Source organism: Vanellus vanellus (genome assembly GCF_965231255.1).
Source record: "Vanellus vanellus genome assembly, chromosome: 16".
NCBI lineage: Eukaryota > Metazoa > Chordata > Aves > Charadriiformes > Charadriidae > Vanellus > Vanellus vanellus.
The window spans coordinates 334,466-405,558 of NC_138921.1; the positions used below are offsets into that span (position 1 = coordinate 334,466).

Consider the following 71,093-nt stretch of genomic DNA (forward strand, 5'->3'; position numbering starts at 1 on the left):
AACCAAAGAGTAGAAGTTAGAAACATGTCTGAAACCTTCTTCAGAATGGCTATGCAAAGCACAAGAATTAAATTTTCATTTCACTTTTGTTAAAGAAAACGAAAAAGACATGGAATTCAACACCACCAAATGGTGGGATGGAAAAGAGTAATTTCCTGCCTGGGACTAGCCAAATAAAATGGAACTGCAATGTACTGGTCTTCTCCTAGGGGTGAGATGGAAAGCACTGGCATCCAGCCAGCCAGTCCTAGGAGCATGTCAGATTACACAGGAGCAGGAAGGTGTCCCAGCTGCTCTGTTCCAGAGCTCTGCTGATGTTGTCAACCTCTCCAACGTCAGGAAAGGAACACTGGTACCTCCCCAAAGGTAAGATGATGAGACAAAGTTCCTGTTAGGGAAAGAGGAGATACCTAGAGTACCAAAGAGGGCTGACAAGACACACAAACCCAGGTTCATGTTCCTTAGGAACATGTATCTGAGTAGTTACTCTACCCTTAAACGGATGGGATTTATATTGCTTTTGAACATCTACTTCTGATATTGACTAAAACATGATGAAATAAAAGCTGAGCACGATAGATGATGCTATGATCTTTAAATGACTCAAATAGATACGTTATATTCTGTCATAAACTTAATGACACTTAAACACAGCTGTTGTCAGTAATTTTCCTAATTCTTTCATGCAGCTTTGATGTTCTGGTCTACATAGCTTTTCAGAGATAGGGCCTAAAAGAATCACTGCACGCATGCATGTGGTAACTTTTTGATGACTACACATGTACACAGAGCAATCCCCATCAGCAGGAATGACACGACTTGCTGGCTTGAAGGAATCTTTAGACCTGAACAGGTTGAACTGAGGACGAACAGAACTAAATGGTGAAGTTCTCAGGTCACAGATGCAGACTTGTCAGCTCTGGCTTGTACACCACTGGGGACCCGTTGCACACAAACGCACAGATCAGAAGGCATGGCAAACAAAATGAGAAGCAAGCAACTCAAATACGAAGCTCGGATTTTAGCCATTCACCATTCCTGATTAATAGATCATTAAAGTTCAACTTTTCACCGCACAGCTCGAATATGTATCAGTTTCTGCAGAGACTGAATTCCTTCAGGTTTTTGATCTTTAGTTCAGATTCCTATTATCCAAGACACAGGAGATCCCGTTTTAAAGTCCATTTCAGAAGGAGAATTTGGTCTGGTTTTCCACTGGGCCAGTCAAGCGTTCAGCCGAGTGCTCCTGCCGTTCAGGACTGGCGGGCTCCGCCTGCGGTTCGGAGGGGAACAAGGCGTGCGCAGGGTACAGGGGGACAGCCCCGCTTTCCTTGATCCCTCCGCATTCCACGCTGAATCAAAGGCACAGGAATGAAGTAGGAGTATTTATGATCTTATATCCCCTCTCTATTAGCGTATTTCAGTAAGTACGGGCACACTCAGCCGCTTCTCCGTAACAATGCCCTGAGCATCCACCGACCGTGCCCCACAGGCCGCGGCCGCCAGCGCCCGGGCGGATTTCACCGGCGGCCTCTCCCCCCACGGAGCTGCAGACGCCACTGCGTCTCCCGCTCCGCCCCGCCCCGCCGCCCGAGATTCACCCTCAGCCGGACCTGCCGAGCCCCGCCGGCCGCAGCCACCGGGCCAGGCCCCGCAACAACCCTCCATCCCCCCGCGGGCCCCTGCGGCGGTCGCGCCCCACCGTTCCGGCGGCACCTCCTCAGGACGCGCGGGCTGGACGCTGCTCCCGCCACCGGGCAGCCTCCCCTTCCCTCTACCCCCGCCTCCCCCCCCCCATCCCTGCTCGCCCCCGCGGAGGCCGCAGCGCCGCTCCCGCTCCCGCGGCGCTGACGCGCGCGGCCCACGGCCCGGCGGGGAAGGGGCGGGGCCGGCGCGCGCCGCGCTCGCTAGCCTGCTCCCACCCGCCTCTCAGCGCGCCAGTCACGCGGCCTCAAAGAAGCCGCGGCGGCCCGCGCCATGGCTCTCCCGTCACGTGCCACGGCCCGCCCAATGGGCGGTGAGCGGTTCGGCCCCGCGGCTGCGGGCGGTGGGGGGGCGCGATCGCAATCGCGGTGGAGACAAAGGGGGCCGGTGGGCGAGCGGGGCGGTCGGCGGCAGCAGCTGGTGGCTGCGACTCAGGCCCGGCGGGGGGCCCCGCGCGCGGCGCCGGCCTCCCGGCGGCGGCAGCGACTGGCGGCGGCGGGCGGCGGGCGGGCGGGCCTCGAGGCGCGCGGGGCCGGCGACGCACGCGGAGCGCGGCCCGGGCCCGGCCGCCGCCGCCGCCATGGCCTTGGCCAATTACAGCAGCCTGAACCGGGCACAGCTCACCTTCGAGTACCTGCACACCAACTCGTGAGTACCGGGCCGCGCCGCCGTGGGCTGCGGCCGCCGGGCAGGGATGGGGTGGGATGGGGCCGCGGCCCGCACCCCCCGGGGCGGCCCCCCCCCACCCCCCCCCCCGCCCCCCCCCCCGCCGGCCCAGCGCCGCCGGCCCGCACCTCGTGCGCCGGCCCCGATCCGGGCCCCGATCCCGGCCCCGGCGGGCTGAGGGGCCCGGGCAGGGCTGTCGTTGTGCTGCGGGCCAGCCCGCGGTCTGTGGGGAACAATGGTGGGAGGAGGGGACGGGCCTCTGGGGATGCTCACCGGGGCGGGTACAGCCCCCCCAGGTCAGCCATACCCTTTACAACTGCGCATCTCTGGAGAAGCACCGGTGCTGGCCGTAGGAGCTCTCATCCCTCTGTGGCACCTCCTTGCCTTCGCATCTGAATGTCTTGTGCAGGTGTATTTGAAGCAGGAACGTGATGTTCTTCTTCTCATCAGCTTTTTGGAGCTGCTGTGGCTTTTGCACATCACTTGATGAACCCCCCCAAAATAAAATCTCCTGAGAAGAGGTAAAGTTCATCTTTAAAACGGGCTACTTCTGAATGTGTGTCTAGAACATGGGGAGCACCACCAAGAAATGGTGCTTAGCAGGCATCTGCGACCTGCCTATTGCACGTAAGCCTTGTAGTGCCCTGTACAGAAGAGTTTAAAGAAAGAGCTTGTTCTGGCTGAACTCCCCTGGAAGAACAGTGTGAACCATGCTTGGCACTTCTTCATTTTCATCAGCTGGTCACCGGCATAAGATTGTCTTCTAACCTTTTGTGGAAGAGTTGACTCTTGACGTCAATAGAAGAAGAAGAAATAAAAGTGCAGGCTTATCTTCTTGCTTTCCTTTTTCAATGTTTGAAGGATCTCAGTGCTCTGCAGGACTTCTTATGCACGGAAATATGGGCGGCTTGATTTCAAAGTAGATCTGACTGGTTTTGTTGGTAACAAGATGCGTCTGCAAGAGCAACTAAGACAAATCTTGTATATGCCAAGAGTATTATGATCCATCTTTTCAGGATCAAGAAAGTAATGGGTTTTGCACAGAAGAAGAAACTTCCTAACAACCTGGTGTCATCCTTGGGTCTGTGTTGTGTGGCTGGTAGTGGTTGCATGTGGAGTGAACAGTCTGGTGCCTGAAGATGATGGGCAATACTGAGTCATGTTCCTGGTGCTGTCACTGACTTGTGGAATTCTCATATCCAGCTGCAGAAGACAAACGCTTTTACAGATGAGAAGACCATATGGAGCTCTGCCTTGCATTTGCTTGCAGAACCCTAGAACTCTGGCTGTCATCTGATGAAGATGTCTGTGCTGCAGGAAAGGCTGATGTGTTGTTGCTGCCCTGAAGTATTAAATATTAAATCTACTTCATGTTGCTGCAATACTTTCTGTTCTGCAAATACAGCTTATCTACTTCCAGTGTGCTACATGTCTGCAATGCTTAACTGCATTACAAAATTGTTAGGAAGAGCTGCAAGCTGATGCAGACGAGTAAGCCAAAGCCAGGGCTTTTGGTCCATCATGAGCGAGGAGCCTTGTGAGATTGTGGGTATCAGTGCATAAGCCAAGTACTTCCATAAGAATGGGAATGGAAGCAATGGAAGTCATTTTTAAAAGCGAAGAAGGAAAAAAAGAAAAAGCAAACCCAAACCAACCCACAACAAATAAGCAACTCCCTGCTCCCCCAAGAAAAAAATAAGCACACACACACCCCCCAAACCAGTACAAGAACAGTGTAGGGCTTTTGATTGTGGAGACTCTTTTCTTTTGCTGAGGAAAGCGATGCCATCTCAGACAAATTTCATTTCAGCGCTAAAGATGTTCTCATAGTCATGGAGGTAGCAGTTTTTTAAATTGCAGTTAAAAAGTTAAAAGTCAGCCATCTAGCTGTTGAGGTACAGAGGGAAACCGTGATTTTTTTTTTTTTTTTTTTTTTTCTCCTTTTTTAAGGCTTTCTTTAGGAAAGGTTTTAGTATGTCTAACGCAGAGTACTCAACCTGGCTTCTGCAAAGCACTTCCGACTATCTGGTCCCTGAACTTGAGGACTTGCAACAGATAGCAATAGCTTGTAATGCTTCCATGTCTGATGGCAAATTTCATGCCATGTACCTGAATCACTTCAGTTGCCGTGTTTTTTTAATAAAAATACCACTGTTCTTTTCCAAGTGCTTTTCTTGATGAAGAGTGTGGACAGACTTCAGTAGGGCCTGTAGTGATAGGACAAGAGGTAATGTTTTAAACTAAAAGGGTAGATTCAGACTAGATATAAGGAAGAATATTTTCTTACAATGAGGATGGCCCGGAGAGGTGGTAGATGCCCCATCCCTGGAAACATTCAGGCTCAGGTTGGACGGGCCTCTGGGCAACCTGATCTAGTTGAAGATGCTCATTCAATTGGACTTGAATGACCCTTAAAGGTCCCTTCCAACCCCAACTACTCTATGATTTTATGTGAAGGTTCTTTTAGAGCCTAGAATGAAAGTCACTGTGCGTAAGCACGTGAAAATTAACCTGCATTGTTTTTATGTCTTCCCAGAGCCACCCACTTGCCTTCACATTGTTTTTTCCCCTAAATTAAATGCTATCTGAGTTACTTCCAAAACCACTCATTGAGATGATCAGAAAAACACACTTGAGCCCAACCAACTTTTTTTTTGCATATTTTGAGTATTTGTAATGCAAAATTGAAGGGGTTTGTTAAAAATTGAACAGCTGAAATTGCCTTCTAACAGTAGCTAGGATTTAGCTTGTGGTTGAACTTGAGTTTTTTTCTGTAACTTGAATTGTCCTGTTGAATACAGCTGGAGTGGATGAAGGTCACTCAAATAGAAAGATGTTAAAATGACCGAATGCTGGACTCGAGGAATACCAGTAATAATAGACCAACATCTCCCCACCCCCTGAGCTCTCCCATTTCTTGTGCGTGTTTTCCTTCTTGCCTGAAATGGAGTGCAGTACTGTGAGGATAGCTCTTGTTCCTGATGCAGATGCCAAATTTAAACACTTTCCCAGATGTGGCCTCCTCCAGAGCAAAAATTAAGTCTTAACGTTTTTCATTAGTAACTCAGTACTTGTCTGACTATGCAGGATCAGGAGTCCAGCTGGGTTCAAACAGGGGTGGTCTTCGAAGAAGTGCTCGCAAAATAAGCTTTTCTTCCCTTGGGATGTTACTCCAAATGGTTATTTGTAGAGGTGTTTGGAATCAGTCATGTTCTGTAGAGTTGTCTGACTTGACCTTTTGTAACCCAAATTTCAATAAACTGGCAGCATTGGACTCCCCTGTTGTGATCCTTGTCCAGCCTGCACTCCTGCATGGAGCTATCTCAAATGAAAGTTGGAAGTTGCAGGAAGGTCCAAGCCAGTCTACTTCCACCAAGATGAGTTGTCGTGGACACCACAAGTTTTGATAACGCTTTGCCCGCTTTCCTGTGTCATTTCATCAATTGTATGACCAGTAATAGGTATATTTCAAGTGCTCGGACTGATGGAGGTTACTGTTGCCTCTGATGATACCCATCTAGCTTGCGCTTAGATGTTTCCAGGTTATGGGCAAGCTCTGATAGACTGTTTTGCCAACAGCTTGCCTCACGTTTTTTTAAACTTACATTGTAAGATAATCCTAAGTTTTTTTTGGGGAGGTGAGGGAAAATTGTCACCAGTTTATAACAGTGGATGTTAAGTATTTCAGGTACTTTTGACTGTAAAGCAAGACTATGGTTTCTGGTAAAGCTGAGTTGACTGAATCAGGCCAAAGCACTTCATGTGACTTTGATTAGGTATTGACAAGATGAGTGTAAGTGTTGAGATTAATACACTGAATAGAAGATATTTATAGTGTATGCAAATTTTTATTAGGAAAAAATAGTTGGAGTGGATTTCACTTGCTTGTAATGAGGTTTCACTTTGCCTGTGTCAACGCAAGAGGTTCTGGTTTTGGTAGATGTTCAAGCTGCATGTGGTGTCAGGCTATGCAGAAATCATGTTTTCTCTTGCCTCTTTCATCATCGGCATCTACATTTTCAGCTACTTTGTTCCAGTATCTTTCTTTGGAAATCCCTATTTGTATCTTATCTGTATCTTTTCCTTGGTTTGAAGCATTCTTTAAATTGTAGAGTAAAAGCTGCTAGCGAAGCATAGCTACTAGCACTAAAGCATCCGTTTGCTTACGGGTTTTTCCTGGCATGGGTTACTTCCTAAATAAACTTCTGGGATGTTGATTTGTGGAGCTGAATAGGTGCTTGTAAACTCGAGGGAACACTTGAAATCTCTGCACAGGAAATCCCGCTCAAAGGAAAGAATACCAGGTATGAGCATCTGTGGAAGCTTTCTGATTGGGAAGATAGTCTTCAAGACACCATTCTCTTCTGTTTCATTTCTTTGTGTGGGCAAGTGGAAGCTTGCAGAGATGGAAATCTCCATTCCTGTGGTTCTAGTGATAACTTTGAAAGCTGATGTGTTTTAACTCTGATTGGAGCTGCATTGATGGGTTGGGTGTTGTGACGTTGAAGATGGATATGAAAGTTCGTTTTGTGATTATTAGCATTATGGACAGCTGTATATTTTATGTGTGAGAAGTACCTGTGTATCTGTTCATCAAAAGCTAAAAATAATGAATAAGCATCACTTTCTGTTTGGTCGCCTGTTGGCCTTTTGGTGTAGTAGTGAAGACGGGTTGTATGTGAAGAGGATTCATGCAAACTGAAACCTGTTGATAAAGCCAGTTTCTGAGGGAGGACTCAGTCTCTTCATTGAGCATCTTAGAGGAGCAACAAATTCCAACAACTTTTTCTCCAGGTCTTGTAGCTGCTGTTAGTATTGGGGTCCGTGTGGTCATCTACATTTGAAATAATTGTTAGATGTTGAAGATAGGTCACGAGGTTGGGCGTTCAGTGGAGATACTACATTAATGTCATCAGGCAATGTATTGTACTGATTTTATTAGCTCTTTAAATTTTTCTCACCATGTATCTTCTTTCAAGGTTAAGGCACGTAACTGATGGCTTTCAAATGGGTGCTGCTTATAAAAGGTGGCAGCAAAGAGGCTGGAAACTAAACATGGCTGTTGGGATTGTGCTGAAGTGGCACCCAGCTAGATTATTTTAGCACTGAGTTTGGAAGGTGGTGTGGTACAGTGGTGGCAGAAGACTGTCTTTCTCTGGATTAGGAGCAGTGGCAGCTATTGAAAGTCTCCCAGGATCTGGAAGCTTCTTATCGTCAGAAATAACTTCTGCAAAGTGAATATGTGCATGGGGAAGACGACCTTATGCGTAATCCTCATCTGTCCGTGTTTTACGTATACACAGTGTTTAGTTGCCACGAGGAGACCTGTCAATGTGGTGAATAATTAAGGATTTGTATGAATTGTTGAGTGGCTCATAGGCTGGTTCAATAGGTAAATAATTTTCTCTGTTGTGTCTGTTTACCATGGGATGTTTAGACCATAGTGAGCAGCAGTTTTTTGAATCGGACTCCATGGGGCAGCTTGTCTGTTGCATGTCTACCTCTGGTAGACAGTGAAACGCTCATTTCTAGTCTGCTGTCAGCAGCAGATGTTGGTATTGTGACCATACAATTGGATTTGTTTAAAATGTGGTTAAGATTCTTGTTTATTTAAAGGTCTCTTTTCTTAAGTGTCAGTGTAACCCTGCTGATTCTGTGTTTCATTGCAGAACTACCCATGAGTTCTTGTTTGGTGCCCTTGCTGAACTTGTAGATAATGCCAGGTATGTACCTGAGACCGCGTAATTCCCAAGGTAAATTCAGTTAAGATTTAATTAGCCTGTCTATTTGTTGATCTTGAGCAATTTTCACTTCTAGTAGACTTTACAAAAAATACAAAATAGAAGACTGTAGGTTAGTGTGAATATTTGCCTTGATCCTCTTATACCGCCACTTCTACCCCCTTCAAAAAAAAGAAAAGAAAAAAGGTGTTATTCCTGAAAAGGTAAGTTTGAGTGAATCATAGAACAAATCATATTGGAGAGGAAATTGTTAGAAGACATAAGATAGATTTAAGGAAAAAATAAGTCTGCCTTTTTTTTTAAGTAATTGGTAAAATAATAATTGCTGGAGTTGGGACTCTTAAGATACTTGGATAATCCTCAACTTTCCACATGCTATCAAGCATAGTGATAGGATGAAAATGAAATCAGAAGCGGGATGCTGAAAAATAGAGCAAGCACAGTTTGAGCAATTGTGACACTTGAGAGGAGACTTGGTATTTGGAAATTGCAAGTTTTAGGCCACATTTCTCATGTTTGCATTGGGGAATCTAGGCTGTGGCTGTGTCCCAAGCCTTGCATACTTGCCTCTTCAGCTTCACAAAATAGTCTGATGTGGCATTATGGAAATATTTTGAGATCATTTTCTATCAAGTGTTCATAGTGTAAGGAGCTGAAACTGGAAGATTTCTGTGGAGGAAAAACTCCATGTAGGGAATCAGCCATGTGTCTGCGTGCTGTTGCTGTTTTCACTTTTGCTACAACATAGTTGAGTGTAGCGTCTTTGAAATTAATGAGTGGTTTTCTCTTCAACCTTTTGGTTTCTCCTCTGGCAAAAGAGAGGTTGGCTGCCTGGGAAGGTGGTAGCTGTACTTGACTGCAGGTACAAAGACAAGACAAAGTGACTTTGGCATTTGGGAAGTGGGGTTTTATTACAGTGCTACAACTGCACTCTTCTGTTGAGCAAGGGTATGTGAGGGTCTACGGGGGGGGAAATATTAAAAATTGGTTTTGAGAAGAGGGCAGTAGTGCTTTTTCAAATACGGAGGAGGGTGCACAGTGTATGAAGGGCTTTGCTTAAATGGTCTTGTAAGGACAGAGTTTCCTATGACAACCTTGAATGTATTTGGATGGAGTTTTATGTGGAGTTCCTAAACTTTTCATAGGCAGCTTGACAGAAGAAATGTAAGTATTGTTTGTTTCATAGAAACTCTGAGGGAGCTCAGAAGTGTGTGCTTATTTGATTGCTCCCCCCACCCTCCTTAATATGACTTTTTTTAAAAAGCCAGTGATCCTCACTGTAACTAGATTTTGTTGTGTGGCAGCAATATCTTGTTCTGGAGTTTGGGTTCAAATAGGCAAAAAGTGGAACGACGTGTCTTTTAACTTGTCTGTTAGTGCTGACTGTGGGGCGTTTGTGGACTTTGATCTGCACCGCCAGTTCATTTTGGAAATTACTGCATGTGCCTGCATTTTAGCTTCATTTCTATTTGAGATTTGAATGCTGATTGTGTTTTTATTGCTTTGTAGGGATGCAGATGCCACGAGAATAGACATTTATACTGGTAAGTCACTCCTCCTGCTTCCTTGCATGTCGCCAGTTCAATTGGTAGTTAATTTGGATTTAGGCTGCGAATGTGTGTTGTACCTGGTAGAGGTGAGGGTGAGGTGAGGGTGTTTATGCCCCATACTGTGTTCAGTTTTGGGTCCCTCACTACAAGAAAGACATTGAGGTGCTGGAGCATGTCCAGAGGAGGGCAATGAAGCTGGTGAGGGGTCTGGAGCGCACTTCTGGCGAGGAGTGGCTGAGGGACCTGGGGGTGTTCAGTCTGGAGAAGAGGAGGCTGAGGGGAGACCTTCTCGCTCTCTACAGCTCCCTGAAAGGAGTGTGTAGTGAGGGGGGTCTATCTCTTCTCCCAAGTAAGAAGCAATGGGACAAGAGGAAACGGCTTCAAGTTGCACCAGGGGAGGTTTAGATTAGATATTAGGAAAAATTTCTTCACCAAAAGGGTGTCCTGGTTTCAGCTGGGATAGAGTTAATTTCCTTTCTAGTGGCCGCTATGTTTCAAGTTTGGTATGAAAGGAATATCGATAGTGCATATTGTTATAGTTGTTGGTAGGTAATATTTATAATATTCAAGGATTTTTTTCAGCATCCCATAAAAGCTGAGAAGGAGCACAGACAGAACAATGGAATGGCCAATGGAATATACCATGCCATAGATGTCATACTTAGTATACAAATGGGGATTGGCTGGGGGGTGGGAATCGCAATCGCTGCTTGGGACGGTGCCAAATTCATCAATTTACTAGGTGGTAGGAGCGATTTGTGTCATTATTGTTGTTATTATTGCTATTCAACTGTCTATCTCAACCCACAAGGTTTCTTCCCTTTCCTTTCCCCTCCTTTTCGCCCTCTTCTCCCTGCCCTTCTGAGGGGAAGGGAGAGAACTGCAGGAGTGGCTGCGTGATCCTCGCTGCCAGCTGGGGTTAAACCATGACAAAGGGTTGTCAAGCACTGCAACAGGCTACCCAGGGAAGTGGTGGAATCGCCATCCCTGGAGGTATTTAAAAGACGTAGTGCTGAGGGACATGGTTTTAGTGGTGGTTTTGGTAGTTTTAGCTTGATGGTTGGACTTGATGATCTAAGGATCTTTTCTAACCTAAACGATTCTATGAATCTACTGTTTGTCCTGTGCCCCAGTGCCTGTTATCTTTCAAAAAGCAGTACCTTTACAAGTAACGCAGGCAAGCACTTAGATCAGCCTTCAGCTGACGTCAGGTAAAGTGAGTATCTGTTTATACTGGATGCTTAAAAACCTGCTTTTACAATATACTCTTGTAGCATATATTGACATGCAGGAGAAGTTTTTAGTTATTCTCTAACTAAAATCTGGTGCTCTTTCTTACAGCTTCGCTATATTTGGCTTCTGAAAGCCTTGTTTGTTGTGTTACTTCTGTTGTGTACACTGATTCCATTTTATGGAACTTTTAACTTTTGCTTGCAGGACTAGTGAATAACTCTTCTTTTGTAGAGCGACGGGAAGACCTACGAGGTGGATTCATGCTGTGTTTTTTGGATGATGGAACGGGAATGGATTCAAGTAAGTGACTAGGAAGTCACACTTGTGTTTTCAAGCTGAGGTTTAATGTTATGGCTTAAGCTGAATTAACAGCTTGGTTCTGTTGAAAGGGGCATGTTCCATGCCATATTCCTGGCTCTGCACTGGCTTTTTCACAGCCTGCCATATATCCAACTATTCACCTCTTCAGTTGCAGAAAACTAATCTGGCCAAAAGAAAATTGTTTTGCCGCATTATAGAGTTGAGTCAGCCTGGCTTGTGGTTTTGCAGCACACCAAAGTTGGCCTTGGGGCTGGAGGGAGAATAGTATAGCCAGAAGAGGGAATGAGCTCAAGCTCTTGACAGGCATAAGCCTTTTCCCAGTGAGAGGCTGTCAAGCAGTTAGTGGATCTCAGCTCTAATAAGTAAGAGTGCCGTGGCAGAAATCAAAAGCTTTTAGCTTTAAAAGCATTTTGCCATTGTTTCATTATTGGCATTGTGATTGAGATCAATACTTGACAATATAAAATCTTAGGAGTATGAGAAGAATGTAGCAAGTGTACTTCTGCCTCGTTGTAAAAATTTATGTAAATCCGTGTTGTATGTAGGAGGAGAAAAGCCTTCTTGCTTTGCTTTAGCATCAGTGAACAGCACTGTCAACCCACACCACCTTCTTTGTGTCTTGAAGATGAGTCAATCCTCCTGTGAGGAGCTCTCCACTGGGCCAAAAAGTTGGGCTAAATTGGAAGGTTTTGGAGAAGGCAAGGGAGATGCGTAAATAAGCATCAGCTAACACTTTTGTTCTTATCCCTCAGTACTATAAGATCCTCTTGTGATATGAAACATTTAGTTCTGTTTATGAATGCTTATAAAAATACATTAACATCTTTGATATGCAGATTTGTGACCTGCATGAAGGAATTTAGTTTGAACTCTAGATACCATGTGTGTATTCTCTGGAATACGATTAAGGACGCTAACAGGTCTTCTGAAAGTACTTTTCTGTCACCAATGGAATTGAAGGAAGCAATTAAGCCCCATCCATAAAACAAGTTCAGAGACTTAACTGTGGCCTTCTCACAAGACTTTGGATCAGGGAGAAGATTTTCTGCATGTCTCGAAAACTACATGTTTGTCTTTGGATCGAGAGCAGAATGTGACAAATGTCTGTTCTAATGCCGCAGAGTCCAAATAGCAGCTTTTATGCTGTTGTTGCTCCCATATTGCTGATTTTATGACAAAGTGGGCTTTAAGTATTGGCTAAGTATTAAGTTGCTTCTTTTGACTGATCTTTCTGTTAAATCTTGAAGGACTTTATCCTGACTTTGGTCGGAGGTACTTTGTAAAGGAGGTTGGCAGATATTGTAGGTTGTAGTGGTGTTTCACAGCGCTATATATCATATCAGTGAATACCATATAATTTATGTCCTTTGGCTGTCTTGATGCTTGCATCAAAGTATGGTTCATCCTGTGTCTGATATTATTTTTTTTTATATTAAATAGTCTGTGAAGTTATCTTTGCCCCTTTCCAGGACACTACTTTTCAGAATGTAAAATCACTATGCAACTTTGAGCGCTTTTAAAAAAGCCCTTCTTAGTTTTCTAGTTTTCAGTAGTCTGAGGCATACTGTTTTGATGGAGAGTCTGGCTCTAGTGGTCACGTCTTCATGGCTGGATGATCATAGTAGGCTTGATAGGCCTTTGAAAGTCACTTAACCAAGGGCAGCCAGGTAGAAACTCCACTTGCTGTACTGTTTGCCTGTCAACATGGACAAAAGTGGCTGGGGGGAGTCTGTTACTCTGACTCCCTACATGGGCCTCTCTGCTTCTGTCCCTGGCTATAGGGGTCTGAGTTTTAATTCCTCGTAATGCAGGATCTGCCAGTTTTAAAGACATCCTGAAGATCTCTTATCTGAAAGCTGATTTTAGGAGATGTCAGCAGATAACCTTTTATTGGAATTTTCTCCCTTGCTATTTTGAAAATAGCAGCAACATCCATACAGACCTTCCTTCCACAGAAATCACAGAGCTTGGGAGTGTTTTATTTTTCCACATGATAATTTTAATTAAAGATTATTTTTATTGTACATAAACCCGACATGTTAAAAAGAATAACTACATGACTTGCCATAGTGCTATTGGAGCCCACACTAGTGTGTGAGGACACCAGCAATGTGCCCTGGTGGCCAAGAAGGCCAATGGCATCCTGGGGTGCATCAAGAAGAGCATGGCCAGCAGGTCGAGGGAGGTCATCCTCCCCCTCTATTTTGCCCTGGTGAGGCCACATCTGGATTATTGTGTCCATTTCTGGGCTCCCCGATTCCAGCAAAGGGCTACGGGCAAAGCAAAGGGATGATGAGGGGATTGGAGCATCTTTCTTACAAAGAAAGGCTGAGGGACGTGAGGCTTTTCAGTCTGGAGAAGACTGAGGGGGGATCTTATCAATGCTTATAAATACTTAAAGGGAGGGTGCCAGCGGGATGGGAACAGTCTTTTTCCAGAGGTGCCCATTGATAGGACAAGAGGGAATGGGCACAAACTTGGCCATAGGAAGTTCCATTTCAACAAGAGGAGGGACTTCTCTCCTGTGGGGGCGGCAGAGCACTGGCACAGCTGCCCAGAGAGGGGGGGAGTCTCCCCGTCTGGAGCCATTCCAAACCCGCCTGGAGGTGTCCTGTGCCAGTGCTGTGGGTGCCCCTGCTCTGGCGGGGGGTGGGACTGGGGGAGCTCCAGAGGGCCCTTCCAGCCCTCACCAGTCTGGGATTCTGTTAGAAGACTGGACGAGGCATCATTTGGGAGGATGAGTAAATGAACCCAGGTGTCTCTGGGTGCTTTCACACAGAGGGAGGAGCCAAACGGCTGAAGTGACCCATTCTATTAACTGTTCTCTGTGTTACTCTGTCCTGTTGCTGTTCAGGTTCATTGGTTTTGTTCTGTGTTGGACAGTTCTAGATTTGTCTGGCGAGCTGCGAAAATGGAGAAGGGTGTAGTGAGGCAATAGGCCAAATTTGAGTGCTCTGTCTGATAGCTCCTGATTGTCAAACCTAACAGCAGCTCCTCAACTAAAATTAGTGAAAGGTGTAAGTAATTAGCATTTCTAAAAGTGAGGTGTGTTTGTCAAGTGACTCCTAGTACAATTGGATTCAGAACTTGCTGCACTGGCTCCCTTAATGATTGCCCTGGATTGCGTGGTTTGAAGATCAAAATATGTTTGTACTCAAGCTGCAAGCATCTTATGCTGTAGGGTCATTTTATCTGAGGATTTGGTGGTGCCACGGTATGGATCTTTTCTAAAAAAGTATCACATCCCACAGGGAGATATTAGCATAGTAGTACTGGTCCAAAAGTTTGGCTTTTTCATAAGGGACTAAATAGGAGTTAATTAGAAAAACAAGCAAGAGATGTCATGCCGTATATCTTAGGTCGGGATTTCCCATATTGTCAGTGGCATTACTACTGAGGATACTTAGACTTGAGAATTTTATCTACTGCTTGGGCTCTGAAGGTGCTGCGTGAATTTAATGAATCAAAATGTAGTTGAACTATTCAATGAATCAACTTGTAGGTTGAGAAAGTATAACTACTAATGTGGTAGTATTCTTGAAGGACTGAAGAAAGTAAGTTTTTAACTTGCATTTTAGATTCATAGCACCATAGAACAGCCCAGGCTGGAAGGGCCCTCGGAGATCATCTGATCAACCTTTCATGGGAAAAGATGAGATGATTTAGCACCCTGTCCTGTTGCGTCTTGAGAACCTCCAGCGATGGGGACTCCACCACATCCCTGTGGAGGTTGTTCCGGTGATTGATTGTTCTCACTCTAAAAATGTCTTTCCTATATTGAGATGAAACCTCTCCCAGTGCAACTTGTGCCCGTTGTCCCTTGTCTTCTCCTTGTGAAGGGAGACACTTCATCCTCTTTGTAGCCTCCCTTTAAGTACTGGAATACTGTGATGAGATTCCCCCGAGCCCTCTCTTCTCCAGGAAGAAAAGACCCAACTCCAGTCTTTTCTCGTAGGGCAGGTTCTCCAGCCCTTTAATCATCTTCTTGTGTCCAGCCTGTGTGCCTTTCTTGAATTGAGGAGACTAGAACTGAACACAGTACTCCAGTTGTGGCCTGACAAGCGCTGAGCAGAGTGGGATGATCCCTTCTCTCTCTCTGTAGTAAGGTCCCTCTGAATGCAGCCCAGGATCCTATTTGCCTTCGTTGCTGCTGCAGCAGCACACAGCTGACTCCCGTTCAGTTTGTTGCCTACCAGGACCCCCAGGTCCCTTTCAACAGGGCTGCTCCCCAGCCACACCGATGCCAGCCTGTACTGGGCTTTTTGGTTATTTCATCCCAGGTGCAGGAACTTGCCTTTCCCTGAACTTCATACAGTTCTCGCTTGCCCAGTCTTCCAGTCTGTCCCGGTCTCTCTCCCTAAGATGGCTCTCCTTTCTGATACGTCCAGCTCACCACCATCAGCAAACCTGGTGGGGGTGTTTTCAATCGCATCATTCAGATCCCTTATGAAGATGTTGGACAGCGTGGGGCACAGCATCAATCCCTGGGGGACCCCACTTGTGACAGGCTGCCAGCCAGAGCAAAAACTGGTGATCATCACCCTCTGAGCACAGCCTGTGCGCCAGTTCCCTACCCATCTTGCATACCACCCATCCAGTCTGTGTCTTGCCAGGTTGTCCAGGAGAAGGCTGTGGGAAACAGCGTCCAACACTTTGCTGAAGCCTAGCGAAATGACACCCACTGCTCTTCCCATGTGGACAAAGTACTGCCTTGTTGTAGGAGGAGACCAGGTCAGTCCACTGTGACTTGCCGTTGGTAAATCGGTGCTGGCTTATCCCAGTTGCCTGCTTCATTTGGCTTGTGATAGTTTTTAAGAGGATTTTGTTCCATTGCTTTCCCAGGGATTGAAGTAAATATATCAGTTCTTGCTCCTTTAAACTATGCTTTTGAAATTTGGAAGCTCAAAAGAGCTTTTGTTTTACTGGGTGCAGTTAATTCAGTACTAATATCTTGGTTACTTTATTAGAGCTTGTATTTTTAGAATACTGTTTATCCAAAGCTCCCAATGGTGGGGAATGATTTTCAAATGTAACATGGATTCTAGCACTTATTTTAAAGCGGTAGTGTGTATGCGTTTTTGTATGTAGGCAGTGACGCTCGAGGGATGCTCTCAGGGGAGTGGGCTCCATATTTCTCAGGAGAAAATGTCACTTTAAGCTTGTAGCACACTCATGTTTCCTCTCAAGTTAACAAATTTTTGAAGTAAATTGCAGATATGTATATCAACTGATTTGTCAATCGCGAACTGCGTTCAGCTGTTTCCCTCAGGTGGCTGCATGTCTTGTGTTACGGTGATGAAAGACCTCGGAGCGTCTCCCCTGTTCCCCTGTCCCAGGGAAAGTTTGACTGGAGGTAATCTTGGTTTAGGCTGATTTCCCACAGGTAGTGAATTAGATACTTTGGCCCCAGGATATTTTTTGAGGATGCTGTCAAGTCCACTGCAAGTACTGTACCTCATGCAAATATAGCAGACAAATTTCTGGAGAAGGCAAGGAGGGTAACTTTCCGTGCTCAGACAATTCTTCAGTGTATTCTCAACTGGAAAACTTGGAAATACGAGAGGATTCTCCTCAAAGGGTGAAGCCAGGTCTGACTTCACCCAGCAGCAGTGGCTGCCCGGAGCGGGGAGGTAGGGCTTGTGACCCCGAGCAGGCAGCTGCCTGCAGGGATGTCGGCAGTGCGTTGCGTGCCAACCAGTGCGTGTACTGTAACAGCCTGCCCGTCCTTCAGGAGGATGCTCTCTTGCTGTCCTGGAGGACAAACAGCTCTGTCCCCCACTTCTTCATCTCAGGTGTCTGATGTTCCTTATTAGAAAACTTTTAATCTGTGCCCTTGATTCCTTTTCTTGGGCTCTGAAGATCAATCTGCCATCTTGAGCAAATTCCTTCAGATTGTTTTTTCTCTCGTCTGTTTGGCATAGATCACATCACCCTCCTTTTTGTTGCTAGGGAGTTTGGGGTTTTTTTTAAGTCCAGTAACTCTGAGACACGACAAAACAAAAACAGTGTGACTAAAATAGCCTTGAGTGAAACTCCATCCGGAGCTTTAACTCAAAAAAGCTGGAAAAAAATTCATTTGTACCTTGATTCTTGGGAGGAGGTAAATATTAAATCTCTCCCAAAGACAGCAAGCCTGGAGCAGAGAGAGATGCTCGCTCGGTCCAGAGTAGTCCCCTCTGCTCGGCATAATCTTCGCCCCTCTGCCCAGAAAGAAGAATCTTTATAGGGTGGTTTTGGACATGCAGCATTGAGTGCTAAACCATATGGTCACCTTTTCTGAGAGAGGAAATGCTTCGGAAAATTACTTTTTACCCTTTTTAGGCTTCTCAAAGTTTTCTTAAAAGTAGTTGTTGGTACAACTTTTTGTGTAGCGAAAGGGTTCCAGTAGCCTTCTCTTCTTTCTGACCAGGCTTTAAAACTAACAGAGTAATAATAGTATCATCATTGTCAATATCCTTACCCAGATCTCAAACACGAGATAATCTAATGTTTTCTTTGGCTGGAAAATACTGTAGCAGGCTGAAGGAAAGGAAGAGGTACTCTCATCCAGTCAAAAGTTGGTTTTGAAATAGTTGTGGACCTCTGTTATGAACCTACTGAATTGAGGCAGCGAGGTGCTTGCCCAGTTGTTCTCCTGTCTTTTCGCCTTGTAATTTGTGGCTTTAAATCTGAATGTAATTTTAATGGAAAATGGCATTCTGACACCCAGCTCAGGGATTTCGTGTTAGACAGATGGTGTTAGTACTGAAAATCTTACTGTAAAAACCCACTGTCATCAGTACTAGCGGACCTGGGCAAGTCTCCTGGATGCTTAAATCCAGCTTGTCCACAGGCTCAGCTTCCGCCTAGCTGGCTGGTGGGGTGAGTGATGTCCCGTGCTTCCTCACAGCTTGTGTACGCATTTGAGAGCTGTAATTGTTGTTAGCCTTCCTGTTAAGGCACTCGGTGTTCCTCGTCTCTGGAATTGCATTTCATTTCTCCCAGTAAACTCTATGGTGAAATGATTGCTATCTCTTGGCGGAAGGGAGAGGAATTGTTCTGTCCTGTAGATGATATTAAAAGGCTTTATCCCTTGAACAATAGAAAAGCTTGAACTAAAAATGACAGACCCTCTCAGCTGTAAAGCCATCATGTCTTTTCATTTTGTCCTGTGCTAATAAAATACTCCGTTAATTGCTGCAGTACTTGCTAGTACTGCCTTTTCACCCACAGCTGTCCTGCTGTCAGTAGTCCAGCAATCTGCTGCAAAAATTAGCTCTTGCCTTACTAGCGCGTTAATTGATGATAGTGTTCAGTTCAACACCATGAAGAAAAAGTAATGTTTATCCCAAATTCAAGACTGTTTTTATGGTACTGATTTATGCTCTAGTGCCAGTGGTTTGGAGTCTGTGGTGTCAGCAGTATACACTATAGCAGAGCCATGGTGTCCCAGGGTATGTTTCGGTTTATGAGCGTGTTGATAATTGTGGTGGACACAACAGATCATCTTGGGGACATTTTTTTTTTGTAAAAAGAAACATCTTTGTGAAGTTCAGACTGAGCACTGGGCTAGTCTGAAACTTAAAACTCTTTTTGTCAGCATGATGGCATCTGTACAAAGCTTTTGATAATGTAAATACCATCGAGTGTATGTGCATCTTACAGAGCTGGATGGTAGAGCTTCCGGATGAGACTTTGGCTTGGGCTTCTGGCCTCTTCCATGCTACAGTCTTTCTGTGCTACTTCCATAAACTTATTCACCACTGTAAAAGATACGTGTGTGTGTGTGTATATTAAAATAAACTTTTTTTTTGTTCCCTGTCTCTTGTTCCAGATGAAGCTGCCAGTGTTATTCAATTTGGTAAATCAGCCAAGCGATCACCTGAGTCAACTCAAATTGGGCAGTATGGGAATGGCTTGAAATCGTAGGTATAACAAAAGCCAGCCTCCTGAGATTATGGGGGTTAGAGTTGAGATAGTAAATGTATTTTTTGCTTGGAGGTGTATATCTTTTTTTTCTGCGGGAGGTGGGAACGCAAATGAAACTTAAATAAAGATACCATGGCTTGGTAGACAGGAGCTCTGTGAACATCTGGTGTAAATCTTCAGTGGCAGAGAAGTCTGTCCAAAGCTGATGACAGTATTTTGCCATTATGTTTGCACGATGCAGAGCTGGGGAAAAGACGTTAAAGAGCAGGAAGCGAAACCTTCATATGCCTCTGGCAGGCAGATAGTAAAATTGGAGCAAAATAGTGCTGCAGCCTCTAGCTAGGAGAGTTGTCTGGTGCAAGTCAGATGGACTTAAACATTTTCTTTTTGTCTTAAATCAAACAAATGCATGGAGAAGAAGGGGAATGATGGCAGGAATGAGAGGAGGAGTGGGATTAAGTGTCAGAGGAACAGAGGCAGGAAGTAAATCTTTCTGGTTGGAGGGGATTTGCTAGGAAAGGGAAAGGTGTTTGCTGTGGTGAATGGATATCTTTGGGAAAGTTAAAGAGCTTTTATGGCTTACTCTGATCAGCTCTTCTGCTTTATGCTGTTCCACGTGGCTTGATTATTTATATGCATCCTACTGGGGAAGTCTGTGGGACTTTATAATCTGGACGGAAAGACAAAAAGGGGACATAAGGGATCTTGATCCAGCTGCAGCACAGGACAGATCCCAGATCCCGCCTGTGCACTTGCAGGACAGATCTCTGTCCTGTTCTTAACCTTGAGCAAAAGGCATACTATATTACAGCTGAGAAATGTGGACTGAAACCTAAACATGCGAAAGGTGAGCTTTGGTATCGCATTAAGCCAATCTAAAGAGAACTGAACTGACAGAACACTAATCTTTCTTTTGATGCAGTGTTAATTTTTCTCTGTTAAGGTTTTTTGAATGAATTGGGTAATAGGGTAAAAGAGAAGATGGAGAAGGCACTATTTGGGATAGGAGAGGGTGGAGGAAGACGAGACTGTCCTTTTTCGTGAGAGCTGGCTGCTAAGTTGCATTAGCTGAAGTGTTAGTGAGTTTTTCAAGTTAGACATTAGGAAATAAATTATCCGTCTCCCAGAAACTTGTCTGCTCTGATTCTGCATACAGCGGAAAGAAGTGTGTGTTCACTTTCTCACTTATATTTCTGCTCATATATTTGAGCACAATGTTGTTGTCACATCTCACCTTAGTCATCTTTTTTACCTTTAAAAATAGATTTTTTTTTTTAATACTTCTTACGTAGGATGAGCCTAGAAAGCTGCCCTGTACTTCTGCACATCTTAATTGTGGGTAGTGTTAAATGTTTTGAAACGTCATGAAAATTTCCTGATTGAGATGCTTGTTGAAAGGAATGGGATGTTTAGAGAGTTGCTGCTTAAGCTCTTCTGCCTTACCTGGTTTTGGCATCTCATAGTTGAACATAATGGGGACAAAACCGCAGCAATGTGGTCTGTTTTCTAGAAAGTGTTGTGCATCAGGTGTAACATGCAGCCTGAAATCTGTTTCCAGGGGTTCCATGCGGATTGGGAAGGATTTTGTCTTGTTCACAAAGAAAGACAACACCATGACTTGCCTCCTGTTGTCACGGACGTTCCATGAGGAAGAAGGCATTGATGAGGTTCGCATGTACTCTGTTGTAATGAACTAATATGGTGAACACTGTCTCACCTGAACTTCCCCAACTCTCACAGGAGAAGAGTCTGTGTCAGTGTTGGTTGCCACTCTGGTGTATGATTTTCTCTCGGTGATTCACTTGTAGGGGTTCTCCTAAGTCATCAAAGATATTTTTTTTTTTTTTCCTTTTGATTTTAATTCTGTTTGAGAGGTCTCTCTACCACAACTTTGAAGGACTTGTTTCAATCACTTAAAATTGCTCATGCTGAGTTCAGGACATGCCCAGGCTTCTTGCGTTTTCCTTTTCCCACAAAATTTGAGTTTGAGATGTATTTAAATTTATTGCACTGATTTGATTTTCCTGTAGAAAATTAAAGGTGTGATTGAAGTTGCTACCCACAAGTCATAAACTCCAGACATGTCATCTTTCTGGTCTTCTTTTTTTAAATAAAAAATCAGTGAGGTTCTACCTATTAAAAACTCGTTTATCTTAATAGATAATTCAGGCATTGTTGTTCTGTATCCAGACTCTTAAGATGGAAGTATTTTTGTGCTCAAGCACAAGTATTTTCTAGGCAACGCCAATAATGAAAAGCTGTAAATTTGACTGGGATAGTATCTAAGAAAGCATTTTCCATTGTGATAGTGGAGGGAGTTCTACAAAGAAGCTGTTGAGGAAGCAGTGCTTGCTAGTGGCTAGCTGATGGCTGAAGCAAGTGTGGAATAGCGATGTAGTTCCCACAGCAGCTCTGGAGCCAGGAATTCTGGCTTGATCTCAATTCTAAAGTGAGGATGGGATTCGCTGTCCTTGATAGGCAGCTGCAGTCTGTAATCCTATCTGCGTTTTTGTTCTAAATGACAGAAAACACCAATAACCTTGCTAGAATCCTATAAAAATAATGAGCGAGATCAGGATAAATATAAGTGAAGGATATTTGAGTTCAAGAGAAGTTAAGCACAGAGGCTGACACTTTTAAAGAAGCAAAGTTTGGGTGTTTTTTTTTTTTAATGTTACGAAAGTTGTTACAAGAAGAGGGGAAAAGACATTGAGTGTGTGAATAGCCAGTACCATACAGGTTACTTGGGAATGGTTCAGCCTAAGACTAGATGCTGTAGGAAGGCAACTCAGAGGCTGGCAAAGAGGGGTCCTCAAGCATTTGTGAGAAGCTAGCAAGGACTCCTGCCGTGACTTAAGGGGCTGTCAGCAGGGCTAGGTTGCCTGGCTGTGATCCAGAGAAGGGGCTGACTGAAGTGGGTGAGCCTGATTCGCTCTTCGTACGATGCCATTTGCAGGTCATCGTTCCCCTGCCCACCTGGAACGCACGAAGCCGGGAGCCTGTGACTGACAACATGGAGAAGTTTGGTATTGAGACGGAGCTCATTTACAAGTATTCCCCTTTCAAATCAGAGCAGGAAGTGATGGAGCAGTTTAATAAGATCCATGGGGAGAAAGGTACGTATGGACAGTTGATGGTCGTGGGCAAGGTATTTGGGGTTTGGCTGGGATTCACCTGATCAACTTGTTACTTGCTCAGGCACCCTGGTGATCATCTTTAACCTCAAACTAATGGATAATGGAGAGCCAGAGCTGGACGTGACTTCTGACCCCCGAGACATTCAGATGGCAGAAACACCCCCAGAGGGAACGTAAGTGTGATGGGTGTTACAGGCCCTTGGACTCTGATCAAATTATGTGTGGGGTTTGGCTGTACACTGTGTGCATGTGTTTTTTAAAAGCTGCTGTTGTATGGTGGGTTGGAGAATTTAGAAGATCTTTTAGTTTGTTCTTTAGCAGTTTGGAGTTCATGTGTATAAATGCCTCGCAGGCATTATGGTTGTGTTTGGTGTGAATGCCAGCGTTGACTTGTCTCAGCTTGGTCAAAGCAGCAAACTATGCCCTTCTTTAGGTACCCTAAAACAAAGGATCCCTAAGCTATATTGCTACGCTTGTCAAAGATGTTTTAATCAGAATGACAGCTGGTTGTGAGTCTGTGCTGCTCTCAAACTGGTGTTCGGTTTTGTGATTAAATGAACCCTGGCAAAATGCGGGGTGCTGGAGGTCAGGCTCCACGGGCGAATGGTATGGGTGGGTGTAGGTGGGGTGGATCACCACGTCTTTCTGGGAGCAGGGGCCAGCTCCTGGAATTCCCTGTAGAGGACGCAGGAGGATGTGCTCAGAGGGCAGCTGGAGAAGCAGAGGGCCCTGTTCAGGGAGAGCTGAGTGTTTGCTGAGTTGGTCACTTGTAGGTTTAAAAGGAAAAACTGAGCTCAACTGAGCCAAATGCTTGATTAAATCCCAGAGCTCCATGGGAGCAGTCTTTACCTTTCTTATGAGATTATATGCTTCCTCCCTGAAGCGCCTGAATTTCCTGTAGTAATACAGTTTCAAACACTGTAAACCTCGCGATATCTGTGTGTATTAGCTTGATGTTGTTGAGTATGCGGGTGCAACAAACCTTGGGGACCTCCAGGGATCTAATATGCTTCTAAGTTTCTTGAATGCCTGCTGGTGAGCTTTCATGATTACCACTTGTGGTTTAACCCCAAGCGGCAACCAGGACCCACGCAGCTGTTCACTCAGTCCCTGCCCGCCCAGTGGGATAGGGGAGGAGAACTGGAAAAAAAGGAAACCTTGTGGGTTGAGATAAAGACAGTTTAATAGAACGGTAATGGAAGAGAAGATAATAAGGCAGGATAAATGGTATGAAATTTATCACGGTTCGTGTCCACCTCAAAGAGGTTACTGGGCACCATTTGGTGAAGCTGGTTCTGGTTTCATCACCACTATGTTATCTGGAAAAACACTCATTGCACACTGTTAGTATTACATAGCAATTAACATCATGCGGCTCAAAATTGGGTGTTCTCACTCAGGGTTAAATTTCCTTGAGGTACACATTGGACTTCTCCATTCTTCAGCATCATCCACCAAGTACATCCAGGTCCTTGACTAAAAACAGTCCCACACGTAGGTTTGCCTCTGCCCAAAGTAGGAAAACCCTGAACAGTTTTCCCCAACAAATTCCTTTCATGCACCACAGGGACTTTATCCCCTTCTACAGTATGTAAAAGGTCTGATTGAGCAGGACCAGCTCAATTGATGGATCCCCTGGTGTTAACTAACCAGGTGTCTTGCGCTAAATGCTTGTCCCAATTTTTAAAGGTTCCACCACCTATTACCTTCAGGGTAGTTTTTAAGAGTCCATTGTATGCTTAATTTTCCCGGAAGCTGGGAAGGGGAGTTGCGTGATAGGGAATATGATATACCCACTCAATGCCATGTTCTTTGGCCCAATTACTTATGATTGTTTTTAAAATGAGTCCCATTGTCCTACTCAATTCTTTCTGGAGTGCCATCTCGCCACAAGTTGGGCAATTCAAGGCCCAGAATGGTATTCGGGGCAGTGGCATGGGGCACAGCATAGGTTTCCAACCATCCGGTGCTTGCTTCCACCATTGTAAGCACATAGCACCTACCCTGGCGGGTTTGAGGGAGTGTGATGTAGTCAGTTGGCCAGGCCTCCCCATACGTACATTTTAACCATCGTCCCCTGTACCACAGAGGTTTTAACCGTTTTGCCTGCTTGATTGCAGCACGTATTTCACAATCGTGGATAACCTGCACAATAGTGTCCATAGTTAAGTCCACACCTCAGTCGCAAGCCCATCTATGTATTGCATCCCTTCCTTGATGACCTGAAGTGTCATGGGCCCACCAAGCTAAAAATAGTTCACCCTAATGTTCCCAGTCCAAATCTATCTGGAAAATTTTAGCAGCCTGATCCACTTGTTGATTATTTTGATGTTCCTCAGTGGCCTGACTCATGGGTACGTGGAATGTACCTTTACAATTAATTTCCCTAGCTGGTCAGCAATATCTTGCCACAATTCAGCAGTCCAGATGGGTTTACCTCTGCACTTCCAGTTGCTCTGCTTCCACTGCTTTAACCATCCCCACAAAGCATTGGCCACCATCCATGAGTCAGTGTAGAGTACTGGCCGCTTTTCTTGTTTGGCAATGTCTAAACCCAGCTGGATGGCTTTCACCTCTGCAGATTAACTCGATTCACCTTCTCCTTCAGCTGCTTCTACGACTTTATCTTGTAGGACTCCACACAGCAGCCTTCCACCTTTGATGCTTTCCTACAATACGACAGGAACCATCAGGGAACAGAGCATACCACTTCTCACTATCTGAGAGTTCATTGTACACCGGAGCTTCTTCAGCACGTGTCACCACCTCCTCTGGTGGCATTCCGAAGTCTTTGCCTTCTGGCAAGTTTGTGATCACTTCTATGATACCTGGACAATTGGGGTTTCCTATTCGAGCTCGCTGTGTGATTAATGCAACCCACTTACTCCAGGTAGCATCAGTGGCATGATGAGTAGAAGGAACTTTACCCTTGAACATCCAGCCCAGTACTGGTAGTCGGGGCACCAGGAGAAGCTGTGCTTCAGTACCAGTTTCCTCTGAAGCAGCTCAGACTCCTTCATATGCTGCCAAGATTTCTTTCTCAGTTGGAGTATAGTTGACCTCAGAGCCTGTGTCCTGGACTCCAAAACCCTAGGGGCTGACCTCGTGTCTCCCCTGGTGCTTTCTGCCAGAGGCTCCAGGTAGGCCCCTTGTCCCCAGCTGTGGTGTAGAGCACATTTTTAATGTCCTGTCCCGTTCGGACTGGTCCAAGGGCTACTGCATGCACAGTCTCTTGTTTAATGTGTTCAAATGCTTGTTGTTGCTCAGGGCCCCACAGAAAATCATTCTTATTTTGAGTCACTTCATGGAGAGGTCTCACAGTCTGACTATAACCTGGAATGTGCATTCTCCAGAAACCCACAATGCCTAAGAAGGCTTGTGTTTCCTTTTTGTTAGTTGGTGGGGACATCGCTGTAATTTTGTTAATCACATCTATTGGGATCTGACAGCTTCCATCTTGCCACTTAATTCCCCAAAACTGGATCTCTCATGCAGGCCCCTTGACCTTACCTCTTTTTATAGCAAAGCCAGCTTTCAAAAGAATTTGGATTATTTTCTTACCTTTTTGTAAAACTTTTTCTGCTGTATTACCCCATGCAATGATGTCAGGTGTTCTGGAGCTCCACCCTTCTCCAGTGCAGTCTGGATGGCAAATGGTGGGGCTGTGTTTCCACCCCTGGGGCAGTCGATTCCAGGTGTACTGGACACCCCTCCAGGTGAAAGCGAACTGTGGCCTGCACTCTGCTGCTAAAGGAATAGAGAAACACACATTAGCAGTGTCAATTGTAGCATACTGTTTGGCTGCCTTTGACTCCAGCTCACACTGAAGTTCTAGCACGTCTGGCACAGCAGCGCTCAGTGGTGGTGTGACTTCGTTCAGGCCACGATAGTCTACTGCTAATCTCCAGTCTCCATCAGACTTTTGCACTGGCCATGTAGAATCGTAGAATGGTTTGGGTTGGAAGGGACTTAAAGGTCTTCTAGTTCCAACCCCCCTGCCTGGGCAGGGACCCTTCCCACTAGACTGGGTTGCTCAAAGCCCCATCCAACCTGGCCTTGAACACTTCCAGGGGCAACCTGTTCCAGTGCCTCACCACCCTCAGAGTGAAAAATTTCTTCCTGATACCTAATCTAAATCTCCCCTCTTCCAGTTTGAAGCTATTACCCCTCATCCTATCACGACATGCGCTTGTAAAAACTCCCTCTCCAGCTTTCTTGGAGGTGCCCTTCAGATACTGAAAGGCTGTTATAAGGTCTCCTCAGAGCCTTCTCTTCTCCAGGCTGAACAACCCCAACTCTCTCAGCCTGTCCTTACAGCAGAGGTGCTCTAACCCTCTGATCATCTTTGTGGCCTCCTCTGGCCCTGCTCCAACAGGTCCATGTCCTTCTTATGCTGAGATGGAGGCACCACTGCAGAGGGGTCTCCCCAGAGCGCAGCAGAGGGGCAGAATCCCCTTCCTTGCCCTGCTGGCCACGCTGCTGGGGATGCAGCCCGGGATGCCGGGGACCTTCTGGGCTGTGAGTGCACATTGCCGGCTGTTAAAGGGTGAGCGAGTCTTGCTGATCACTCCTTGGGTCTCTAGCCAACCAGTCAGGTTATGGATGGGAATCAGGGAGTGTCGGTTGGTGCGATACTGTCGTTGATGCACCGTGGCAGTAGCAATTGGCACCTGCTGATCTTCAACCCCCAGCAGTCCCACAACAGAAGGGTTATCTGAAAGACCAGACAAGGCAGACAGCTGTGTAATGTCCTCAGTCTCTACAGCTGCTATACCAAAAGCTCACCAATACCCTTTTGGGTCCTTAAAATTCCCTCTCTTGAGATAGTCTGCGCCAAGGATGCACGTAGCATCTGGGCCAGTCACAATGGTGTGCTTCTCCCATTTATTCCCAGTTAGGCTCACTTTGGCCTCTACTATAGTCAGTACTTGAGACCCGCCTGTCACTCCAGAAATAGCTTATGATTTGATGGCAACAGGGTATACTGTGCGCCAGTGTCCACCAGGGCTTTATACTTCTGTGGCTCTAATGTGCCAGGCCATCGAATCCACACAGTCCAATAAACTCAGTTGTCCTTCTCCTCCTGGCTGGAAGCAGGGCCCCTCTGATCTTGAGCATAGTACCTGCTATTAACAGATAGGTTCACAGGACTTGCATAGCTATCAACAAATGGGTTCATACTTAAACTGGAGAACTGCTCGTGGTAGCACTTTATTGATGCCTCCATCTCTGGCTAGGTTTCCCAACCGCCTGGCTTCTCTACTGTCTAAGTCTATGGTATCAGCCCCATTATCCCAGGGTCAGAGCAACAGGTGGTAAGTGTCACCTTCATGACAGCTAAAGTCCTTTTTTATATTTTGCAAGTCCTTCATAGATAAGGGTTGAATGATTAACTCTGTGCCTGAGTCCTCCTCCTCCAGTGTTGATACTGTCCGAGAAGGACCCACTCCCTGATCTGCTTGGGAAGGACCCTTTCCCTGATCTCCATGACATGACAAGAGTTGCCTTGTGACTCTTGCAGATCACTGGAAGGAGCTTCTTCCTCCTGATCTTGTGATACCATTTCTGTGTGTGATCAGTGCAGTTTCTGTCGGAGTGTACTCCTGACTAACTGAAGGGTAAGCGAATGCACTAGCAAGTGGGGCACACAGTGTTAAATGGTCCAGTGTGTAGGTTTAACCTTTATTATCCAGCTGTATTCAAAACATCCTTTCAAGCTGCAGTAATACGTGCATCAGTGTTTTGTAGCGGTATTTAAAGTGTACAGCTCAATAGAAAATCTCTGTAGAAGACATAGGTAGAAAAAATTTAAAATAGAAAGGCCTTTTCTTTTACCTGGCTTTCTCGCTGAAGGTTGTCTCTTTGGCTTGTTTTGAAGTAGATATCCGTGAGCTGAGACGGTAACAGTTACGTTTGTATTTTAAGCACCTATGGCAGGATTCACACATCAGGGGTAGCACAGAGCAGCGTCAGGAGGTGCTTCTGTTGGTTACTTGGCTCCAGGGTAGCAGTTTATTAGGAAATGAGAATCTTACAAGTTTGGAGAAACTTGTTTATTTGGTTTGGATAAAGGAGGAGGCTTTGTGACAGTAGTATGTCTTAATTGGAGGGGAATGAAGAGGCAAAAACTGCAAAGGAAAGAGGAAGCGGAATGCAGACGGAAAGAATGAGCGCTCTGACTAAAGAGGCACTGGTTACTCGGGAGGTGAATCGATGGAGTCATGCTTGGGCTGCATGGCCCAGACTGGGAGAATGTCTGCTGGCAGTCCTACAAGGAAATGCTGAAGAAACCGCTCAGTCTCTGTAAGCATCCCTCTCTTGCAGAAAGCCTGAGCGCCGTTCCTTCCGTGCCTATGCTGCTGTGCTTTATATTGATCCCAGAATGAGGATCTTCATAAATGGACACAAAGTACAAACCAAACGACTTTCTTGCTGCCTGTACAAGCCAAGGTAAGTGTTGGACCCAAAGTCTGCAGACGTTTGGGACCTTTTGGAGTTTTCTTAACGAGAAAGGTTTAGCATTTTTCTCTTCAGGTGTATCCTGCATAATTCCATGTTAAAGTCACAGAAACAATGTAGGAGAATGTGATGTGGTATTAATATCATGCAAAAAGAGGTAGATAGTCAAATCTAATACCTTTGAAAATCACATGTGTAATTTGTACAATTTGGCTCCCTTTCAGAACAAACAAAGAAATTAAGATACTGGTTGTTCAAAATGCCATATCCATACCAAACGGTTGGGTAACTGTTTGGTTTTTGTTTTGGTTTTGTTTTTTTTTTTTTTTTTTTTTTGTAAGTAGGACAAGGAAATACATATTGTAGATGTTAGAATTATTACTGAAAAGAAACTAGACTGAGCACTTCGGAACAGTTGCTTTGAAAATTAACTTTTATATGTAGCTGATCTAGGTTTGAATAGAGATTGGGAAATATCTTTCTCTATCTTCCTTTTAAATTCTCTTAAACAAAAAAATTGAAAGTGAGCTGCCAGTTGGCTTAACAGGGACTGAGAAAGGTTATAGGAACGGGAGGAGAAAGGAGAACATGCGTTTAAGTCTGCCTGAGGCAATAGTGTTCTTCTGTTCCTGGGAGCCCACAGGCTGCATTCTAGATACCTTAATGTGATTTCTCTCGATAAAATAATAGTAATTTTATAGCGTATTTGCAGATTGTTTTTAATATAGCATCTTGGATTGCAGTAGTGTTTCAATAGTATGGGCCCGCTATCGACCCATCGGGTACTTTCACTAACTGCGATCCGATGCCAGGCCACCGATTGCTGCCCTGAGGGCCTGGCTGGTTTTCAACTTACAGCATGGTCTGTCTGTCTGTCTAGCTCTTACTTCCTCAGCTTCTTAAATGAAAATCTGTGAAATGGTATCAGAAACTTGACCGAAATCAAGAGAGATTATATCCACTGCTCTCTTGTTGACCAAGCCACTTGTTTCGTTGTGGAAGGCAGCAGGTGGGTGCAGCTTGAGTTGCCACTGTAAATCCCGATTTGCTGGGTAGAGAACCTCTGCATTTCTGACTGCATTTTACCTATATGTTTGCCGTGCACTGCTTCCTCTTGTGCCGCAGTCCAATAAAAGTACTGTGGAAGAGAAAGCAGAGGAAGAGGGCACAGGTTTTTATCTCATCAGAGACCAGCTTCTTGCACGGCTCAAAGACAGGGTGCCGGTGCTGTGGGGTGGTGCTAGCATGGTCACGATAAAGTAACACAGACCAGGTCACCCCAGATGTTCATTTGCCTCATTATCTTTTTCAAGGGGTCAGTAGTCAATGCCTGGGGAGGGATATGAGAATTTTGTCCTATACCATAGGACTGTTTTCTGTTGAAAAGAGACTGTGTTTTCAGGCAATTTAGACAGCAGCTCTTCTAGGTCCTTATCACCAATTCTGTATCTGCTTTTCATTGATGTAGGGGAATAGTTGCAGCTGTAGAAGGGGAAATTCAAACTGTAACTGCTCAGGAATGGTAATTCATGACCAAGGAATGATCTGGCATGGAGGACAAGAAAGCCCAACCACCAAATGGCTTACGCTGGCTGATGAGATAAGAAATGCTGCGTTACTGTCTCATAACAAGCTCAGGGGCCAGTTGCGGTAAATGGAGCTGGTGCTGGGGGATGAACCCAAGGCTGGGCTAAGGTGCTGAATGCTGACGCTCACGGGATCAGTGCTGGTGCAGGTGTATCTAACAAATCTGCTTGTGCCACATCTTTGCAGGCTCCTTGTAGATGTGCTTACAGTGGTAGCTTGATAAAAATTCCTCAACACTGTAAAGACATTTACATTTAAAATCCCCACTCCTGACTCCAGGTTTGGGCTCCAGAAGCTGCATGGCCATCAGGACGCACCATCAAAGCCTTCACTGTGGCTTCTGAGAGCCAGCACAGCCTTTGGGGTAGGTGCCCACTCTCTGCCCTGGACAGGTTGGGGAAACTCTGTCTTTTGCCTTCAGACAGCTGAGCAGAAATTAGGCTGCCCTGGGTGGCTCTTTCCCAAGCGAAAACCAGTAAATCAGTCCTTTCTGAGAGTTGTCATGACAAGAGTGGAGTTACTCTGCTTTTACAGCTATAGGTGATTTTTTTTTTAAATTTTTCTCGCTGAACCTGCAGAAAAGTCTTGTTTATTCCCCAGATTGTCTTTTCAGAGTTGGAGCCAAAGCTCGCACATCCCCATTTAGCTACTGCGTGTTGGGTGTTCTGCAGATTAATACTACTCCCCTGCGTTTGTGCAGGGACTCCGATTTGTATGGGGGCGCTCAGGGGAGGTATACCACCATTAAAGTGTTCCTTTAGAGCACAGTTGATGTGGCAGTGATGCTCGGCACTTTAGCATAGCTGTTTTTTGCAGAGCCTCAGTAGCCTAGGCCTGGTAACTGTTGAACTTCCATGGTCCACCAAAGGGATGGGTAACAGGCAGCCAAGGTTCTCCTGTCTTACAGCCCAAGTAGATGGTGTGCTGTGTGTGGTACGTACCGAAGGGCTCTTTGCTAGTCTTTGGCGAAGTGTCATGATGCCTGAGCCAGGTGTTAATTTTATTCATATCCTGATAAAGTCCAGTGAGGGAGTGCCATTCATCTGTCAGTATGGAGACACCTCTGTCCATCCATACCGTTGGTTTTATAAGGAAGTCTGTTGTAAACCAGCTGAGCATGCAAAGGGCAGGTCATTACCTGATGGTGAGCTGACACATGACTCCTGATTGCGGTCTCTTTACATATTTCTTCATGAACTTTGGGCCAGGTGTATTTCTGTTGGTGGTGATGCTTTCATGTCTTAGGTTGGACATTGGTAGGTACAGCTATCGGCTTGTCTCTCTACTTTCTGGTCTGCTTCAAGATCTGCTCAGGGGGTGCCGCATTGCCCTGGTGAGGCTGCATCTGGAGTACTGTGTCCAGTTCTGGGCTCTCCAGTTCAAGAAAGACAGGGATCTGCTGGAGAGGGTCCAGCAAAGGGCTACAAAGGTGATTAGGGGACTGGAGCATCTTTCTTATGAGGAAGGACTGAGGGACTTGGGTCTTTTTAGTCTAGAGAAAAGAAGATTGAGGGGGGATCTTATTAATGCTTACAAATCCTTAAAGGGAGGGTGCTGGGGGGATGGGAACAGTGTTTTTCTAGTGGTGCCCAGTGCGAGAACAAGAGGGAACGGGCACAAACTTGAGCATAGGAAGTTCGATTTCAACCTGAGGAGGGACTTCTCTCCTGTGGGGGCGGCAGAGCACTGGCACAGCTGCCCAGAGAGGGGGGGAGTCTCCCCCTCTGGAGCCATTCCAAACCCGCCTGGACGTGTCCTGTGCCACTGCTGGAGGTGCCCCTGCTCTGGCGGGGGGTGGGACTGGGGGAGCTCCAGAGGGCCCTTCCAGCCCCCACCGGTCTGTGATTCTGTGAGGTGGCAGCTCCCCTGCTACAGTAGGGCTGTGTGTCAGATTGCCTTCATCTCTGAAGGAAAGGCTTTTACGGGGTCTTGTCTGCAGGTTAATGGATTGGTGTTAAAGATCAAAGAATGGCAATCCTTCATGGGCTTTAGGGTTTTTAAGTGCCTATACTGAAAATTGAGGTTTTGCAGCAAGTGCACTGGTTAGTCCTTCATCAGGAATAAGAGCTTGTCTCCTGAGCAGGGCACTTGTTTTATTTTTGTCACCTGCCCTTTCTGGAAGCTGTGTTTCTGTGGGTAGAAGCTTCTCCATACCTTTCTGGAGCACGTAACATCCAGGTGGCAGGGGCAGGCTGGTTTTCTGCAGATCCTTCACCCCTGTTTGCAGATGTGATAACCACAGTACCAGCCTCACTGAGAATGGCTCCTGTCTCCTGAAGGATTGCTTCCGTCTGTTGCCTCCCACAGCAACTGTTCAGCCTTGTTTAGCAGCATGGGCTGTGCAGGTAGAAGTAGCCGGGCCATGTGTAACGATGGCCCTTCATGAGGCCACTCCAAGATAGTCATAATGAATGTCTTGAAGTTGGGAGGGTGTGTTTTACTAGCGTGTCCTGCAGACTTCTTGTCTGTCTGACCTCTTTCTGTACGTCTTTGCTAGATAACGCTGTTCCAGAACACTTGAACAGGGGCTTTCCTGGCTGTGACTGAAGTCATTTGGTGTTGGAAAATAAGTTGAAACAGGAGGGCGGGCACAGTGATGGCTCATGGTGCCTATCTGGGGCACCCTGTAATTGCTCGCACCCCACCCTGTTGCAGAGGGGGTGCCCTCCTTAAGGTCCTCTCCAGGTACTGCCCTGCCTCACGGGCTGGGTGCGTTGAGATAATTCAGCTTCACCCTGCTTCTCTTCCTCTCCTCTCTTCCTCTCCTCTCTTCCTCTCCTCTCTTCCTCTCCTCTCTTCCTCTCCTCTCTTCCTCTCCTCTCTTCCTCTCCTCTCTTCCTCTCCTCTCTTCCTCTCCTCTCTTCCTCTCCTCTCTTCCTCTCCTCTCTTCCTCTCCTCTCTTCCTCTCCTCTCTTCCCTCAGGAAAGTCAGGCGGGCCGTGGGTGAGGTAATTTAATTATGCCAACATGTCAAAAAGCAGTCTGGTTTTCAGAATGTGTTCTCTCTCTCAGCCCCAAGTAGTTTTGGTCGCCCTTAAGTGGATTTGGGGAGAGGGTGCCACCAAAAACCTGACTCTGCATCTCCTAACACAGTTATTGGGTGATTTCTGGAAGAGCTAGCACCTGCCTAATTTTTCCCCAGTGAGGAGATACTTATGAATAGCAGAAAATGAATTTAGTAAATGCAGAAATGTATTTAAGTGGACTGTGCTTGAGGTATGAGTTTTCTGGATTGGGGAACAAGGGTTGGTGAGACGATTTCTGACATCAGTATCGACATCCATGTGTGCTCTCACACAGAAACATACCTAAATGACTGTTTTCATCTGTGCAAGGTAATTTCTCTTGGATCCTGATAGGTTATCAGCCATTTGAGGGCATCTTGTCTCTTGTTGGGATCTAAATGTCGTTCCTCCTACATTAACGAGCTGGTCAATCAAACTTTATGTCTGTATGTGTTTCAGCCTCTCTCTGTAAAAACAGAATTTCTAGTGGCTTTTGCTTTGACTAAATGCTGGAGAGGTTTATTTTTTCCTAAAAAGTTCTTTGGGATGGGATTTTCCTCTTGATACATCCAAACCCTTGTGTTTTAAGGCAGTTTGGGTTCCTGCAGGCTTTGAATTTCCTTCTTGGTGTCATCTCTCTCCCCCAGTTACGCGCCTCTGCACAGAGGTGACGCATACTCACGAGCTTCTGCCTCTTATATGTGCCTGCCTCTTTTGGGCTGCAGTAGTCATTCGGGTTGGGATCTGCATTTTGGCTTGTTTATGATATAGGGAAGGTGAAACAAGCCACTGCAACTCAAGCACAGTTTACAAGGTTGTCAGTCAGATGTGTAGCATACAGAAATATCCTGAAACTTGAAGCTCTGTTCAGAGAATTGCTTTGCCACTTGGAGGATTTGAGGTAGCCCTGAGTGGAGATAGGCACTGTCAGACTGCACATGCGGGCAGCTGTTCGCAGGAGAAAGGAAGGGCTATTTATCTGTAATAGGAGGTTTTTGAGAAGCTTTCCATATATATTCACTTTTCCTGTCTGCTTCTGAAGAAGTTATTTCTCTAAACTTTCAGATTTCCTCCAAGAATATGGATATTTCACCCCCCACCGGCTAATGCAGAAGGAGGTATTGCGGTTGCAGCTACTACTAAAGCATCTCTGTCTTAAAAAGTTTTTGCCAAACTGCATCCAAAAAGGCCCAGTTCCTGATATGTAAAACTCCTTCTCCGTTTGTTGAATCTATTGAGAAGAGTAGAGTAGTATGTGGAGACCTTATTCTCTCATACAGTGATGAAATCTTGGTTTGACCTTACTGCTGAGTTTGCTGATTAATAAGTTTTGATCATCACAGGATGTACAAATATACTTCAAACCGTTTCAAGACCCGTGCAGAGCAAGAGGTGAAGAAAGCAGAGCACATGGCGAGGATAGGTGAGTCTTCGGGGTATGCATGCATCCTGATTTTGCTGTAGCGAAGAAAAGGACTGAAAGAGCATGCCTGTGCTGGATATGACCTGAAATTGCTTGCTTCTGTGAGCATCATGGTTGCTCAGGAAGGAAATTAGTTGTTACAGCGACTACAGATTACCCAGATTTACTTCCATGCAGCGGAAGGAAGGTACATTGTTCCCTAAGACCACTTCCCCAGGGGAATACATGTACAGAATAACCCTTGGAGCCACAGTTGTCTGCCCTTGCTCCATCTGAAGCCTGGCTAAGCTGCTGCCCTGTTACTCCACAGTTCTGCTCTCATGCTCTCACCTTTTGCATATTATTACCTTTTTGTTCTGGTCTCCTTCTACTCCTTCCATGTTGAGGCAGTTGTTCAAAATACAGATTTTTATTCTGTAACCTGATGCAAAGCGACTGATCTGGGTGTACAAGGGAGTCCTGGTTTGTTTTTCCTTTTTCCCCTTCAAGACATACCTTTTGTCTGTCTAGTCTTCCCTTCCTATTAAGTCCTGTAGTCCTCAGGAGAAACCCAATTTGACATTATTGGGTATTCAGCATATAGAAATCACATAAGCACATAAGTATATCATATGACTTCATTAAATTTGGACAAATTTAACGTACAAAGCGGTCTCCCTAACCCCTGATGGGGAAACGCCATAGTGAAGATGGAATCTTGGAAGTTGTAAGACATGTTGACCTATGTCTTTTGGTAGGTTTCATAAATCAACTTCATAAATCAGTCAGAGGCATGTCTCCTCTCTCCCTGTGTAAGAGGCGCTCTAGGCACGTGTGCGTACGTGTGCAGGTCAGATACACAAGTGACAAGGCCACGTTCAGCCTGTGCAGAGTCATTAAGGGCAGTGTGATCTTGACCCTGCCCAAAGCAAAGCAGCAAAATGAAATTGTGTAAATTGCTGTGTTCCCCATTCCTCCTTTACGAAGTACAGCCTAGCAAGATAGACTTGAAACTATGAACTTTAAGCAGATTTTATCCTGTGCCTCAGTCTTCATAGATGATTTTATTTTTTAGATTGAGTCCTATAGCCAGAGCAGGTGATCGGCACAGACTTGCATTGGCTTCAAGAAGGTGCAAATACCGTGTTTTAGAGAGGTTTCTTTCTTGCAGCAGTCCATGAGGCTTTCATGATGTTTAAAAGGTGAGCTTAAGGGTCTGGTCACTGAAGAGTACTGCCATTCTATGTCTCAGTACAAAGGACAGATACCATTGGCACGGAGACAAGGATGCTGAGCAAAGGGCTTTGCACATGGTGGTGAAAACTCACGGCAGACCTGAGACCGTTTTCTGCGAGATTTGATCACAGAATCATAGAATTAGTGAGGTTGGAAGGGACCTTTAAGATCATCAAGTCCAACCGTTAACCTACCCTGATAAAAACACCACCACTTCTAAACCATGTCCCTAAGCACCTCATCTACCCTTTTCTTAAACACCTCCAGGGATGGTGAATCCACCACCTCTCTGGGCAGCCTATTCCAATGTTTAATAACCCTTTCAGTGAAAAAATGCTTCCTAATATCCAATCTAAACCCGCCCTGACATAACTTGAACCCGTTTCCTCTTGTCCTATCACTTGTCGCCAGGGAGAAGAGGTCAGCTCCCATCTCTCTAAAACCTCTCAGGTAGTTGTAGAGGGTGATAAGGTCTCCCCTCAGCCTCCTCTTCTCCAGGCTAAACAACCCCAGATCCCTCAGTCGTTCCTCATAAGGTTTGTCCTCCAGACCCTTCACCAGCTTTGTAGCCCTTCTCTGGACATGCTCCAACACCTCAATGTCCTTCTTGTAGTGAGGGGCCCAAAACTGAACACAATACTCGAGGTGAGGCCTCACCAGTGCCGAGTACAGGGGGATGATCACTTCCCTAGTCCGGCTCACCACACATGAAGCCTCCAGGACTAAAACATTCATGTAGAATTAACCTCATCTTCAGTGGCACAGATCTCATTTCTTTGCTTCTAGGCAAATGAATCTGTAACAACCAAGTTCTCTTGTTCTTCTGTTGATGGAAAAGATTAATTTCTCATCATCACCAGCATACATTTTCTCTTGAGAATGTGCACCGCTCTTAGGAGGGATCTTCACCAGGGAATGATTTGCAGTTTTCTCTTTCAAAACTAGGGGTGCGCTGTGAGAAATGGTGGGTCTCAGCTGCGCTGACTGCAGTTCCAGTGTGCCATGGCTGCCCACCAGGGATGTGTTGGAATCCATCATAATGCAGAACTCTACTGAGGGATTGATGAGTCTCTAGAAGTAGCTTATGAGCTTGTTGAACCAAAGCTTATGATAACCCAAAAATAGTTGGGGGAGGGAGGGGGGGAAGACATATGGGCAGCTATGACTATTGGTGACGTGGCTTGGGCACATGCAAGAAGACCCACAGCTCAGGAGTGAAGACATATGTATATTTATAATGAGGAAAAGCCACTCTTCATTCCCTGGGAACTGACTTCCTGCAATAAGCTGTAGCATCCAGATCCCTAAATGAGCAGATGGGCCCAGGAAAAACGTTCCAGTCCTGCGCGGGGTAGCTGTGTGCTTTCCGTGCATTTCTGAACCAAGACTGAATGCTGCACCGAGGCATCTTGGTATTGCCATTGCCGAGTTTCAAGAAATCCTCTTAAAAGTTAAAAGCAAACAAATAGAAAAGTTACGTGGGTGTCCAGTACCGAAGGTCATTAGCAGCTGTGTTCTGCACTGGATATCAGTCCGGAGTATTTTAGCGCGTCCAGTGGCGTGCTTGGCAGTACCATGGGTATGCCGTGCCTGTTGTCCCCTGGGAGGACGTGAATGTGGATTCTAGCCGCGGTATGCTCGTCGTCCCGCTTAGGGCATGCATTTTTGGCTGTTAGGGCCTCAACCCTCACACTCATAGCCAAATCGTTCCCTGTCAGCCGTGCCTTCTCAGTTGTCATTGCATTAGTGGAGCAGGTTTCACCTGTGCCCTTATAGGTCATCACTGCGTACTCCTTTCTAGACGCAGTTGTTCTTAGCCCAACAGCTTCTACCATACAAGCTTTGATTTAAGTGAACCAAGTGTTTTAAGCAGTCCCCAAACTCCTGTGATTTCACAGTTAGCCAAGCTGTCTCTTGATGATGAAGTCGGTCACACAGTGCAGTTCTGCTGTGACTTGCTTGGTAAGCTGCTGTGAACCTCGGAGCGTGCTTCTGTGGGAATTAGTGGAACAAAACTCAAATGTGACACTGTGTAGAAAGGAAAGGTGATTTTTATTGTGGTGGTCTGTGCCCATTTGCATTCCCGTACCTGCACACACCAAAAATGTGCATTTCAGCAAGTAATGCTGACCGTGGCACGGAGAACACTGTATACCCATTATCAAACACTGGCTTCAACATCTGGATTCCTTCTGGCTGGCAACTCCGTGCTGTTTTTTGGAGAGATGCTTGGTAATCTCTTAAGAGACAATAACTATCCTGTCATCTTCTTGCTTACCTCATCCTCCACAGACCTTAGGCAAGATGGCTCCTCCACTGTTGCGTTTCTCTGGTGTGGGTATCTCGCAGCCTGTTGGGAGAGCAGGGAGAGGGGTGGCTCATAGGGTGTGCTGCAGCCATACTGCCGCCCCCTCCTGCTACAGGGTGCAGGCATGCTGCTCGCCTTGGTGTGAGCCACACCATCCCTCAGCACGTACCGCTTGTATGTCCAAATCCTGTCTGTGCCTGTCGGTACACGCCACTCTCTCAACCCATGCTTTATCGCTGCTTCTACTCATCTTGCACGTAAACATTTCTGTTCAGACTTCGTTTATACCAGTGTATTGCTGTTCGAAATCTCCCCGGTTCATGAAGGCTGCAGGGTCGCTGCATCCTCTTTCAGAAATTTCCATGCTCGGAAGCGAGCACGGGCAGCATCGTGGCAAGGTCGGTGCTGCATCCACAGCACACGTGCCCGAGTTGGGTGTTTGCAGGTGGCAGCTGCAGCTCCCGACTTTTCATGCCTAAGCATGGCATTACTTGCCAGTCCATGTTTACCCCTGTGGACCTCATAGCCTGTGAGCATAACAGGTTTCTGACCTGAAAGGGAATGTAAGAGGGTTGTAACCAAAGTGCTTTCGGCTGGAGAGCGCGCAGATGCAAGTTACATGGTGCTAATTTACCAAAGCACCTTGTGTCTCAATTTTAGGAAGGGATCTTCTTGCTGAAAATGAAATTTATTCAATGATTCTTAAGCAATGTGAGGGTGACGTGTACCTATTGCTGGGCAGTCTTGTTGGTAGTCTGGGAGAGAAGCGAAAAAGGGAGCTTTTTTAAGTTGGTAAACTTTGTAGGTGCAAAGGTCAGGTGTAGTGGTAGGTTTTCAGAACACTGTCCTATTTTGTGTGTAACACAGATTTGTCTTTTTCCAGGCAAAATTTAGCAATTATCAAAGATAAAAGCATTTCCAAGAGTAGTCTTTTTCCTCTATTTCTGCAAGAAAATTACCTCTTTGTAACTCCTTTTCAAGCCTGAACTCAGTCTTCATTTTGTGAGAGCCTTTCTCTGCCTTCACGCTTCCGGGCAGAGCAGGCAGGGCCACTTGGATCCTTACTCGTTCCAGTTCCTCGTAACTTCCTCATGGATCCTTCCTTTAAACATGCTACTGCAGAGTTTAGCCCCTATTATGCCAGTGTTGACTGCGACCACTGAGCAAGTTATGGAGGTCATGTCAGTGGTGCCCTCTCCAGTGTAAAGGCTTTATGCTGTACCTCTTTGTGTTACCTCTGCCCCCTTGTACCTGTCAGTCCAGCAAAGGCTCTCTGGAAATGGGTCTCCTCGGGTGAATGCCTTATGATACGCTATCTCTGCTGAATGGTTGATATCATCCTTTTCCCTGTGTGTTTCAGCGGAGGAGAAGGCTCGTGAGGCAGAGAGCAAAGCCCGTGCCCTGGAGCTGCGCCTAGGAGGGGATCTCACGCGGGAGTCCAGGGTGAGCCTTGTGCTTTGGCAGCATGTTGCGGTTTAGGCACTGAGGGACGGTTCGGAACGCTGGCTCTGGAGCCACGCTGGCTGGTCAGCACGTGGTGGTAGCACCCGGTGTGTAGGTTAAGCAGGCAGCGACTTCAGTCAGTGGTGAGTTGCCGGCAGCGTTCGGGCAGCTCTGTGGTCTCATCGCCACTGCACGTGCTTCAACACCAACATGTGGTCTCCAGCCCAAGGGGAAGCGTGCTGACATTCCCCTGCCCACAGCCTCCAGTACATCCGGAGTGGGAAGGCAACCCCCAGCCCCAGGCGCTTTGTTTGGTGTCAGACTCTGCAGGAGAGGCCAGGAGAACGTAAGGGATATAAGCAGAAGTAAAATTGGGTGCTTTTTGGCCCTTCCCTGTCCCTGCCTGCACAGCTGGCCCCGAAGCGTCTGGCGGGGGCTTTCAGAGAGGGGCTATTTGCTTCCTCCCAGCGGGACTGCAGCTGAGACCCTGCTGCTGGGTGGGAGGAGGGCTTGTGGGGACCCCAGGTGGGTCAGCAGGTGACACCAGCTTAAAATCACTGCCCTTCCTATTGGCATCTGATGGAAACAACAGCATCCAAGTACCCTGGCTGTTTCCCTGTACCTCTGTTACCCTCCAGTTTCAGTTACCTTAGACTTTTAGTTACATTTACACACTTTCTTGCAAGCAACTGTGCAGCTGCTTAAACAACCCAGCAGCAAGTGCTGCCCTAAATGTAAAGGCGTGCTCATTTTCACCCTCCATCATGAATTCTTTACATTTAAAACATTGCTGATTTCTTCTTGAAGGGGGAAGAAATCACAGAAGTGAGTTAACTTTGTGAATTTCACAGCAGCAGTTTTACTGTGTGATGCCTGTTTGCAGGTGACGCTACGGCAAGTCCAAAACTCTGCAATAACCATGCGCCGGGAGGCTGATGTCAAGAAAAGGATCAAGGACGCGAAGCAGCGGTGAGTGCAAGGTAGTTCAAAGCTCGGGTTTTCCCAGTCTGTTCACTGCACGTGCTCAGATGTCTCTCCTACTTTGCTTGCGTGGTGGAGCAAGTTTGAGCAGTTCAGCTCAAAGCTTAACTATCTGTGGGCAGCCCGTATGCCCTGGCTGTTAAACCAAGGGGACCAAGTTTGCTCTTCTGGTTTGTTCAGCTGTTCCCCTCTTACTTGCTGAAAGACAACTTTGATTTGGCTTGTTTTCTGTAGATGTTTACCTGGTTCTGACATCAGCTTTTTTCACTCTTTTGCTTTTTGTTCTGCAGGGAGGCAAACAAATGTTAGCAATTGCATTGAAATGGCTTTTAGAGTTGTAGAGATGTTTTCTTAAAACTTGTTGAGGTCAGTTATAGTCAGTGCTGTGAAATCCCAAGACATTGTTCTAACTTAGCTCTGGTTGCAATTAACTTCGCTATCAATGTACTCACAGGAACACTTCACTCTTTGTATACAGGTGGTTTTTTTTTTTTTTTTTTTTCAAATTTGTCATATGCATTTCACAAATGAAGTTGTAACCAGAAACAAATGCTCTTAAAACAAATGCTGAGCCTGAGAAAGTATATACCAAGTCTCCGTTCCCACCTGGTTGTTTTGCATGCTAGTTTACATGGCTGCTTAGGTGAGAACTATCCCAGACTTGTTGCCAAGAGACAGTTCTAATGCATCTTAAGATGCAATGAATAAATAAATAAAGCTTTAATTTAAAAGCGCTAGAGCTGTGATCTGAAGAACTCCTGGGAGAAGCTGTTCTCTTCAGCTTCCATGTACTTTTCCATATACAGCTTGTCTTAATTCTTGGTTTTGATGACATTAGCGCACAAAGTGAAATTTTGTGAATGGGCTTCTGGCCTTCCTGCCGATAGGCGAAATATTTTTTCCTTTTAAAAAGCTGAACAACAAACAAAGAACTCGGACAATACAAGTTTGTTTGAAAATAGCTTCCCTACGCCCTTTATTGACTAGCTAGTCAGAAATGTCAGAAAATGACAGATTCCAAGTTTTCTTCAGCAGTTCTTTCTGTTTAAATCTAAGATTTAAACCTAAAATGTAAACCAGCTGTTTTGGAAGAATACCCCAATTGTAGATATGTCAAAAGGTTATCTCTAGTCAAGTTTCAAATATGTGATGGTGAGGAAAGCAGATGTGTGTGACAGCAAACCAACAGCAGAGGAAGAGGCCTTTTTTCTGGATTTCTGTACAGACTGAGCCATGCGTGCTCCCGGGCGAGAGCTGCTGGGTGCTCAGGGCAGGTCTAGGACTTTCCCTGCATCCCTGCATTCATCACCGGTGATCAGAGACCATTCAGAGGGTCAGGCTTTTCCAAAATTTTCTGCTTTATCCAGCAAACAGAAGAAATTCGTGAAAAATGTGTATAATAGGAAACCTTCTGTACAAAACAATTTCTATAGCTTCTCAGAAAACTCTTGAGTTACAGAGAATGGTCTAGGAGTTTTCTGCTGTTTCTCTGATGCTGGGTGCATCAATGAAAGAAATGCTTTCTGTTTTCCAAAGTCTGTATAAGGTCAGGTTATAAATCTAGTGGATAGGACAGATACTAAAGTCCTATTAAAAAAAAATCCTGGATTTTTGGCCCATCACTTAATTTTCAATGGTTTGGATGATAATTTGACTTCCTGTCCTCTCTGATAAAAATGAGATGCCCTTCCTATTTTGTAGGTGAGCACACATTGTTACTTGAAATTTAAGACTGTGCATCCTTTTCCAGTAGTTAGAAAAAGAAAATTAATCCCTTGAAGGAGAAAACATATCCAAATAAATAATTAAATTATCTGAGCAGATACTGTCCAGCCTAAATTGTTGCCTGTATTGCAAAGTTTCTGTATTTTGTTCATCTTTAGTTGTAATGCACATTCAAAAAGTGCTTCTTGGCTTTTAGAAATAGCAGACTACAGAACAGGTGTTAGTAAACCCATAATGCTCAAAGGTGTGGGGTTTCCATACTCACTGTCTAATGACAGCAGGTAATTAGTTTTATTTTCAACATCTCTGAGGCTCTGTTTCATTCACAGGGCACTGAAGGAACCCAAAGAACTGAATTTTATCTTTGGTGTGAATATTGAGCAGCGCGAATTGGATGGCATGTTCATTTATAACTGCAGTCGGCTGATAAAGATGTATGAGAAGGTGGGCCCGCAGCTGGAGGGTGGCATGTGAGTTCCTGGATATTTTTCAGCAATCTTTTTGCTTAAGCCCGTCTTGTTCCTACGTATAACTTAGGCTGTGCAATAACCTTGTTCTGCATTAATCATTCTTAATGAGCATGAGACTTACTCGTTTTGTCAGCCTTTCGTTTGGATTCTGACAAATAAGTTAGATTTAATATTGCCCGATATTTCCCTGGTTTCTCATTAGAGAGGTCTTTGCACAGATTTTGGTCATGCCAGTATGAGGCTTTTGTGCTCAGTGCTGGCATTGGGGTTGATGAATACCGGTAGCATTCACTAAGGGGAAGTCATGTCTGACTAATCTGAAAGCCTTTTATGATGGGGTGACTGGATGGGCGGATGAGGGGAGGGCAGTGGATGTTGTCTACCTTGACTTCGGCAAGGCTTTCGACACTGTCTCCCACATCATCCCCATAGGCAAGCTTAGGACGTGTGGGTTAGATGAATGGACAGTGGGGTGGATTGAGAACTGGCTGACAGAGAGAGCTCAGAGGGTTGTGGTTAATGGTGCAGAGTCTGGTTGGAGGTCAGTAACGAGTGGTGTCCCTCAGGGGTCAGTACTGGGTCCAGTCCTGTTCAGTGTATTCATCAATGACCTGGATGAAGGGATGGAGTGTACCATTGGCAAGTTTGCTGATGACGCAAAACTGGGAGGAGTGGCTGACACGCCAGAAGGCTGTGCCGCCTTACAGCATGACCTGGACAGACTGGAGAGTTGGGCAGAGAGAAACCTTATGAAATTCAACAAGGGCAAGTGTAGGGTACTGTATCTGGGGAGGAATAACCCCATGCATCAGTACAGGTTGGGGGCTGAACTCCTTGAGAGCAGCTCTGTGGGAATGGACCTGGGAGTCCTTCTGGACAACAGGATGCCCATGAGGCAGCAATGTGCCCTTGTGGCCAAGAAGGCCAATGGCATCCTGGGGGAGCATCAAGAAGTGTGTGGCCAGCAGGGGGAGGGGAGGTCATCCTCCCCCTCTGCTCTGCCCTGGTGAGGCCACATCTGAAGCACTGTGTCCAGTTCTGGGCTCCTCAGTTCAGGAAAGACAGGGATCTGCTGGAGAGGGTCCAGCAAAGGGCTACAAAGATGATGAGGGGATTAGAACATCTCTCTTGTGAGGAAAGACTGAGGGACTTGAGGCTTTTTAGTCTAGAGAAAAGAAGATTGAGGGGGATCTTATTAATGCTTACAAATCCTTAAAGGGAGGGTGCTGGGGGGATGGGAACAGTCTTTTTTTCAGTGGTGCCCCTTGATAGGACAAGAGGGAACAGGCACAAACTTGAGCATAGGAAGTTCCATCTCAACATGAGAAGGAACTTCTCTCCTGTGCTGGCGGCAGAGCACTGGCACAGCTGCCCAGAAAGGTGGGGGAGTCTTCCACTCTGGAGCCATTCCAAACCTGCCTGGATGCTGTCCTGTGCAACCTGCTGTAGGTGCCCCTGCTCTGGTGGGGGTGGGACTGGGGGAGCTCCAGAGGGCCCTTCCAACCCTGACCATTCTGTGATTCTAGGGACAGGGCGAATAGGTCTTGTAAGCAAATACAAACATTTGAGCCCACCTTACTTTTTGCGTGCCAGCTCGAGTCTGATTTAGAAAGCTGATAAATTAAAATCAGTACAACTCCCAAGAATGGGGGTGTGTGCATAATCTGCTGGTTTCAATATTGTTTGTCTGAACAGCGACCTGGTGGTTTAATGATGCTTGTGACTTGCCTCTTCCAGGGCATGTGGTGGAGTGGTAGGTGTGGTGGATGTGCCCTATTTGGTTCTGGAGCCAACCCACAATAAACAAGACTTTGCTGATGCCAAAGAGTATCGACACCTGCTGAAGGCCATGGGAGAGCATTTGGCTCAGTATTGGAAGGATGTTGCTATAGGTAACGAAGCTTCACAATTACCAGGGGCTGGAAGGGGTAACTTTGTTGGCTGGAAGACAGCTAAGGGGAGGGCAGGCAAGAGTGATTTTTGTTGTAATGGCTCCATACTGAGTCGGGACTCGTTTATTTTCCAGCCCAGAGAGGTATCATCAAGTTCTGGGATGAATTTGGTTATTTGTCGGCGAACTGGAACCAGCCTCCATCTAGTGAACTGCGCTACAAACGCCGGAGAGCCATGGAGATCCCTACCACGATTCAGTGCGGTGCGTGTGGCCAGGCTGCGACTAGGATGCCCGTCCTCCCTGGGGAAGGGGGGAGGGACTCCTGGCTGCAGTTGGAGCAGCTACATGGGTAGAAGATTTGAGATGACCTTCGCTATCATTGTCCCCTTCTAGGGCTTGTCTCCTTCTGTGAGTTGCCTTTGTCTGCACTTGATGGGACACTTAGACATCTTGGCATAAGGTTCCTTTCCTGCACAGTTTACCAACCATGATGTTCTTCAGGTGCCCTTACAGAACAGGGCAGGTGCGGCCAGTAGCAGTGTTGAGAATGGGCTGAGAAATGTCACTGGAAGTGGAACTGGCCAAAGCCACCCATCCCAACACATTGCCCTGTAGGCAATGGAGAGCGGCCAAGTAATTTTTATTCTGATGCAGTGGCCTGCTAATAGGTACTAGGCGTGAGCACAGAAGGGAACCATTTCCATTTTCAAATTTAATGCAAGTTATCTCCTGTGCACCTCTCAACAGCTCTGGCTAAGCCCTTACTGGGGTAAGGGAGATCTCAACACAACCACTTTGTCTCTTAGTAGAGGGACAGCAAACTCTCACAATCTCATTTTCCCCACAGGACCTGGGGATGAGGTTGTAGCGAGGAATGTGAGGCCAGTCTTGTGGAAGTATTTTGTTAGGCTCTCCTGCCTTGATGGTTTTCTCAGTCCTTTCCAAGTGCCTCCCAAAGAGGAGGGGCTTTCCTGTCATTCTTCTTGTACTCTGCTGTTGACATCCTTCCAGAGCCTGATTTAAGAATGTTTGCATTTTCTTGGCAAAACTTGATTATTATTTTTTTTTAAGCTGTTGGTTTCCTGGTGGGCCAGCAATGCCCTGGAAGTCAAATCTGTATTCCTGCTTCATCTAAAATTTATTAGATTATTTTTATTTTTTTTTTTAGTGGATAAATCTCTGACTTGTTTTGTGTTGGTATCAGTAAGAGGCAGCCTGACGTCTGAGACGAGCAGTGATTTCGGGACCGGCTCTTCAGTTTGCTTTGTACGTGCTGTCATTGCAGCAGTTAGTGTGGGAGTCCTCTGGTATCAGTTGATGCCAGACTTCGTCAGATTCTTGTTATGAATGCCTTGTACGAGATTTGAGGTCTCCCTCCAAGCGTTTTGTGAGCATGAAGTGAGAATTGACTCAGTATATCCTTTGGCTGCCTCGCTTTTTTTGGCCAGCAATCTTACTGTCGTTGGATATACTTTGGAAATTGATGTGGTCCTTGGGCGTTAAATGGGCTTGAGGAGTGCTGTGGAGGAAAATTATTTTGTTGCTCAGGCTGTGTATCTCTGACTTGCAAATTGTTTGTCTAACAGATGTATGTCTGAAATGGCGGACTCTCCCATTCCAGCTGAGCTCAGTGGAGAAGAATTACCCCGATAGCTGGGTGTGCTCTATGAACCCTGATCCTGAACAAGACAGGTAAGAATCAGTTAATATAAAGACTTTTCTGCAGCATGCCTTATCTGCACATATCTTTTTTTCTTATTCATCTGGTCTTTGAGAACAAGTGGAGGGATAGGCAGTAATTCTATACCTTTAAGCTGTGCTCAGTCTGTGAAAAAGTAGTGATGATGTGTGTGTTTGGAGCCGACATGTTGGTGGGCATTTGTGCAATGTACAAATTGCAGAGTGCACCCTCAGCAAGTTTGTAGATGATACCAAGCTGGGAGGGGTGGCTGATACACCAGAGGGTTGTGCATCCATGCAGAGGGACAGGCTGGAGAAATGGGCCAACAGGAACCTCATGAGGTTTAACCAGAGGAAGCACAAAATCCAGCCCCTGAGGAGGAACAACGCCAGGCACCAGGACGTGCAGTGTAGCTTGGAGCAGAGAAGGCTCAAGGGGATCTCACCAATGTATAGAAATACCTGAAGGCAGGCTGCAAAGCAGACAGAGCCTGGCTCTTCTCAGTGGTGCCCAATGGCAGGACCAGAGGCAATGGGCATAAACCAGAACACGGGACATTCCTTCTGAACATCAGGAAACACTTTTTCCCTGTGAGGGTGACTGAGCCCTGGCACAGGATGCCCAGGGAGGTTGTGGAATCTCCATCCTTGGAGATATTATAGGACATGGTCCTAGGCAACCAGTTCTGAGTGGTCCTGCCTGAGCAGGGGATTGGACCAGATGACCTGCAGAGGCCCCTCTAACCTCAACCAGTGATTTGGTCAAATTAAGTTCCTTTGTGGTTTCTGCACTCCCACTGGAAATACGATTGTAGCCTTAGTTGATGTATGTTAATTTTAATGTAGGTGGCATAGACAGCAACTGAAGAATAGTCATAAGCGCAGGCTGGGAGTGATAAGTGTTCAGTGGGGTCTTAGCCGTTGTCTTTATTGCTACTATAGCTCTAACCCCTCAGACACGCAAACTGCAGCAACACCTCTGAGTTGCAGTGAGCCCAAGAATGTCATTTTGCACACTTGAGGGAGCAACACATCAATTAATTTACCAGCGGTGTGTTTCACAGTTGTAAAATTTAGGTAGAATTGAATGAGGAAAATGATTGCTCAAGGCTGCTTCTCTATGGAGAGAGAAGCTGATTCTTGTCTTAGTTGTATAAGGAGGGAAGCTGCTCAGCTGTAATTCAGGTGCCTTGGCTTAGTGCTTAAGGACAAAGGGAAAGAATCCAGGTGGTAACTTTTAATTGGAATAGAAATTTTAACATCTGTGGCTGAAAAGGCTACAAAGAAGTGTTGATGTTGGTATTTGGAAAGTATTGAGTTTCTGGCTTCTTCCTTTTGGCGCCTGTCACTGGAAGAATGCCGATGCCGACTTCCCCGTTGCTCCATGTGTTTGTACCCTGGTGCGGAGCTACGAAGAGTGTGGTTGTGCTGAGGACATCCTCTGACTAAACTGTTGGGGCAAGGCCAGATCTGCAAGCCCCAGAAGAGGCTGCCACACCTCCAGCCCCCCAGCTGGAAGCAGTAGCAAGGCTGGGAATGTGTTGCTGGTAGACACACGCAAACACAGATAGACCATGCGTGTATGCATGTCCGGCCACGCAGATCAACACAGGCGGACACGCACAGCACTCACGCAAACAGCACCAGCATCCTCATCGTTTTGGCTGATCGGGGTGAAGGACCACTAGTGGAAATACTCAAGTCTATCTGCCCCCTGGATCCTGTCCCTCTGGTTACTTGCACTGGATGAGCCCCGAGGCCTGCAGCCCCAGGGGTTGAGGGGTACAGACCTCCTCACGTGGACACAGATAACACGTGCACGTTACAGACCTCCCAGCGTCTCACCTTGGGCTTGCTCTCCATCCCACAGCGGATCTGGATCCTTGCTCTTCCCAGGTGCCTCCTGCCTAGAGGCACCCACAGCTCTGCCTACACCCCCATACCCATCTCCAGCAGGCCGGCAGTGCTCTCCGGTCCCTCCAGGAGTCAGCTCCTGCGGACTCACCCTTAGACACCCCCTTCCCTTGCTCCCAGGCCACCTCCTCACTGGCTTGTCTGGCCCGATGTTTGCTATTAACCACATGTTCGTGTGCACACCTGCAATCACTGCAGCTGGTGGCACACAGGCCCCTGCAAAAGGTGGTCCCACTCCAGCTGCTGGTATTTAGACCCCCATACACAAATGCGCACGCAGAATAGAGCCCCTCGCCCAGGAAAATAGTTAGAAATGGAGTTTAGTACAAAGACAAGTGTACTGACCAGCCAGCCATTTATGTACAACTGGCCCTTTTTAGCCTTCTATTTCTCTGTTTTCCCCGTTTGTTCCTCCCCAAATCATCTCAGTCCCTTCTTTTGCCTGCTTTTGGTTCCTCCCATCTGTCCAAAAGATGCTTTGGAGAGCCGCTCCCATTGACTAGACACTGGAGCTGAGGCTTCCCTGGGACAGCCCTGGCAGGAGCCCAGACAGGATATCTGTTCCTCTGCACACCTAATTTGCATTCCCTGAGCTGTCTTTGGGCCTCTGGGCTTGTGGAAATGGGCCTTGGATGGGCTGGTGGCCCCTGGGATGGCCTGGGAGTAGGCAGGGAATGGTGTTACTCAGGTTCCCCCACCTGCCGTTGTCTTTGTGCTCTTCTGTGTATGTGCAGATGAGCTTTCTTATCATGTAATCTAACAGGAACTTGATTTACTAATGAAAGAATTAAAATTTTGTATTTGCAATACCTTGAAAATTTGGAGGGGTTTGGCTGCATTTCATGTGAGGACATGTTGGGACGCTGGTTGGAGCAAGTTAGAGTGCCTCCGCAGTGCGTGCACGCATGGTGTCGTCCCACATCTCCCTTACAGGGAGGTGGGAAAGAGCAGGTGAAGCGCTTTGGAGAGGTGATCCAAACTTATGGTCATTTCAGCTTCTTCGAAAGAGATCTCAGGAGTCTTACTCTGGGAGGATAAATAACTGTAGAATATTTTTGGACTGAGTAGGCTTACATACACTTTCCAACAGTGAGTGCAGTTGCGTCCTTTTACGCAAGGCAGAAAGTTTTCTACAGGAGTTGCACTACCAGTCCTCTGGCTTGGTTGGTGCCAGCAGAAAGCAGGGCTCCCTTGCAGTCACTGCACTTCTGAACTCTCCTTCCAAGTGCTCTACTGCCTGATGTTCTGTGCTGTGTCCTTTGTGCCATGGGTTTGCACACCTTCACCTCTGTGTCTTGATCATGTGCCCCAGCTGTTCCATTCCAGGTATTTGTACTGTCTGAGGGAGGACTGAGGATTTGGGAAGCATCGCTGTTGCTACCATGGGTGGGGAGCATCAAGCTTGCATGCCATGAGGGTTTGTGCAGAAACTCATCCAGCCAAGTTGAAGATGAAGCACTGTCAGTGTTGATGATATCAACTCTCTCCTGGCATCAGAAGACCACGTGGTGGTTTTGGCTGCCTCGGCATTGTCTGCCTGCACTGTGTCTGCTGTTGGCACTGAGCTGTTCCCCACCCTTCTGTTTTGTCCACCTACACCTCGGTTTCTGCTGGTGGCACATTGTCCCGGATCATGGGAGCTGAATGTCCTTCTCCATCTCTGTCGTGTAAAGCAGTCACCCCTTCCGATGCCACGGTCTGTGTTGGGGTCAACACTAAGTGGCACCATCACTCACTTTGTCACAGAGAAGGCAGCATGTCTGTGTGTCACTTGAGTGTCAGGCTCACCGTCCTCCCTTTTCCTGCCTAAAGTCCAGTTGGGTCCTAAATGGCGTTTGGACTCGTGGCTGAAACAGCACCTGAAGATGAGTTTCTGGCTCAGAGCTCCTTGAGCATCACCAAAGTCTTGGTGCTGAAGTTGCAGACTATTCTGACATCAAAGATAATTCCTTTTTTCTGACTCGCTGCCTCTAGTGATGCAATCGATGGGTTTGAATGTCATGAGTAGCATTAATATTTTCCTGTCGGCAGAACTAACAGGCACTTTTCTTACTTTCTTGTGCTGTAAGATACAGCCTAATGTTTTGAGCCTTAATCCATGCGATGGCATTTGTCAGCTGGGAAACTTGCGTATGGTGCCACTTGTTCAATTGCAGCTTTGGTGTCAAGCAGTCATTTTGCAGTGATGACAGAATTTCTTAACCGAGGAAGTAATCGCTCTGTGAAAAACTCCTCTGCAGTGCTTGAGCTGAGAAGAGGCTGATGGAGAAACTGCTGCTTGTGCTCCTTTCCACTGACAGAGCTGATCACAGTATGTATCTCAGACGCTAGGGGATATCCCATCAGTTGGCAGGTTCAGGATCCGAAATCTTGATAAAATCATGTCTCATCAGCCTCTCGGAGCTCTGTGTGATCCACAACGAGAGCGGGGTCCTCCCTTTATCTATAAGACTCAAACTTGCGGGAAGTTTTTAACAGCTTGGCTGCAAGGCACTGTGGAAGTCAGCTGGGATTCTTGCATAGTGCAAGAGTTTTCTTAGTACTGCTGCTTTCCTATCTCACATCATCCTGTGTGACTTTGCCCTGAAGGGGTTGAGCCTGGTGTGTCTGTCCATGACTTGGTTCTGTGGCAGGAGATGAGCCTGGGAACCTCTCAGTCCCCCCTTCTTCCACTGGCAATGCTCCTGGTGGCCAGCTGCGCAGCCAGAAGTTTGAAGGTGATGCCAGTCCACTTTCATGTATTTCCTACCTGCGTTTTTCTCCTCTCTCAAGGGCTCTTCCAGGATTCTGCATCTGAGGGGGCTTGAGGGACTAGGATACTTGCCGCTGTTTTATAGACCACAAGCTGAACAGGATGGGAAAAGCAAATAATTGAGGGATATTGCAAAGGAAAACTTTGTGGCCTTGGGCGGCCAGGCGAAGTGCATCTTCTGTTGGAAGGCTCATGTAAACAATGTCTTAATCATGGGTTATGGTAATAAGCTTTCCTTTCTCAATGAAAAGGACGTCTGTAAAAAGAGGAATTGATATGAAGACATAAATTGCTGTAGAAGCCCAGAATACAGAAACCGTATAGAAAACCAGTCGCAGCTGTTCCTAAGCTTTGTTCAGCTACTGGGCTCTGAATTTGTAATTCCCAGTGTAAATGGCTTGGGTTTTTAGCTATGCTTTTGATCCCGTCGTGGTTTAACCACAGCCTGCAACCAGGACCATGCAGCTGCTCGCTCACTCTCCTCACCCCAGTAGGGCAGGGAGAAGAGGGAGAAATGGAGAGGAAAGGAAAGGAAGAAACCTCATGGGTTGAGATAAAGACAGATTAATGGAACAGGAACAGAAAAAGAAAAATAACAATAATAATAATAATGGTAAAGGAGTGTACAAAATAAAATAATACAAGACAAGTTGCTCTCTCTACCCAAGGATTGATTGCCCCAGCCCACCCTGACCGGTGATCACAGATCGCTGCCCCCCGGCCAACCCCCATTCATGTACTGAGCACGACGTCTGTGGTATGGAATATTCTGTTGGACCAGCTTGTTCTGTCTGTGTTCCCTCTCAGCTTCTGTGGGAAGCTGAAAAAGTCTTTGACTAATGTAAAAACATCACCTGACAACAACTAAAACAAGATGCGTTGTCAGCATCATTCTCATGCCAAACTCAAAACACAGCAGCTGCTAAAAAGAAAATTAACTTTATCCCTGCTGAAACCAGGACAGATCCTTAAATCGTATATGTGTTTCCCAAGAAGAAAATCACTGGTTTTGAGATTGTGGCTACTGCGGAAAGGAAAGTGGTTTTAACTGCGGCATTTGGGATGGGATATGGGGGACAGCACTGTGTGTGTGAGACAGTGCGGGTTCTGCTGTCATTGCTGAGGTTGTCTTGCGTTGCCTTTGTGCTAGGTGTGAAGCTGCAGAGCAGAAGCAGAAAGTACCACTGGGAACTCTGAAAAAAGACTTGAAATCACAGGAGGAAAAGCAGAAACAGCTGTCAGAGAAAATCCGCCAGCAGCAGGAAAAGCTGGAAGCTCTGCAGGTGAATCTGGAGGTCTCCAGCTAAGCACAGCAGGTTTGAGGGACCTCCTAGTGCAAATGGCTGATACCAAGTCATGTCTGTGTCAGCCTCTAATGCTGCCTGTGCTCCTTCACGGGTTAGCAGGTGTTGTAGTAGCAGAAAACAAGCATCTCAGCTTGCATTTCATTTTCCGCTAGGAATATGGGAGTGACTGCTGGTGTTCAGACGGAGGGGTGTCTCTTGAAGGACACAGAACACACCTTCTTATAATTGTGCATTTCAAACTGGAAAACTGGTTGCTGGGCTGGGTTCAGGTGGGCACTGACAGCTTTAAAAGATGGCCTTTCTGATTTATTTATATATTTATTTTTTCGATAGAAAACCACTCCAATTCGATCTCAAGCTGACTTAAAGAAACTGCCTCTGGAAGCGACCACACGGCCTGCAGGGGAGGTAAATGGGACACCACTGTAGGCTTTGTACTCTTCTGTGCTATCCTTAGCTGCTCTGAAAAGCAGTGCCCAACTCTTCTGTCCTTTCTCCCTCTGTACCCTCATTTGTTTCAGAACACCCAGTCACAGACCCGACCTCAGCGCCCGCGATCTCCTCCTTTACCTGATGTAATCAAGAACGCTCCCAGCAGACCACCACCACCTACGCCTCCTCCCAAGTCCGCCAGTCAGCTGAAAAAGAGCTCTTCAGCTTGGCCAAATATCAGCACTCCCAAACTGGCAAGCATCCTCTCCAAGGAGGAGGCCAGCACTTCCAGGACACACCAGCACACTGTGACAGCTGGAAAGTCTAACAGTGCTTCAAAAACTCTTGCCAAACCAAGTACGACGACGAAACAATCCTCTTCGGTCCAGCAGAACCCCAAAAGCTCACGTGAGACATCCAGTCCAAAAGCTGCCAAAACGCCAGCACTAAAAAAATCTGCCACTGTCAAATGCCCACAGGTGAGACTCGATGGGATAAAAACTGTCAGCTTCTTACCTACTATTCTGCGTAGCCTGTTCTTGCTCTGTCGCTGGGGGGTTGCACTGTAGTCTCTGCGCAGGACGAGATAACGTTTACTTTACTTTTGGGTTAGGCTGCCATTCTACACCCCTCTTGAAGACTTGTTTCATCTCTTTCCTGTTAGACCAGGCTGTTTCCCCAAGGAAAAAAAAAAAAAAGTGGAGTAGCAGGGTGAGTGTTTGCATGATCGTGTAGCACCTGCTAAAACCTTCTGGGAAAACTAATTAACTATTACATTAATTACTGGATGACGAGCTTTTTTTTTTTTAACTTAGCTGAAGGAAGGGTTTGGTTGGTAGCATGCTGGAATTATAGCTAGAGCTTGTTTGCTTCCTACAGGCCTCCACCACTCGGAAGAGGACCTTGAACACCACAGAGGATGGGTCCGAGGAGGAGGGGGAGTACAAGAAGGAGAAGACAAAACGGGGCAAATTTCTGGCAGTGAAAGAAGAGAGGAAGGATTCCAGTGAGGTGGTGGTAGAGGTAGAGTGCACTGGTTTCCCCAGGAGAAGGTATCTGTCAAGGGTTTCTAATCTTGCTGGGAGGTAATCGGCTAATCTGAGCTCTCTCTGCTCACAGCTCACAGACAGTGCTGGGGAAGAAGAGCTGGCAGAACTGAAGAAAGCTCAGAAAGGTGAGAAATGAACCCTTGAACTGCCTCCGGTATCTAACACGGTAGAAAAGAACTGTTGCAGAATGAGACTCACTGGTTAAACACGTGATTTCATTCATGAGCCTTTTAAAATAAGAATTGGTGTAAATCTGGGTCCCGAAGCCCAGGGTTACTCTAACTCACGTGAAACATTTTGGTCAGGAACCCTTTGATTAGACAAGAGGCAGTTGTGGCATGTGAAGATCTGTAATCTGAGGGCTGCGTCACGTTAATGAGTGCGGTGCTTGGCTGCGTGGTGTAGACTGATGTCGTGTTCACCCTTCCTAACCGAATGGATCGTGGAGCTACGTTAGCTGAGAAATGCTGAGGACTGTATCTAGACCTGCTGCACTGCTGTGAGAGAAGGGCCAAGAGACTCCCAGGAAAGATGATAGCCAGGATGATATTGCACTTGCCAAAGCAGGGCATGTCTTCAGGTTGTTCCCAAGGAGCTGTGTGGAAAGTGACCCACTAGGAACACGTGGCAAATTGTCCTAGTGGCCAGCATGAGCCTGGAAAGCCCATATCAAACAGCCCAGGGTATGGGAGAAACCTTCTGTCTGAAAATGCCATATAATTTCCTTGCATCTTAAGTGTTTCCAAGTAGGAGTTGAACTGTGTGACAGTAGTGGTTTTATGGTTTACGTATCATGTGAAGGGATTGTCACAGGTTTAGGTTTGCTCCTGACTAAGGGTGGCTGTCTTCTCTAGAGCTCAGGCACAATGTGCGCTCCAGCATCTGAATGTTTGCAAACATCTTTCCTGCCATCCTCCTTGCAGATAAAGGGCTGCATGTGGAAGTGCGTGTGAACAAGGAGTGGTTCACAGGCCGTGTCACAGCTGTGGAAATGGGCAAGCATGCAGTACGCTGGAAGGTGAAGTTTGATTATGTTCCTACAGACACCACACCGAGGGATCGCTGGTAACTATCTCTAGCTCCTGGATTTTAGAGGTTTGTTTTGCTTTCAGGAGGAAGACCCCATTTTACTCCCATAGATGCTGACAACAGATATGTTGCTGTCGTGTCAGGGAGCATGTGTGTGCTCAGGACTGTCCAGTTGCTTCACAAGGAATGAGCATGACAGACTCCATACAGTCTGCCCATCGCTTTGATATGATGCTCCTGTGCCAGGCAGCTGTTGTGTAGTCTAGAGGTCTCAGAGTGACAGCTGGGTGCAGGTTCTGATGAAGTTGTTAACAGTGTTTCAGGTACGGCCAGTATAGAAAGAGATGTCTGACTTTCCCTTAATATTTTTTTATTTCAGGGTAGAGAAGGGCAGTGAGGATGTGAGGTTGATGAAGCCTCCCTCTCCCGAGTACCAGGCTCCAGATACGCAGCAGGAAGAGGAGGATGTTGGGGCCGAACCTTCCACCTCAGACTGTGTCAGAATCGAGCCAGACACCACTGGTCCCAGCAGCAGCCACGAAACAGTAGACTTACTAGTCCAGATCCTTCGGTGAGTTCACTGCAGTTCTTGTGAGCTGCTGCAGTCTGACTGCTTTAGTCTTTTAAACTCCGAATTCTGACTTTGTGTTTTTCTTTCCTGCGTAGAAATTGTTTACGGTACTTCTTACCTCCAAATTTTCCTATCTCCAAGAAGGAGCTGAGTTCCATGAGCTCGGAAGGGTTGTTGGCGTTTCCCTTGGTGAGTTCAGTATTTCTAGAAAAGTAAGTTTGGGGGTTTTCCCCACACATTCCATTCTTATGGCAAGTGTGCATCCTGTTGATGCAAGATCACACTCTTCAAAAGGTTATTTGGATCCTTAGCAGACTAACGTAGCTGGGAAAGAGTGAGAGCCTATGGAATATGCCTTAGGTCTTTTGACAGTTGTTGTCTGAGGATTTTTTTTAATTACCATACATCTGTGTGGGAAAGCCATTGGCTGCTACTATCCTAACTTTTTGTCCATCGCTGTTAAGCTTTTACAAAAGAGAGCCCACGATATAGATTTGTAAAACCAGGATGTAAGCATAGCTGTTCGTTTTGCCCCCAGCCTTATAAATCTAACTTAGGCAGATGCAATCTTAAAAATGGGAGAGATTGTGGAAGCCAACCCTCTCGCACTTCTCCAGGCGAGCAGGCTGACCGCTCACCTCTCACCGCCCGTGAGTCAGCCGTACATCTTAAGGCTTTTGGTGTGGGCTCCGTTTATTTGAGCAAGGAACAGACGGGGTTGAGCTTGCACCAGTATCTGTGTGCTGGTATTGGAAGGTCCCGAGGCAGGCTGAAATGCGAAGAAATGGTACTGGCTTCTCTGACTTCTCTCTTCTGTGACATACCATAAAGGAAGACCTTTTTGGGAGGCATCTGTAGGTGACAAAAGCCACCTAGATCACCAAATGACAAAAGCCACGACTTATTTAGTAGTCTTCAAAGCGCCCTACTCCTTCACTCTCAATGTATATATTGGCAGCCTCTCCCTCTTCTCTCTCTGTTAATTCAGGCGTCTGCTTGAGTTACCGGTCCTGCTGCTTCCACAGGACACGTTGGTCTTGTCTGGAGTTTCCTGCGAGTGTAGATGTTCTTACCTCGCAGTAATAAGGAAACTCGCTCACAGAGGCTGTCAGATCTTTCCACAGCATAACTGTGGTTTTAGGCTTTTTAAAACATGCTGCATCCTTGATCTGAGTCCAGGCAGCTTTTGTTGCAGTCCTGGTCTTTGAGGAATGTGAAAACCCGTGTGATTGTTGTGCTGCCTGCAGTAGGCAAATCAGAAATGGGAATGTGAGCGTGGTAGTGACCACGGGCAGGTGTTAGGCTGGTGGTGTTCAGTCACGGGGTGCCAGTAGCTGGACTTTTCTAGAAGCTGTGAGTGCTGGGGTTTTCTTGACACTCAGTGCTTCTTCTTAACGTGTCATCTGTTATGTTTTGTCTTCTACAGAAAGAATATTTCAAACAGTATGAGGTAGGTCTGCAGAACCTGTGCAATTCATATCAGACACGTGCTGATGCCCGGGCCAAAGCCTGTGAAGAAAACCTCCGCAACTCGGAGAGAAAGCTGAAGGAAACAGAGGAGAAACTGCAGAAGCTGAGGACTAACATCGTGGCCCTTCTGCAGAAAGTGCAGGAGGTGAGTGAGGAGGGGCTGCAAAACCAGAGCTGCCCTACGAGTAGCAACTTTCCCCCAACCCAGGCCCTTCCAGGCACCTGAGACGTTTTAGTCCAGCATTTAACTGGGCTTCAGCTCCTTCTCAGTTGCGTGCCGCTTGGGCTTAGACCATCAGGAGCAGCTGAGAGCACCGCTGCTGTTGCTGCCCACCTTTTGGGATTCAGGCTTTGGGGGTCCCGATGAGCATTAATTTTCACACGTGGATTTTTCATGGCATGTGCATAGTGCACAGCTTCTATTTGTTCCCCGCTATGAAACATGGGTCTGCAGGAGAATTTCCCTGGGCGGTGTTCTGCAGGGAATTTCTGCCCCATTCTTGGGCAGAAAGGTGGTACTAGATTCTGAACCTGGCATATAGAAACGGAAACCTTTAAACAAAATAATACTTAATATAAAAAAATTATGTTGAAATCTATTTATTGATTATACTATTAAACATTAAATTAAAATAGCAAATAAATATTTAAATAAAAGCTTTAAATAAATAAACTTTAAATAAAAAAACTACTTTAAATAAAATTAAGATGACTCAATGGAAAAGCTGCTGAAAGCAGATGAAAGCAGTTGCTCCCTAATAGGAAAATGTCTGTTTAAGCTATAAAAAAACCTCAAACCCTCACTTGACCCTGATCAGCACAGTAAATCTATTGCTTGAGTGCATTGTTTGAGCATCAAGCGCTCACTGGTTTCCAGGCGTTGTCCATCAGACTCTGACAAGGAAAGCTGGTGGTGCTTTCACAGCAGATGTCAACAGCTGGAGAGTGCTGGAAGTCGGGGTGTAAAGGCTGACCAGGACAGATGTTGCAGAGGATGCTGTGCTGCTCCTCTCTCTCGTTTGTTCTTGCACTGTTCTTCCAGATTCACTTTTCACTGGTATTTCTTGTGCCTTTGGTTTCAGGACATTGATATTAATACAGATGATGAACTGGATGCATATATTGAGGACTTGATCACGAAAGGAGATTGAGCAGCCCCAGTACAAGTCCTAGAGAAGTGCAGAGGAGCTGGTTGCTGCGATGGGAGATGTGGATTCCTGCAGTGGAGGACTATGGCAGCTGATGAGGAGAGAGGGTTTTTAGACAGTACTTATGTTGTCTTGGTGTACAACTTGTTCTTGTGACTTTACATGAAAAAGACATTTGTGCTGTTGGCAGGAAAATTTTTAACGTTGTAGTTCTCTGAATCTCTTCCTTTTCTTTATAAATATTTATTTTTAAAAGAAATAGGGACTGTGCCTAATACGATGGGAAGGTTGCTGTGTGTTTTTTAGTGAGGCAAAAGTGTGAATACCCTTTTGCATCTGGGGTATATTCATAACCTAAACTTGGAAGCCCAGAACACCCTGATTAGCAGATTGTCTCAAGTAAGAACCTGGCAGCAACTTAAACATAAGCCTTGAGTTATGGAAGAGGAGGTCAGGACTTAGACTTTGAAGATACTGAACTTGGGCTAGAGAAAACCAATTCAGGAATTTAAGCTACACAGAGGAGATCAAAACACAGTCCCTGTGTGAGGGTGAGCGGAGGGGATGAAATCTTGGTGGTTTAAGGGGGTTGGGGGTACAGGACTGGCACTTTCCAGTGCAGTGAAGTTCCCAAATATGAGGTCTCCATAAGCAGGTGGAGTTGTCACCATGCTAACAGTTAGAGGCTGAGGATCCTTTTAGAAGAGGATGGCCTCCTAGGCTGCTCGCAGTGGGTTGTCATCATCAGCGGCAGAAAGCTGGAGTTCACATTCTTTTCTAGCATTCACCTTATTGCACACTTTTGCTGCTGTTTCTTTGAGACATAGTTGCAACGGCAGAAGAACTCCTCAACCAGCTGAAAATAAAGTGACCCTCTGTTCTGTTGTCACTCCCTCAGGTTTGCGTTGCTTTGATCAACTTGCTCTTCCAGGTAATTTTATTAGAGTGCTGGAATTTGGAGCCTTGCATCAATGAGTCCCATCTGGCTCTGGGTCAGCAGCAAGGACCTTTCTTTCGTCCTCCCAGTTGGAAGCTGCACTACAGCTCCTAGCAGACCACTTGTGGCCAAGGTGACCCAGTTTGAGTTCGCTGGCTAGCCAGTTTCTCAGGTCTGCTAGGACAAGATGTCCATGAACTCGGTGCTCAGAAAACTGAAATCCTCTACAGCCTGGCGGTTTGAAGAAACTCAGTGTGACCAAGAGCTGCCCACCATCAGGAACCTCAAATGAAATGGACTGTTGGGGTTCTTTTGACAGCTGAATGTGTAATAGATGTTTTGCAAAAAAAAATTTCCAGATTAAACATCTGTTGCACAGAAAATCTTGAGCGCTAATGGTTTATAGTCCTGGAGAACTCCCAAGTTCTACATACCGCAGGAGAGAGGGAAGACTTTTTGCTTATTACCTGAATTCCAGGTCCTTGTAACAGCATGCAGTGAGACTGACTGCTTTCATTCAGGATCTGGGCCCGGACATCCCAGTATAAATGAAGGTAAGGAGCGTCTCCCCCACCCGTACACCTTCCTAGACAGAGGGGCAGTGTTCCTTAAATGTAGGAGCAAGCTCCACCAGTCTTCTCAATTGCCTTGCATGTAGTGGAGGTTTTGTTAATTGGGATGGCACACTGGTGCTTCAGATGAAAATGAGCCTGCTGTAGAAGCTGAGTTTTATACTAAGGTAAAAGAAAAAAATCTTTGTCCTTTCCAGGTGGCCAGCGGAAAGTCTCAAGAGCCAGATTTCGTTAAAATACAGTTCAGAGATGCTGCTTCATGCAAACTTTAACTTGTAACACCTGGAGTGTTATACCAGTGTGGGACAAATAGCTCTTTACGCAGTTCTTGAGCTTCCTGGCAGTTTGATCCCCTACTCAAGCTCTCCTGATAGTTATTACTCAGTTTTTTCCTCTCTTTTCTGAAAACTTCTCATTTCCAGTTGTAACTTTTTTTTTTTTTAATGGCGCTTTTTTTTGATCTTGTACCAAAAATGTTTGAGTCACATTTCGTCCCTGGAGTTACTTTCATCAGTGCAATTGATGTGTCCTCTCTACATTTCCATTTTGCTAGGAAAAGCAGGCCAAGAACTTTACTAGTGCCAATAAAAATAAGTTTTTCATTCTCAAAACCTTCCTGGTAGTCCTTCTCTGCAGCTGCATCAATTTAGGTTTTTTGCAACCTTGTTAACTAGACCTCTGTGTAACATCAGGTTTTAGGAATGCATTTAAAAAAACCATTGGAACAAAATGACCTCTGGAGGTCATGTAATTAACCTGCTCTGAGCAAGGTGCACTCAAAAGCTGTGTCGCACTGTTCGGGGCCTTTGCCAGCTGAGCTCTTAAAATCTTCAAGGGTGGAGGTTGCACCGCATTTGTGCATCGCACACCTGCATCTCACAGGGGTGTCCCTCTTGCAGCTCTGGAGGCTGTTAGAGCTGTCTGTTCAAAGTCTCTCACCTGCTGCAGCCTCGGCCGTTTGACCTTCGTCCTCCAGCCCCATGTCTGTGCTCAGTTCCCTCAGTCTTCTCTCTGCTTCCAGCTGTTTCTTGCAGCAGAAATACTAAGTACACGAGTCGTGTTTTGTACAAGATCCCCTCTCTTCAGCAGACCACCTTAAGTCCCTCCTTTATGCCCATCATTACAGTCATCTGTTTTGGAAATTCCTCCCACAGCTGTCACCTAGATACTTCGTAGCATACATATTTCTATTGGTAAGGTTGCTGATTTATGTGTTTAATAATGAGGCAGGAAAATAACTTTTTTAATATGAACTTTTGGGTCCTGTGATGATAATTGTTCCAGGCCAACTTTACATCAGCCTCTGACCCGCTGTAGGGCATGGCCTTGGGGGGCTCCTCTCAGCAGGAGCATCATCATCCTTGCTTCTTCCCTGGCTGAAGTGACAGCCTTACCCTGGAAGCCGAGGGCTCTGTCAGGATCCTCTACCTCCTGCGGATTCGCCTCGTTTCTTTTGCAGAGTGGAACAGGAACCCCTGAGCTGGTGACAATCGGTCCCTCTCCCAGCGTGACATGGTCCTGCCTGCACGTCTTTCAACGGTTCTGCATTGCTGCTGTTCCTTAAGCAGAGGCTTGAGGCCACATCACCAGCAGTGGATCTGGGGTTCCATTTTATGGCAACAGGATCAATGTTTCACAGTATCACAGTATGCTAGGGATTGGAAGGGACCTCAAAAGATCATCTAGTCCAATCCCCCTGTCGGAGCAGGAACACCTAGATGAGGTTGCACAGGAAGGCGTCCAGGTGAGTTTTGAATGTCTCCAGAGAAGGAGACTCCACAACCTCCCTGGGCAGCCTGTTCCAGTGCTCTGTCACCCTCACTGAGAAGAAGTTTCTTCTCAAATTTAAGTGGAACCTCTTGTGTTCCAGCTTGAATCCATTACCCCTTGTCCTATCATTGGTTGCTACTGAGAAGAGCCTGGCTCCATCCTCATGACATTCCCCCTTTATATATTTATAAACGCTAATAAGATCACCCCTCAGTCTCCTCCAAACTAAAGAGACCCAGCTCCCTCAGTCTTTCCTCGTAAGGGAGATGCTCCACTCCCTTAATCATCTTAGTTGCCCTACGCTGGACTCTCTCCAGCAGCTCTCTGTCCTTCTTGAACTGAGGGGCCCAGAACTGGACACAATATTCCAGATGCGGTCTCACCAGGGCAGAGTAGAGGGGAAGGAGGACCTCTCTCGATCTGCTAACCACCCCCCTTCTAATACAGCCCAGGATGCCATTGGCCTTCTTGGCCACAAGGGCACAGTGCTGGCTCATGGTCATCCTGCTGTCCACCAGGACCCCCAGGTCCCTTTCCTCTACACTGCTCTCTAACAGGTAGCTCCCCATCCTATACTGGAACCTGGGGTTGTTTCTGCCCAGATGTAGGACCCTACACTTTCCCTTGTTGTATTTCATGAAGTTATTCCCTGCCCAAATCTCCAGCCTGTCCAAGTCTCTCTGGATGGCAGCACAGCCCTCTGGCGTGTCAGCCACTCCTCCTAGCTTAGTGTCATCAGCAAACTTGCTGATAGTTTCCTTTTTCTTTTTTTTTTTTTTTTTTTCTTTGCAAGTCATTCCTGCAGCCTACAGTGAGGACCAGCTGGGTTTTGGGCTGCTGCTTGCTTCCAGCTCCTTTACAGGGCTGTTCTTTCTCATGCCGTGGGGCACGCTTGGTCTCCTCTTTTGCTGCCTCACCCGGAGTGCACAGCAGACTTCTCTGCCAAGAAAGTCTTTATGGTGTTCTTGGCCCCAGGGGATGTCTTGATCTACTCAGGAGAGTACCAGTTACCTTGGAATTCCTCTTAGCAGCATCTGTATTTATTCGTGGTCTCAGAGTCCTGGTCATAGGCGACCAAACTTGACCAGTGCCTGCTGTGCGACATAAGACCAGACAGGTAACTCTTGGATGATCTTGCCTGAACCCTTTCTCATCAGCAAAGCTGCAGCTGCACCGTGGGAACAGAGGAGACCCCCTTCTAAGCCTGCGCTGGAGGGAAGGCTCCAAGAAAGCTCCCCCTTGGGAGGCCTGGAGGACCCTGGGCACCTGCCACATTAGTGGAGTGGGAGACCAGGTTCATAGGGACCTCTGGGAGCCCAGGCTGCATGTCCAGGGGTCCCTGCCCTGTGGTTTTAACGTGTGCAGAGATCGGGAGCTTTGGGACACTCCAGCCCTGAAATGGCTACAGCCCATTGAGCAGAACAAATTATAAATTCATGGTCCCCTCGTCCTGGCAGGAGCCCCCCACTGCGGGACGCTGGCTGCCTGAGAAGAGGGCAGGGGACGGGGCTGGGGACATTAAGGCCCTTCCATGGCTGCTGCTGTTACTTGAACACTGAGCAAAGCACCTGAGTGGGGGGGGACCTGTTGAGTCACGGAAGTACAGCGGGAGCATGGTGCTGCAGAGCCCATCGCTCTCTCTGGGAAGGAGCCTGACTCCCACTGTCATGGGCAGCCGGGACTGGAAGGAAAAAAAAAAAAAAAAAAAAAAAAAAGGAAGGCAGGGGCAACTGTGGTGCTGCAGGTCTGGTGGCCCCATGCCCACTTCACCCAGTGTGACTCTGGCACCAGGGCCATTCCCCTTCTGCCTCCCCTGGGCCACACTCAGCCAGGCTGAGGAGCAGCTGCTGGCTCCGCTGCCAGGGGTGGGCTGCACGGCGGGACCCCTCGAGAGAGAGAGGGCACTCATCAAGCACCTCTGTCCGTGCAGGAGTTGCCAGCGCCTGGGAACACAGGACACGTGTGGAGGAATCAGCCCCTGGTGCTGCCCCGTCTCCAGCGAAACATCCCCCAGCGGGAGAGGCATCCCCGGCCCCTGCCAGGGCACCCCTACTCTGCCTTTGCTGGCAGCCTCCGGGGCGCAGCGGTGACGCTGGTGATACGCTGGTGATGCCCTGGGTGCAGCACCGTGGGTGCTGGGGCGCAGATGCTGGCTCTGGGCCGCTGAGACTTCCCCATGCCCTTGTTTCCCCTCTCTCGCCTCTGCCCCTCCTGAGCCCGGCACAAGCCGCTGCCCTGACATACCGCACCAGGGGATGGCTGGAGCAGGCTGGGTTTCTTTTTCTCAAATCCTCTTCCCTCCTGCAGCACCTGAGTGTGACCACAAGAGGTTTCTCACATCCCCCTCACCTCCACCGTCAGCCCAGCTCCCTCCTGGAGTGCCATGGTGCAGGCATGTCCCTCCAGGGTGCCCGGGGAGGTGGCTGTGGTGGGATGGAGAGGATGTGACTGAGTATCCAGCGTATGGAGCGGTGCTGGGGTGGGAGCCCTGTTCCTACTCATGCAGCCACCCTGGGTCTCCTCAAGTACCTCGGGGCCCAGCTCCCCACTGCTCCTCCCAGATCCTGCTCTTGCCTTGCTGTCCTTGGTTTAGGTGGGGCCATGGCTTCAGCATTGTCTGCTCCTGACAGCCCTCTGCTCCTCAGAGCTGCTCACCTGCCTCCAAGCACTGCGCTAGCTGGAGAGGAGCATTGCTCTGCCCCATTGCATGGGCAGGACCAGCCTTCCACCTCTCAGTTCCCCCCAAACCCATCCTGCAGTGTGCTGTAGGTCCAAACCAGCCATTACCTACAGAGCCTGAGCTGTGAGAGCTGGCTTTGAAGCAGCGCCCACAGGCACCAGGACCATGGATATTCTGGATGCATCTTCCAAGTGCAAAGCAGTGGATGAGCATGGAGCAGAAACCCTGGAAGGACACGGAGCTGTCTCTGCTGCTCTGCGCAGGGGCTTGCACCCCAGAGCAGGGAAGGGATATGCCCTGGCTGCTGTGGTTACTCCTCGCACACCCCCAGCCTGTCCCCACGCTTACCCCGTGCCTGACCAGCTGATGATCAGGGTCTGTGTGGCCACCAGTCTGGAGGACAGATGGGTCTCACATGGCTTCACACAGGACAGGGGCTGTGATGGCTGCGGGAGTGCAGCGGGGTCAGCCCCAGTCACCTCCACACAGGCTCTGGCCCTGAGCATCGCTCCGACCTTTCTCTGGGGGAAGCCCCAGAGGGTGGTGAGGGTGATGGCAGAGCCCACTCTGTCCCTGGAGCACAGGATGAGGCCCTGCAGCCCACAGGGCTGGTGTGGGGCAGGTGCCTCGAGGCCAGGGCTGGAGGACAGCAAGTGCATCTTGTACTGGGGTGGGATAGAAACAACAGGGCTTCCAGGGAGGGTCTCAGGACAGAGCGGGTGACCAGCACGGATGCAAGCATGCAAGGCCACCCCGAGGGCAGCAGGGATAGCAGTGCCTGTGGTGGGACAGCTCTCACCTGCCAGCCCCATCATCACCCTTTCTGCTCTGCTGTGTTTCTGCAGAGGAAGGGGGCTGTGGTGGGTGTCTGCCCCTCCTGGGATTTCCTCTGCACTCTGGGCCCTTCCTCCAGGGTTCTCCTTACCAGCATTCGTGTTCCCCTCGCACGATCTGGAGCTGTGTCCATGGCTGCCCTGGTGGGTGTCCCATATGTTCTGGTTAAAACATTTCACAGGGAAAGAAAAGTGCACAGTCCTACAGAAGCAATGTTTGGGCAAGGGCAGGCACTGCCCCGAAGGAGGGATGGGCAGGATTTGGGGGAGGTCTATCATGCTGTTGGTTAGGTAGAACTGCCTACCTGAGCTGAAGGGGAAGGAGGAGCATCAGGAGGCTATGGCAGCGTGAACCTGCCCCACTTTGGTGCTGGTGCCCTGGGCTTGCACGGGCATGGAGAGATGGCAGCTTTCCCCAGGGGCACCCTGGGGTGCAGCAGCAGGGACTGCTACAAGGAGGAACTCTTCACCAGGTGCCTGGAGGGGGACAGCACTTACAGCCCGCTGTGGTGCTGATGTCCAGACATCCCATGACCAGTGGGCCAGAGGATGTCCTACCTATGGCTGTGCCACCTGATGCTCCTCTGTCCCCCCTGCATACATGGTTCTGAGGGGGACAGCCCGTCACTCTACGCGACTGCGCAGGTCTCAGTTTGGTCTGGGCTCAGCCTGCTACAGAGGTATGTGTGGGTGCCAAGGCAAGACAGCAAAAAACCCAACAGGATTTGCAGAGCCGGGAGAGGAGGAAAGCACATTGAGCTGCACATGCAGCACTGCCAAGTGGGGCATCTGCTCAGCTCAGACCCAGCTTTCTCTAGTGCAAATTCTCTGGTGGGACACCATCCCTACCACAAGGCTTGGCTAGCCCTGTCCCAGCTCCCGCAGCAGCACTATTGGCAGCTGAGCCCTGTGAGAAGCTCAGCCCTTGGAGATGGCCATGACTCTATGGAAGGGCTGCCCATTGCCATCCAGAAAGGGGTGATGTGTTCGTGGCGTTCCAGAAATGAGATACCATCACAGCCCAAAATAAGACAGGCTCATGCTGACAGCAGTGTGGGATGGCTAATTCTTCCACCTAGTGCAATGCTCCAAAGACCCCGCGCTGCCTGCCTGGTGTCAGCTCAGCAGGCAGACACTCAGGAGCCCAGGTGTCACCCCTTGGATATGGGAAGGGTTTTCCTAGAGGACACCTCCAGCACCAGATTGCGCCTCCTGGGGAACGTCTGGCTTACCTGAGCTCAAGGAAAATGAATGCAGCTCCTTGCATGCTGGGTCCAGCAGGCTGCAGGGCCCTTCTGGGACAACCATGCCTGGAGGATGGCAGTGAGCCCATGTCCTCATCCAGCTGTCTTGCACAACCTTCATGGAGCTTCTGTCTGGGAGGAAAGGAGCTGAGCAGCCTCCAGACACGGTTGGACAGAGGTTGGACGGGCCCTGAAGGCAAGCTGGGCAGAGGGGACACTGCCTAGATGACCGTGAGAGCGGTGGCTTAGAAAGGTGACAGTGGCCGTGCCAGAGCCCCTTCGCCACAGAGAGCCGCCGGTGGAGGGGAGGCATGTCCCCAAGTGGTGGGGAGGGAGGGCTGGGCCGGGCCAGGGGCTGGTGGCACAGGGGCTGCCCCCAGGGTGGCAAACCTGCTGGCCAGAGCCCCGCAGGGAGCAGCACCCAGCCCCAGTGCTGTGCAGGGGCCCCCGGAGCAGGGAGTGAGTGCTGGGCTGGGGTGGGATGCTGGTTCCCAGCAGAGGCTTTTGCCTCACTGGGAGGGGAGCGGTTCCTGCCCCACAGTGGGAAGTGGTCAAAGTGAACCCTGGACCATGGTCAGTAACAACCTGGGAGGGCCTCCCTGGGCAGCAGGGACATTTTTGGGTCTTCCTCATCCTCTGTACTGTGTGCCCAACACTGCAGAGCCTTTCCTCGGTCCTGGTGCCAGGCTGCACGAAGCTTGGGGTCATAAGGGGCTGCGGAGTGAGCAGGAAGGGTGTCCCACACCTGCTGCAGCTTGTGAGTGGGCAGTACTCTCTGTCCCGGGGCGCTGCGGGCGGTCAGGACATGTCAGTGCCACTGAGGACATCCGGAAGCTGTGCCGCATGTGCACACAGGAGGGCTCCCGGAGCCCTCATGGCTGCAGAGTGATGAGGTGAACCCTAGGAGGAGATGGAGATGTCTTTGGTCACTGCCTGGAGTTGTGATGGGTGCAGGGGAAGTGATGCTCCAAGGAGGTGAAGAGTTTCGCACTGCCCAGGGCAGGGTTGTGTTGTTTCCCAGCACTATCCACTCTCCCCAACCCAGCCCAGGTGCAGGTGAGGTCCTCAGATGGGGCTTGAGGCACCCCATAGAGCCAGCCTTGGGCAGGGGGGATTGTCTTGCCTGGAGGCTGGGGGGGGGGGGGGGGGGGGGGGGTGCAATGCCCATAGGCACCCAGGAGGTCTCTGCTTCCACTGTGACCACTCTCCTCCCAGCGCTCCATGGGACTTGGCCAACACGAGTTCTGCGCTCAGCTCGCCCACCACCCACGTGGTCCTGCACCCCGGCTCCCACCTTTCTCGTCCCTGCCAGACAGGCACAGGGGCTCCCAGCCATCCCACCTCTGCTCCCAGGGCAGCAGCTCCGTCCCCAGGAGCAGATCAGACACGTCAATCCCTGCACCGTCTCCAAGGACAGAGGATCCGATGGCTGTGCCCAGCCAGGCCCTGTGCCCAGCCCAGCTGTGGCGGTGGGAGCCCCAGCAGTGATGCGCGTCATACCTGTACCCCTGCTCCAGCTCCATCCCCCTACTCCAGCTCCATCTCCCTGCCTGCAGCCCCCCAGCCCTTGCCCACAGCCCCATCCTCTGCCTGCAGCCCCTTTATTACAAACTGCTGCAAAACAGCCACTAGAAACAACAAATACATACATATACACTATATTTACACACACACTGTATATATATAGTACGAGTCACTATGAATTTCCCCTAGGACAGCAAATATCTCTATGGTTCAAGAGCAAAGCAAAGGGATGTACATGACAAGATATTTAGGGAATCCCCACATTGCAGCAAGTCCAGACACACGGCCTGAGCTGACACTGCCTGTGCTGTGCGTGGACAGTAAGATCTCATTTTTTGGCTAAGAGGTATTCATTCACCCAAAGATATTCTTCGTCCTTGCAGTTCTCCCTGGTTTTACCATTGGCGCTGTTATGATCTCTCTGTCACTATCGCTGGAATGCTGTTTGGGGTTTTAAGGCAATAACCTGATGAGGTTTTTGAAACCTGAAGAACATTGAAAGAGAATGGAGCATTTTAAGGATTTTTAAACCACTTTGGCTTATGATGAAATGCAGAGACATCAGTCTAATGAAGGAGAAATGAAGAGATGAAATAATCATTTTTAGCTATGTGAGGAACAGAAGCTTGATGAGAGAGGTCTTTATTGCGGTGGAGAACTGAGTAGAATAAGTGAAGAAGTTGGAGGCAAGTCCTTGACAAAAAGCAAAGCAGATGTACAGTAAGGACTATTAGGCTAAGGACTGGAGCCATACGTTTCAAGCAAAATCAGATATTCTTCTGAAAAGAGAGCTCAAGTTCAAATAAGAATTAAGCTGGCAACATTCAGTTTAGATGACCCCAATGCTCCTTCTTGGTGTTCATCTCATCTGATCACTGCTTGAAGCCGAGAGCTGTTGTAATGTTAGGAAGAGGAGAGTTTTACCTATGTCCTAGGTAAACCATATGGAGTCTAGAACAACAGCCTGAAACATCAGTGGCAAGAGAAGACTTCAGCCCCAAATGTTTGGTTGTTCTCTGGTCCCCAATTCAAAGATGTTCATGCTCTGAGAATTTGCCTAGTCACTGCTTTCTGAATCAGCTGCGATCTGTATGGCGAGGTGCTGCCAGAGCAGAGTGGGAGAGGCTCTGGCATGAGGTTGCTTCTGCTGTGGCAGATGGGGCATACCTGGGGCATTGCGTGGAGAAGCAGGTGTGGCGTGAAGTAGCTTTACTGAAATGTCGTGTGTCCTGGTTTGAGAGACACAGGACTAATTTCTCTTCTAATGCTTGGGAAAACTGCACTTTCAGAAGACTCCAGTGTCTGAATTTGTGAAAATATTTACTTTACAGCCAGCTATGGTGTGTGGGTTTCAAGGTCTCTGTTTTTGAGCTAGCCAGGTGCAGGGATGAGGAGGAGCGAGACCCGGGCACTTGACCCAAGCTGCCAACAGGGTTAGTTCATACCATCAGCGTCACATTCACTATAAATTAGAAAGTTTGCTGCAAAGCTCTCTCTCCCTTGATGGCTGCCATCCTGAGAACTTCGTGCCCTGGTGCCGGAGCCCTGAGGCCTTCCCTTCTTCCTGAAGCTGTAGCGCTCGCAGTGTCCCACATTTGCTGTCCACTGCTGGGAGTGCACAGCTTCCTACGGATAGAATGGGCTGAGTATAATCTTTGCATATTCTGTATTGGTGTCGGGATCAATATCAGTTCTTTAGTGCTGTTAATGTTAATTATCTAATCTTATTCTATTAAATCTGTTTATACTTCAGCTCTCGGGTTTTCTTGGTTTTCCCAATTTCCCTTTCCCAGGTGGGGAGGGGTCATCGGGTGATAGAATGATTGTCTAAATGACAACAAATTGTTATGGGTCTCTCAAACCATAACAAATTTGGCGCCCAACGTGGTATTGTAACAAGTTTGGCACTCAATGTGATATTTTGCACTTAATTTAAATAGTGCTGGGAGAACCATAGGTTTTAAGTGGGGAGTTCTGAAGGGTTGAAGTTTTAAACAGATTTGATTGGATTCGTTAAAAAGTCACTATGACTCTGTTGGAATGGTTTCAAAGGAATCTGGTCAGAGTTCTCCGCTATCTTTGTATAAACTTAGGTCAGGAGCTATGGGAGCTGTGGGGGAGGTCATTGCTGTTTCTCTCTCCTTTAGGGCAGCTTATCGTTTCTCAGTTTGGATTCAAAAACATTGCCTTGTTATTTTGTGTGGCGGTATTTTGCTATGTTATCGGGTCGTTTGTAATCTTTCCGTTATTTGTCACCTATGTAATGACATCTCGAGAATCACAGTGGTCAGACCCACCTCGGGACGGTGGGAGTCCTTTGCTGACCATTGTGCATAATTATACCTTGGGTTATGTTACAGGCCATTTAGCAAAGGAGGGGATGTCTCTTGAGAATTTGTAGGTACTGATGTAACAGTTTTTGAGAGTTTGGAATACCCTTGGAATATTTTGATTGTTGTGCTTGGGCTGTTAATTTTGAGGGTTTGATCTGTTTTGTTGTCTGGACCTGCAGTAGATGGAAACGTCCGGCAGCAACCCCGCCGGCTCCTACCGCGCACAGCTGCCACCGGCCTCTATGGCAGGCGTTGATCCGATCCAGACTCTGCAGGCTGAGATCCTGCCGGCTCCTACGACAGTCCCCACCGACCCCCCCTGCTGTACACCGTACCGGCACAGCCCCCGCCAGCCCCCCTGACGGGCATCCTGCCTGCACAACCCCTGCCAGTCCCTGCGACATACATCATACCTGTGCAGACCCTGTTGGCCCTGTGAAAGGCACTGATCCCATCCAGACCCCACAGCCTCCCACAAAAGGACCCGCAGCTGCAACAAGTACCAGACCTACTCTGACTGTGGTGATGGCTGATGCAGCTGAGCTACAGACACAACCAGTGCCAGTATTAGTCAACCCTGTACATAAGAGGAAATGTGCAATAGGGCCAGACAGCAATGGGCAACCAGGGACATCATACAACGAAGTGACAGAGGAGACTACTCGATCATTAACCCTTAGTGAGGTGCGTGACATACGTAAGGATTACGGCCGTCAGGAAGGCGAGCAAGTGATTCCTTGGCTACTCCGATGCTGGGATACTGGAGCTGATAGTTCGGACTTAGATGGTAGAGAAGCCAAGCGGTTGGGACCATTAGCTAGAGATTCGGGTATTGACAGGGCTCTTGGAGGACCGCCAGAATCCCTCACCCTCTGGAGGCGACTCCTGTTAGGTGTGAGGAGCAGGTATCCCTATAGGGACGATATCCCATACTGCCCATCCAAGTGGACAACTATTGAGAGAGGCGTTCAGAATCTGAGGGAAATAGCTGTGAGAGAGATGATTTTTACTGATTTGGACAACCTGCAGGCATCATTAAATCCAGATGGACTCAAAATTACTGGACCCATTTGGCGCAA

The 71,093-nt window shown here is 47.4% G+C and overlaps 1 protein-coding gene across 1 annotated transcript; it reads left to right on the plus strand.

Moving 5' to 3' along the window:
- Positions 1 to 2,284: 2,284 nt before the first annotated feature.
- Positions 2,285 to 58,666, plus strand: MORC2 (MORC family CW-type zinc finger 2; the record flags this gene model as incomplete). Its single annotated transcript, XM_082491733.1, has 26 exons — positions 2,285 to 2,352; positions 8,040 to 8,093; positions 9,621 to 9,655; positions 11,126 to 11,194; positions 19,029 to 19,119; positions 20,682 to 20,790; positions 22,080 to 22,239; positions 22,322 to 22,433; positions 28,585 to 28,710; positions 34,654 to 34,733; positions 39,617 to 39,699; positions 40,583 to 40,668; positions 42,735 to 42,875; positions 44,613 to 44,767; positions 44,902 to 45,030; positions 46,356 to 46,461; positions 52,266 to 52,398; positions 52,756 to 52,830; positions 52,944 to 53,333; positions 53,734 to 53,877; positions 53,974 to 54,028; positions 54,827 to 54,968; positions 55,312 to 55,503; positions 55,599 to 55,692; positions 56,930 to 57,118; positions 58,056 to 58,666. 26 exons carry the CDS (start codon positions 2,285 to 2,287, stop codon positions 58,122 to 58,124), a joined length of 3,087 nt encoding a protein of 1,028 aa, XP_082347859.1. The 3' UTR covers positions 58,125 to 58,666.
- Positions 58,667 to 71,093: the final 12,427 nt, after the last annotated feature.